This window comes from Lepidochelys olivacea (genome assembly GCF_965140295.1).
Source record: "Lepidochelys olivacea isolate rLepOli2 genome assembly, chromosome: 8".
NCBI lineage: Eukaryota > Metazoa > Chordata > Testudines > Cheloniidae > Lepidochelys > Lepidochelys olivacea.
In genome coordinates, this window is record NC_140418.1 from 23,256,377 (window position 1) to 23,320,938 (window position 64,562).

At 42.9% G+C, this 64,562-nt stretch overlaps 1 protein-coding gene across 2 annotated transcripts; it reads left to right on the forward strand.

Annotated features, from left to right (window-relative positions):
- Positions 1-13,555: 13,555 nt before the first annotated feature.
- Positions 13,556-58,150, forward strand: TTC1 (tetratricopeptide repeat domain 1). 2 transcript variants are annotated; one of them, XM_084636529.1, is made up of 8 exons: positions 13,556-13,692; positions 14,521-14,880; positions 22,511-22,571; positions 23,597-23,709; positions 28,598-28,634; positions 30,883-31,031; positions 40,554-40,608; positions 57,498-58,150. In XM_084636529.1, the coding sequence occupies exons 2-8, from the start codon at positions 14,545-14,547 to the stop codon at positions 57,632-57,634; spliced, it is 888 nt and encodes a 295-aa protein (XP_084492655.1). In that variant the 5' UTR covers positions 13,556-13,692; positions 14,521-14,544; the 3' UTR covers positions 57,635-58,150. The 2 variants fall into 2 exon arrangements, with proteins under 2 accessions (XP_084492655.1, XP_084492656.1); XM_084636530.1 differs by having other exon boundaries at positions 13,577-13,708.
- Positions 58,151-64,562: the final 6,412 nt, after the last annotated feature.

Consider the following 64,562-nt stretch of genomic DNA (forward strand, 5'->3'; position numbering starts at 1 on the left):
TCATTTCTTCCAGCAGTAGCACCATGTGACCAGCCAGCTCTCTGCAGGCCACCTGCAGGGGTTCCACAGACCAGAGCTTGGGAACTGCTGGACTAAATACATTAGGGTTCTGGGTTGGCTGGTTTGTATGGTTGTTTGCAGGAGGGCAGATCAGAATCTTCTGAAGTAGCAAGTATTGCCCACAGCTGGGGCAAGCCATTTTTCTAGAATGACCAGTGGTTTGATTCATGGAAAATCCTAAGTGACCCACAAACACTATGGTCCAGATTCTGTCCTGGTGTAAATCAGCATAGCTCTATTGAATTCAATGGAGTTAAGCTGATTTACAGCACCTAAGGAGCTGATCCCATATTTATGATTGTGTGTAAGAAACACAATGAAGGCAAAGAAAATCATGAATCGACATAGCTCAGAGCCTTAGTTTACACTCTCTCAACCTGATCCAAAGTCTGGTGAAGAGAATGGGAGGCTTTCTGTTGACTTCAATGGGCATTGGATCACGCATTTTCTAAGAACAGCAAAGTAGCGTGGACAGATCAGAAGAGGAAGTTTGGTGCCTTTTATGAAAATTCTTGTGTCAAAATATGTCAATCTAGACAAAACAGAACATGTCCTCAGCTTGTTCATTTCCAGGCTTGTTCTCTAAAATCCCAATAAAAAGTTGTGAAGAAACAAAAGAAGTGAATGTTAGAATTAATAAGCTAAAAACTTCATTCCTTCATTCAGTGAAAATTGGAAAGTGGATACAGTAAAATTTTTATTATATAGATTTAAAAGGCTTTAACTTACTCTTTCATTATTTCCTTTCAAACATTCATTGGGAAGCCCAATAATCTGATTCCACTGAGACAAGTGTGCAAATGTTTTACTCTAGCAAAGAATCTAAACTTTATCTGACCTCTTGAAAATAGTAATTATTTCTTTTGTTCTTTGTTTTATGCGTCAAAACTTTGATTTCCACGCTTTGAGGATCCAATGAGGGGGGGCGGGGGGGGGAAATCACAGCGCTAAGTTTAGCAGAAGACCTGGTGGCATGGGTGGTCATGCTACACAGCTTGGTCCTTTTCTTTGAGCTAGTTAAGGGCCTGATCCTGCACTACTGAAATCAGCGGGAGTTTTGTCATTGACTCTAATGGGAGCATATTAGGACCTATATAAGGTGATTGCAGCTACTGGTATTTAAGATGCAATGGTGCCACCTACTGGGTCCACATTTCACCCATATTCCAAATAATAGCACAAAAATATTTTAATTCTGCTGAGTTTGGGGGATTTCACACATCATAGTTTGAGCCTCTGTACTCATTCTGTATTAGACAGTCAGGGTGAGATTTTCAAACTACGTAGTCTGCAAAGAATGTTTTAAAATTATTTTATGCTTTTTTTGTTTCTTTATTATTTTTTATCTTGGAACATCAGGCGTATCAACTCTGGCGATCTCTGGTGTTGCTGTAGAGATCTCAGAGATGAATACTGTGAGTTCCCTTAATCTAAGAAGTAATATAGAATTCCTTTTCCCCCAAATGTCATATAGGTATTGGTATAAAACAGCTGTTAAAAAAAACAATTAAAAAGCAAAGTGTTTTAAGTAATCTGACTAAAATTCCCCTTCTCTCTCGCTGCTCAACATTCTCTCTTCTGTATTTTTTTGATGTCCTAACTTCACCAGCTCGCAAGTCGCAACAGAGTCGTCAAAGATAGACAACAACTGATTTTTTAATGTTAAAAGGAAGTAGGAAAAAATACTTTTACAAAAACTTTTTAGACACCATAAAGAGGACACACATCCATTTCTTCTTTATTTGTGGGTTACCTTTAAAGCAGGGAATTAAAAGAAAAAAACAAAACAAAAAAATACATACTTTCAAGTAAAATTTTCCTATGCTTCTTTCAACATCAGATGGAAAAATGGAGTCAGCACAGCATGAGCATCAGTATTTTTTGGTACTCTGTATAATGCTCAAATTGGCTGCTTATGCCACACTAGCCCATACTCTGCAGGCTACCAGTTTGGAAAAGAGAAAAAAAAACTTTTGGAGGAAAAAAAAAAAAGAGGGAAACATTGGAAAAAATTGGAGCATACAATCACTTTGGGGAGAAATAGCATCATCCTTCCACTTCCCCAATTTGAGCACTGGCTCAAGAAGTTTGTTCCCATTTTAAGCTGTTTCATGTTAGAGTGTCACTGACAGTGGAGTGTTGTGAGCATTTACTCATGGGAGCAGTTCCACTTATGTCAGTAAAAAGAAAAGGAGGACTTGTGGCACCTTAGAGACTAACCAATTTATTTGAGCATAAGCTTTCGTGAGCTACAGCTCACATCCGATGAAGTGAGCTGTAGCTCACGAAAGCTTATGCTCAAATAAATTGGTTAGTCTCTAAGGCGCCACAAGTACTCCTTTTCTTTTTACAAATACAGACTAACACGGCTGTTACTCTGAAACCTGTCATTATGTCAGTAAGTGATCACCAACATGAGTTAAGGGCTCCACAATCTGGCCTTTATTATCCAAATATATTCACTTGCATAGGATCACATATTCTTGATTTCTTCAATAGGTGTCCAGTTAAACAAACATCATTGCTCGGAAGAATCCCTCAGGATTGAGGAGATTAAACAAACTCCAACAAGTTTCCATTTTTGGATATAAAAAAGTTTCAGCTTTTCATACATTTCTACTTAGTAGAACAAAGGATTCTAAAAGGCTTATTGAAGCAGAAATGTGCTACATCTTAAGTGGGCAAGATTTAGAGGTGAAAGCCGACAAGTGATGCTCTATAATCTCAGGAATACAGATGTCCTGTTATGGCTCCTATGTTTGAAAAACATAATACATAGCATGTCTATACATTTTCTAAGTACTCTCCAAACATTAAATGATTGATACTCATAACACCGCTGTCAGGTCAGTAAGTATTGATATAGTACAGGGAAAATGAGCCAGACAGAAGTTAAGGCCAACACTATGAGACTTGGGTGCCTAAAGACAAGCATCTACATCCATAATTAGGTAGCTAATGAGAGTTTAGAGTGGTCTCTGGCTGCGGGATGGTCAGCCAGCTGGTGAATAGGTCCCCTCTGATGCGGGGTGGATTGGCCATTTGGGGGCTGAGACCCCATTTGGCTCTTGAGGGGTATATTTCTCCCCTGAATGTTGATGAACTCCCTTAGCCTGGGGGGAGGGACCAAGGGGATGGGTCTCCCTGGCTAGGATGAGGGGCTAAGGAGGAATGGGTTTCCCCGTATTGTCATAGAGGGTTGGAATACAAAGGGGGAAAGGGTTCTTCCAGGCTGTCTGCCATCAACAACAATTCAAGCTGCAAATGGCACCAACAAGGAGAGAGCGAAGAACTGCCAGACTCACATGCAGTGCTGAGACAGTTTGGCCCCAGCATCTGTCCCTTTCCTCCTTGTGCACTGCTGGAGTGGGCAGAGAGCATGTAGGAGTGACTGCCTGGTGCATCTAGTTGGAACTCTTAGTGGCACTGGTAGGGGTCCCAGAAGGGGCATTCCTCTTGGAGAAGCAGTGTGGCCATAACAGTGAACCTGTGGTGTGGTAGCTCCCTGAGTGATTAGCAACTGGCTCATTGGTAGTCTCAGGAAGAGCTGAAAATGTTAAGTGGCAGGGTTGGCCTTAGAATTCCTAGGAAATGAGTTTTTGCCATCACTCAGTCCTGTCTGCCATTATCACAGCACTCTGCATCAAGATGGCCTCAGAATTAACAGAAGGACTAGCAAGATAGTCCTGGGATTCCCCCCAAACTTTACTGACTCCTTTTACATTAAAAGTGTGTGACCCAGGGACCTCTTTGCGCCAACTGGTAGAGGGCACAGAGATACATGGGAGCCCCTTGGTCTCATATCTACATACTAGTCCACCAAAGAATGTCATGTCAGGTCTCTGATGAAAGCCTGGGTCACACTGGTCACTCTAGTCATTGTAATATGTATTTGCAGATAATATATAAGAGGCTCTGTGTGTGTATATCTCCTTAAAACTATAAGTTTCAAGGCAGCTCACTCAAAGGCAGCATGCCTTGAAACAAAGTTCTCCATGCATGGTGGGAGACACTTATCTCCCTAGCTAATCGTTGTGTACTGTGTGTCTCCCAATGGAAGTCTATTAGCGTACTAAGAGAAAACCCTAAAGAGCTTGCAGGGACTTCACAAGAAAATGAAGAGGAGGATGTAAACAGCAGTGGTGAGAAGGGATCCTGTTTTCAGGCGAAGATCAAAGGTCTGGTTGGTAGATCTGGGAGTGCAGAGAGACATCTGGCATCCTTCAGTCTGGGAAGACAAGCTACCAGTGGGCTTGATCTTATGAAAAGAGAATCTCATCCATCTTGGTTGAAAACACTGGGGAAAGGATTTGGGGTAAGCTATCCTATAGGAGACAGGGGAATGTCTTGTGAGTTAAGTTTAGGATCTAGAAAGCAAAAGTTATGATTTTATTTTATATGTAACCATTTATTTCCAATATTCTTATTCAGTATCAATTTGAATGTCTTTTCTTTGATAATAAATTTATTCTTGTTTTCACTATAAATATATCTAAAGGCTGTGTGTTAAGCGGAGTGGTGATCCTGAGATTAAACTAGCAAGCAGGTGTGCAGATAATCTGTGCATGTCCAGTGGATCAAGAGCTGGGCATTCCAGAGGGAATGGTGTTTGCCTATTGCTTGCGTGCAAAGGGACAGCAGAGCCTGCAGGGGCTGAGAGGGGAGTACTTGTGCTGCCTGTGGCCAGGGCTAGCAGGGCCAGCAAAATGTCACAAAGTTAATGTGTGCAAAGGGATCTTTAGATCTCCTTAGTGCAACAGCTGCTTGTTTGTTTCAACCCACTGGATCAATTTATGCTTTCTGGGATCCTCATAAAGCAAAGGGATAGAAACTTCTTTTCTCTTAAAATTAAAGCTAAAATTCTCCTCCCTGGGACCCAAAGATCACTTCTGCTAACAAGGGGCTCATGCGAGCCCTGGCTGTAAACCTCCTCTAGCTCATCAGCACATTCAGGGGAGTGGAGCCATGGGAATCTTCACCCTTCTTGCTAAATGTAGGGGAGGGGTTTATGAGAAAAATCCCCCCACCCGTAACTGCAAATTGGGAAAGGGGTCTCAACTAGGCTGTTGTTCTTCTCTCCCTCCTGTGCACATGCGAGGAGGAGAATCCACGCTAGATTCTAAATACAAAGTGAGGGAGCAATGTGCTTCTAGCTCTGGGGAGCTGCTGGATGGGCAAATATTTGGGAGCTGAGAAGCACCAATACTAATGCTACATTGCAAAATTTAGTATTTTGGAGTATGGAGTATCACTGACTCCAGCTGGGAAGTGTCAATAAAATGACGTCTTCCACTGAGAGTCCAACTGCCCCATTGACAGTTAATGAATCAGCACCCGATATTTCTAAAACTCATTTTGAAATATACTTCATACATACTGACTGAGTTTTTTAAGGTGTTACTTGGATCAGTGCAGTTTTTTTTTTTTTAAGGTTGACACTCTAGCTCAGACCCCTGTGCTCTTTGCACATCCATGGAAGTTCTAGCTGGAGGCTCAGCTCCACTTCAGAATTACTTTGGCTTAGTTTTGTATTGCGGCTTCTCTCTTTTTAAAATGATCTGACATTTGATAGGACAGTGTGAGGGTTCAGAAATATTTTCTGTAAATCAGAATAAATTATGTGGCCATACTAGAAGAACAGCAGAAAGAGACATCCCCAGATGTTCTGCCAAGAACCCAAATAACTCTTGAAGGAGAGTAGATCCAAGAGGTTGATGAATACATTTATTTGGGCCAGGAAGTCAACATGCACCATGATTAGAAAGGCAAATTGTCATGCAGAAAAAAAGCTGGATGGTGCGCATTCAATGACATCAAGGACATCTCCAAGGAAAGATCAGCAAAACAACTTGTGCAAATCCTTTAACTCGACTGTACTTCCAACGATGTTATATGGCAGCGAAACATGGTCGCTGACAAAGATTGAAGAACATCAATTGTCTGTCACACAGAGGGTGATGGAACGAACATTTTTGGGTATTTTGCTCCATGATTACATCCCCAACTAAATAATTAGGCAGCAGTCTGGAGTGCGAGATGTTGTTGTCGAAAGCAGGCTCAGCAAAATGCGGTGGGCGGGATATGTGGCCCGACTCAGCGACAACAGATGGACTGCAGCTATATCCGAGTGGTATCCGCGAGAACAGAAATGGCCATGCGGTCAGCCTCCAAAGAGGTGGAATGATTTCCTAACAAAGAGATATGGACAAGCATGGCGAAGGATGGCCAGAGCGAGAGAAGATTGGAAGACGTGTTGTGATCGGTTCAGTCTCAACTGATGAAGGACCGACAGTCTACACAGTGTACGCAGGTTCGTGAAATCTGGTCTTTTGTGTGCTTTTACCCTATACTATACAAATTTCACAGGGGAGACCAGTGCTTCTCAAATTGGGGTCCTGATCCAAAAGGGAGTTGAAGGAAGGTTGCAAGGTTATTTTAAGGGGCTTGCGGTATTGCCACCCTTACTTCTGTGCTGCCTTTAGAGTTGGGTGGCCAGAGAGCGGTGGTTGTTGGCTGGACGCCTAGCTCTGAAGGCGGCTCCCCACCAACAGAAGCTCAGAAGTAAGGATGGCAAGGTATGGTATTGCCACCCTTACTTCTGCTCTGCTGCCTTCAGAGCTGGGCAGCTGGAGAATGGCGGCTGCTGACTGAGGGCCCAGCTTTGCAAGCAGCAGAGCAGAAGTAAGGGTGGCAATACCATACCTTGCCATCCTTACTCCTGCGCTGCTGCTGATGGTGGCTCTGCCTTCAGAGATAGACTCCCAGCCAGCAGCTGCCACTCTCCAGCCGCCCAGCTCTGAACGCAGCGCTGCCATCAGCAGCAGTGCAGAAGTAAGGGTAGCTTACTGCAACCCCCCCACAATAACCTTGCGATCCCCCCACCCCTGCACTACTCCTTTTTGGATCAAGACCCTTACAATTACAACACCATGAAATTTCAGATTTAAAAACGTGAAATCGTGAAATTTATGACATTTAAAATCCTATGACCTTGAAATCGACCAAAATGGACCATGAATTTGGTAGGGCCCTATTTATGCTCCATGATGTTTAATAGTGGAGGCTGGTAGCCTCTGAAAATGGAAAGGCAAACCTGATATGCCTCCTCTCAGATAGTCTGGTGGGAAGCTCCCATAGAAACATAGATGAAGTTTATCTCCCATCTGCTTTCAATAGTACTGTTTTCTCTTGGTGGTGATCCCCTCTCTTTTGCAATCCAATCAGGTTAGATTCTGCCTCGCCTACTTGCCCTGGCCAAGTTGCCTTTGTGGTTTGTTTGTTTGTTTTTAGCTAGACCTGTGCAAAAGGTTCACAAGAAAATCTGAAACTTGCTTGATATTGTCTTTCATTGGAACATGCCGGGGAAAAGGTCATTAACATTTACGGACTTTGCAGGTGAACATGGATCCAGCCAGGGTATTCCTTGGCTGGCTTATGGTTTTGCATAGTAATTTGCAATCAAAATGCAGAGCTTCACATGACTTTGACTTGAGAACGGACAAAACTCAATGATCTGGCAAAATTCTGCTTTGAGATTTTGGGTTTGTTTAAAATTTCGGGGTGCAGATACAAAGCAACATTGAAAGAAATGTTGCCCGATGTCAGGAATAAGGCCCTGTATCTGCACCTGCACGGTCTCCTAGCAGCCTAATGAGCACAGCTGCGTTGCATCAACCAGACCCCTGATGCAATGCCCCGTCTCATTAGCTGAGCAAGCTAGCAGGTTTGCTCTTAAGCCCAGCACCAGTTTGCTGGCTGCTTAAACTATTTGTCCGTGGATGTGATAGTGTCTGTATCTACTTATTGAATCCCAGACCTCTTCCAGGTAATCTGGTTCTGACTCTTGGCTCTAATTCCTGATTTCTACTCTGAGCCTTGGCTGTGGTATCTGGCCTTTGACTCTGGTTCTGATGCTGGGGCTCCTATTCCTGGCTACTGACTCCTGCTTTAATGAGTAGGCATATCTACCCATCTACTAAATTGTTGATAACTCTAGTTTTATCCACTTCAGTGCTGTCTAAGGGCCTGGGCTAAAGTCTCTTGAAGCCACTGAAAAGATTCCTCCTGATTTCATTAGATTTTTTTTGGATCAGGCTGTATGGTACATAGTGCAAAACACCAGTGCAATGCTGTCCCTACGTAGCTGGTGTATTTCAGTTGATAATCATTTTCCTATGCAGTGCTGGTACTTTAAAAAAAAAAACCAACAACAACATTGGCCTAGCCACAGTGGCAGAACAGATGCTCCAGTGGAACACAGAAATGAAGTGTGGAAACAAGAAAAAATGAGCATGATCTGTGTCTAGCTGATATGAGCAATTGTAAGTAGATACAAACAATGCATTTATAGATCCTAATAGTAAAGGGCAAACCTTGACTCTCCCGCCACATACTCCCCCATGGAGATCCTGGCCCCAGCAGTACTGATGCAGAGTTACTGTTTGGAGAGGGTTGGAGGAGAAGACTTTAGGATCCTGCAGAGGGGCTTCCTCTGTGCTGGCTTGCAGTGTTTAGGGGTAGCAGAGAAGCTGAGTTGAGGCTGGGGATCTGTGATTATGCAGATCCCACATGCACACACAAAGCAGGAGTTCAGGAACTGTGGGTACAATTGAGCTTCAAGACTGCAGTAGAAGGTGCAAAGCAGCTCCATGAGTAGGGGGAGAGGATTCTTTTCCTCTCAGCCCCAAAGATCTCCCCCAGTGCAGGCTGGCTGCTTGGTCTGTGCACTGGTGATCAGATTGGAACCTTATTCACTACAGTTGCTTTGTTATGGAGAAGCTGGACAAGAAATATGTTATCTATTATAGCTATCAAGCTGTGATTTTTCTGTATCACTCTAAAAAAATAATAAAGAGCTAAAAGTCTAATTACCAACCAACAGCGTTATCCTGATTACCAGTTTCTTACCTTGTTCTGAGGAAGTCACTGACAGGTGGCCCCTCTCTAAACATGCTGTCTGCTGGTGGTTCTTCCTTGATGTAAAATGTGATCCTTATGAGACCTTTGTGCAACATTAATTCCAAGCAGTTAACAATCACATCCTAGCTCCAAGAAAGCATCTTCATTGTATTACAGTTGAATCATTTGTGAAGCAAAAGAGCAGAAAGCCATTTGGCTTGGAAATGTTTAATATCGGAGTGACTGGAATAGGATCCAAATTCTTAGTACAGCTATCTAATTGGAGATTGCATCATCTCAGGCAAGGAGCATGTCACAAAAGATTTTTGTCGTAATGCTCATGGCTGGTCTTTTGAGGCAGGTTTATATACAGACAGTAGATGTCTCAAGTCTCCTTCTGTTGGTAAAAATCCAGACCTTTGATTCTAATTATAAATTAGTTTGTGTGTGTTTAGGAGATGATACTCTGCAAACATCTGGTCATTCCTTTCTGGGGGAGTTCTCCTCTTTACCCAACACTGAAAATAAAAAATCTCCACCATTTCTCAAAAGATGCTTCTGTTTATGCCATTGGATTCCTAATTCCTTTCTATACCACAGCAATATCTGATCATTTTCAAGGTCAAGTGACGCATCAACTCAGTCCAAGTTCTTTCTCCTGATGTAGAAAAAGGGGAATAAAGACAACCCAGGGAATTATAGACCAGTCATCTTAACTCTGGTACTTGGAAAGATAATAGTTTATTTGCTCTATCAAGTTGTAAGCGCCTAGAAGATAAAGTGATAAGTAACAGTCAACATGGACTTGTCAAGAACAAATCATGTCAAAATAATCTAATATCCCACTTTGACAGGGTAACGAGCCGTGTGGATAAGGAGGAAACAGATGTTATGTTCTTGTCTACCAGTCTCATTGTGACTGCTACTAAGGACGCATGGTGCATTCAAAGACTATTGTATCAACTTTATAAATGTTTATATGTATTGTTATGGAATAGTGATTGTATTCCTGACTCAGTGGGGGAATTACAGGGTTTCCTGCAGGAACTAAAATGACCGGGGTGGAAGGAGGTAATTAATGCAAATGCCTAGGCAGTAACAAGTATGGAGAAGTCCCACGGGAAATTGCATATCATGATTTGACCAGGTCCAAGAAGACTGACAAACAAAACTGTAAACTATATAAAGTGATCTCCTGGAGAGAGGGTATTTTCATCAGAACAAGAACTGACCTGAGACTGTGACCCAGAGACAGGCCCTGTAGTACTCTGAAGCCAGCCTGGACTCCAGGGTGATACTTGGTAAGCCAGACATGCATAGAAGCTGCTTCTTTTCAAGATACTGTCCTCTTAAATATTTTTGTTCTGAATAAATAATACTTTGTTTTATGAAGGCTGGCTGGACACTTATTAACCCTGTCACTACCCCTGCCAGAACAGGACTGTAGGTGCTGAACTAGACTTGCTGAGATAATCACAGTGAACTGCAGGAATCCGCAGCCTAAATCCTCACTGTGTAAGAACTGAATTGTGGAATCCTCCCATCTGCTCCCCAAGAAAGGTGACAGCTACAGGCCTCAGACCTGGGCGGGGGTGTGTCCTTAAAGAGACTAGACGGGGTGAAAGGTGTAATTTCCTCAGGAACTGCGATAATATAACTTATTGTCTTGTCACCCCCCAACATCCACACTTTGCCATGCAGTCAGCTTTCCTCTGCCACTTGTCTTCCATCTCTTTAAAGCCTAGTTTCATAATATAGCATCTGAATTAATAATGTGAGATGACATTGTCCAAAAAAAAAAAAAAAGCAAACTTTAATGCAGCTATTAAACAGCAGCACCTGCCTCCCCTAGAGCTGGCAACAGGTAGCACCACCTCTCCAAAGGACACCTTTTCACTTACTATTCTTCTGTTTTTTGTCAAACTAAACCCACCTGTAACCCAACTAGTGGGGGAGGGGGAGTCCATTACTGTTATAGTACAGTGTGACCTTATCAATACACAATCTATCCAAAACCAAGCACTCAGAGAGTGTGGCCTACAAAAACCATGACACTGGCTTAAAACTAATGATTTTTTAAAATAATACGTTTGGGGTCTCTATCTGTTTTCTGGGATTTGAGCCTTTAGAGTTTGTTTTCCAGCTTTTCTCTGCTACTATAAAGATTGGAAACTTTTTTTTTTATGGAAGCCAAGATTCCACATAATGACATGATTCCAAGAACTGGGGCTTTAAGAAGAAAACATTGCCTTGGTATCAGTCAGGTGAATTGTATTAGGAATCAGTTTGGCTGCAGTCAATTTGTGTTTAAACATGATTGAAAAATCAGTCAAGGACAAGCCAAAGGGCTTGTCTACAAAGGAAAATTGACCAGAATCTCTCTACTGTAACTACATGATCCTGATCACCGTAGCGTCTGAGAACCTCACAATCTTTAGGGTTTATCTTCACAACACCCCTATAAGGTGAAATACAATTTACCCCCATTTTACAGGTGGGGCACAGAAAGGCTACATGACTTGCCCAAGATTACACAGAGAATCTATGGTAGAGTAGGGAATTGAACCCAGATCCCTATCATCCCAGACTAGTGCCCTAACCAGTGGACAGCGTGCCTCAGGAATAAGCTATTCTGCAATAGCTGTTCTACAATAGCTTGCCCCGTGGACACAATTCTGGAATAAAAGTCACTTTATTCTGGAATAATTAGTGTATTGTCTGAGCAACAGAAAAATGATAGAAGGATAGCAAGTGCCAGACTGGCTCAGACTCATGGTTCATTTCATCCAGTATCCTGTCTCTGACCACATGTTTCATAGGAAAGTGCAAGAAAGCTCCTAATCCTAGCTGGAGAGGGTTTAAACCCTGAAGCACATGGTTTAATATCCTTTCCAAAACTTTTGTTAGCATTAACTATTTAATTGTGGATATTCATCTTAGCCACAAAAATGTCATCTCTTTTCAAGTCTTCCTAGGGTTTTGGTCTCAACAACATCCTGTGACAGAGTTCTACATTTTAGTTACACATTGTGTGAAAAAGTATTTCCTTGTATCAACTTTGAATTCAATCTTTTAATTTCATTGAATGTCCCTTTGTTCTGGTGTTGTGAGAAAGAAGCTCCCAAACTACCATCTCTTTTCTATTCACTATTTTACACACTTTTATTCTGTCCCCAGAGGTGAAAGTGGGCTGGTACGGTGTACTGGTAAGAAAGCAATGGCAGCGCTTTAAGTACTGTACCGGCAGAGCCACTGATGGCGAGAGGGCAAAAGGGGGAGCTACCCTGGGGCCTGGTGATTTAAAAGGGCCCGGGGTTCCCAGTAGTGGCCCTTTAAATCGCTGCCAGAGCCCCAGGGGGCACAGGCTGGGCAGCACGGAAGGGCTGCCTGGTGGAGTCTGGCCCCAGCCCCGCCCCTTCTGCTCACAGCCCCGCCCTTTCTGTGGGCCCAGAGCTGACCCCCGTCCCAGGAGCCTGACCACCCCGAGTACCTGTGAGTCCATGTACATTGGCCAAACTGGACAGTCTCTACACAAAAGAATCAATGGACACAAATCTGACATCAGGAATCATAACATTCAAAAACCCATAGGCGAACACTTCAACCTCTCTGGTCACTCAGTAACAGACTTAAAAGTGGCAATTTTGCAACAGAAAAGCTTCAAAAACAGACTCCAACGAGAAACTGCTGAACTGGAATTAATTTGCAAACTAGATACCATTAACTTGTGCTTGAATAGAGACTGGGAGTGGCTGGGACATTACACAAATCGAATCTCTTTCCCTATGTTAAGTATCCTCACACCTTCTTGTCAACTGTCTGAAATAGGCCATCTTGATTATCAATACAAAAGTTTTTTTTCTCCTGCTGATACTAGCTCATCTTAATTAATTAGCCTCTCAGAGTTGGTATGGCAACTTACACCTTTTCATGTTCTCTGTATGCGTATATCTATTTATCGTCTCACGATATGTTCCATTCTATGCATCGGATGAAGTGGGCTGTAGCCCAGGGAAGTTTATGCTCTAATAAATGTGCTAGTCTCTGGGGTGCCACAAGGACGCCTGTTCTTTTTGCGACTGCAGACTAACACGGCTGCTACTCTGAAATTATCTCAGCCTACCCCAAAGGTTCAAAACCCAGAAGACAAATTAAAAAGAAGCTAAAATTAATAACTAAAGTTAACTGGCGCGCATGACTTTTTGGTGCCTTGTTTGCGAAGGCTGGGGGTTGCCAGCCCTGGTCCTCAGGCTGTCTCTTCTGGACTAGGAGACGCCAAGGCAGCCCGCACAGGAACGGCAGCAGCATGAGCGCGCCTGGCGAATGCAGCGCACGCCACTCACTACTTCCCTTCGCAGCAGCCGTCTCGTGTTGCCGTAACACAAGATGGCCGCTCCCATCCCAATCCTAAGCCAAGATGGCGCCCCGAAACATTCTGTACGGACAGCCTCAGTCGCCATCTCATATTTTGTCACAAGCGGGAACGTCTAAACTGGGTGATGCACAGGACCCCTAGTCCCACCCCTTGCCGCCCTCAATGCCTACAGATCCCGCCCCTTACTAGAAGTTACTGTTACCTCATCGGTCATCACAAGACTCCAATTCCCAGCAAGCCCCACACCTTGAGCTGCTATTGGCCGGGAGGGGCCGGAAGTGGTTGGGCTACGGAAGGTCAGAGATTAGAGGGGAGGCCGGTCGTCTGCAGGAGTGGAAGAGGAGCCGGTCCTTGCTGAAGTCTGTTGGGGACGGGGTACCGGCCGTGTCTCTCGCTCTAGGGCTGCTCTCATGGGGCGGGGAGGCCTGAGCTCGGTGCAAGTGGGCGGGAATGCTGACCTGGGGGTGCCTGGGACTCGGGGGTAGGGGGTGTGAGTGAGGGGAATGCTGACCTAGGGGTGCTGGGGGGCGCGAAGTGGGTGGTACGCTGATCTGGGGGTGTTTGGGGGGATGGCATGTGGGGGAATGCTGACCTGGGGGCCCCTGGGACGCGGGGGCAGGGAGGGAGATAAGTGTGGGGCTGCTGCACCAATGGGTCTGTGTGAACATATGATCAGGAAGATAGAGAAGAGCCTGGGTGAGGGATGCTGTGCTAAGTGGCAGGGGAGAATGGGTGGGGAAGCCTGGCTCGGGTGGAGCCCTATGTGGTGATGCTGTCTAGGAGCTTGGCAGGCATCCAGGAGACGGTGATGCTGTGAGAGAGGAGGGGCAAGTGACTGCTGTGTGTGCAAGGGAGTTGTCACAATGCAGTGATGAGCTAGGGCCCACTCTCTGAACACTTACTCCCAGGCATAACTTTACCTGTTGGAGTGGTTGTGTAGATTCCACTGGGAAGCACTCCTGTGAGTAAAGTTGTTCACATGTGTGAACGTTCACAAGATTGAGTTGAACAAGTGAAAGCCATTTAAATGCTGTGCTGAATTCAGTTCCTTGTCTGTAAAATGAGATAACTGTTTACCTCAGAGATGGGCCATGTGAGGGTAAACTAAAATGTATGAAGTACTTAGAGATCTTGTGATTGTGTGCTGTAAGTACTGAGGATTATTATTTCTCCCTTATTTTCAAAAGCTTAACCCTTCAGGAGATCTCAAGATGGAAGAAACTGGAGAATCCAGTCCACCTGAAGAATTGCTCCATGGCTTAAAGCTTTCTGATCAGAAGTCATCAGAGAACACCAGTCCTTTGACAGCTGGTTCCAAAGATGCACATCTTCCAAGAAGCCTGGACCGGGGAGATCTTCATTCCTCTGCCCAAGAGGCTAGAGCAGCAGATGAGTGTTTTCATGACTGTAATGAGTCCTTTGAGGTAAAGGAACCAGGAATAGAACAGGAGAGAGACGACAGTGAGGATCCCATAGGGAAACAGACAGAATTAGATGAAGAATACCTATTAGAACTGGAAAAAAATATGCCAGAGGAAGAAAAACAGGTAACTTTTTATTGAGATTACATTCGAATTTTTTAACTTGTTAATATCTGTTTTAAACATATTTTTTCTTTTTGATCCTTGTTTTTTGTTTTTGTTTTTTATACATTTAATCCAGTGTGCAAATGAAGTTTATGGACACTATCTTTAATGCTACTAAACTTTTAAAAAGAAACTGGCAAGTTAAAATTCACTTTTTTTTTTTTTTTATCTATCACTAAGAATACCCTAAAGGGATGATGTCAAGCCCCCCTCCAAAAAATCAGATTTCTGTGTACATTTTTTACCTACTTTTGGTATAAGTAACAACTTAGATTATAACAGAGAGACTGTGGGGGGGGAGGGGGGCAATCTCTTCTGGGTCCCCGTCCCCCCCGCCATTTTATTTTGTGCATCTGACAGCACTTTCACTGTTTTCTCCCTGTTTAGACAGTTAACCCCTGATCAGCGACAGGGTGGAGAAAAGCACCATGCAAAATAAGATAACGTGGTTATAAAACTAAAATCTGGCATAGGGATTCAGAACAGTTTTAATACCTTCTAGCAGATTTCTTAAAGCAAGTTCTCAGTTAGATTTAAAGTTGACTGAATCCCTTCCAATTATTAAAATTAGGTTGGGGGTGGGGGGAGTGGAACCACTTTGCACTATTTATGCTGCTTGCTTACATGCATTTCATTCATCTTGGATAATGGAAATAGACTAATCAGTTTCTATTTGGTTCTCATTCCCTAGTACCATACAGCAGTGGTTTGAATTGCTTTTTCTTCTGGGAAATTTTTAATTAAAAAAAAATCCAGTGAATAGGCTTCTATTAATATTAACTTGAAAAATCTTTGTTTTTAAAAGTTAAGGTTCAACTAACAATATTCATTTCAGTAACGTGATGAGATTTTTGCTAAAAATGATACTGCTCAAAGAGTTTAAATATTTCTAAAGGATTTAGGAGTCAAGTTATCTAATATACTTTAATAATTTCATGAGCCACTTTTTTTGCTGTTTGAAAAAATGAAGACTGAAAAATAAAATTGCTTTATGAGCACTCTGATTCTTTGGTTTTGACGTGCTAGGACATATAGCCTTTCTTTCTGTTAGCTTATTATGTAGCCTGGTTACACCATTCCAGAAATGATTAATTTGTAAGCCTACTGTAAAATAGTTAAAATTTTCTCAAAGTACTGATTCATGCTTTTCAAATCTGATTAGACTGTCTAGTTAGGGAGCTAATTTTAATAGCGCTTCTCAGCAATGTCTCAGTTTTTCTGTATAGTAATCCACTATTTAAAACTTGGGAAGCGCGTGATTCTGATTCATTTTAATTTGTGTAAAAAGGCTCCTTCAGCAGACTTATTTTTACAACTTTCTAGGTATATGCAGCATTCTTACAGATGTAAGAAGACACTGTTCTTTGTCCAAAGTATGTTTACAATCTAAATTACAGTTAACATGCTGAATAACAGATCATGGTTAATGTCAAAGTTGCTCAATGAGGAGGCACAACAGATGACAAGGGAAGGGGCTACTACTCTTGAGAGAGCATTATTTTACAGGGGAAGGAGGTTGTGTAACTTTTTTTTTTTTTCCGATGGAGAGAGATCAATATAAGTGATCAGGTATAAGAGTGAAAATGAATATGTAGGGTTGAACAGAAAACTCAAAGTAAATTTTGAGAAGAGGTTTGAAGGAGGAGAATGAGATTGTTTGGCATGCAAGAAGAGGAAGGTATGGAGTTGTGTGAAACTGCAAGAGAAGGATGTACATTAGTACTATGAATATTGTCTGGATTAGGATGTGGATGCTGTTATACAACAAAGTTTATCTTACAGATAAATATTGAAGGGTTTTGTAATTGGGGTGTTTATTTTTTGGAGTGTTTTTGTTTTTTTTTTTTTGTTTTGTTTTAAGCAGCAAGCTGCTTCTTTCTTAGTTGGCACCACAGGTTTTGATCTATGCCTGGCCCTGTCTTCTTTTCAGAACTAAATTGAATACCAATGTGCGCCCCCCAAAAAAAGTGTGTTGGGGTGGGGGAGGATGGTCTTGCCAAGGTCCTGATTGTATTCTGCTGTTTATTACTGTAAGTGGAAAATGATGGGGAAAAATATGTACAGTTGAGGGCAACTGAACACAGAGCTGAGTGAGCAACCAAGTCTTTGTTAGTTCATTTTTGGTGACATTTTACTGATTTAATTGAAATATGGCAAAAATATAATAAATCCCCTTATTCTTAATTTGCCTTCATATTGTACATATGTCATTACATGAGATCCTTGGGGCAGGGAGACAGCTCTGGTGGATAGAGCACTGGAATGAGACTCAGTAGACCCGGATTCTGTTCCCGCTTCTGCCACTGGCCTGCTGGGTGACTTTGCATGATTCTTTTCCCCTCTTTGTGCCTCAGTTTTCCAATTTGTAAAATGGGGATAACAATACTTGTCTTTTTTGTAAAACACTTCGAGATCTACTGGTAAGAAGTGCAAGATCTAGGCAGTGGTGATATATTTTTACTAGGGCTGTCAAGATTAAAAAAATTAATTGCGATAATCACAGTATTTAGTAATTGAATACTATCTATTTAAATATTTTTGGATGTTTTCATATATATTGACTTCAATTACAAACAGAATACAAAGTATACAGTGCTCACTTCATATTTATTTTTTATTACAAGTATTTGCACTGTATATAAAAAAAATAGTATTTTTTCAATTCACCTTATACAAGTACTGTAGTGAAATCTCTCTCATGAGAGTTGAACTTACAAATGTAGAATTATGTACCAAAAAACTGCATTCAAAAGCAAAACAATGTAAAATTTTAGAGCCTGCAAGTCCACTTAATCCTACTTCTTTTTCAGCCAATCGCTCAGACAAACAAGTTTGTTTACATTTGCAGAAGCGTTAATGCTGCCTACTTATTGTTTACAATGTCACCTGAAAGTGCTGAGAATGCCAGTTGTCATTGTTGTAGCTGGAGTCGCAAGATATTTACGTGCCAGATGCGCTAAAGATTCATATGTTCCTTTATGCTTCAACCACCATTCCATGCTGATGATGGGTTCTGCTCAATAACAATCCAAAGAAGTGTGGACCGACGCATGTTCATTTTCATTTTCTGAGTCAGATGTCAGCAGCAGAAGGTTGATTTTTCTTTTTTGGTGGTTCGGGTTCTGTAGTTTCCACATCGGAGTGTTGCTCTTTTAAGACATCTGAAAGCATGCTCCACACCTCATCTCTCTCAAATTTTGGAAGGCGTTTCAGATTCTTAAACTTTGCATCGAGTGCAGTTTTTGGACAGCAGTATTACAGAATATGCTATTGCTTTGGTCAAATGGGAGAAAATATTGATCACAGAAGTCCACAATTCAAATTGATTTACCCTATAGCAGTGGTCACTTCCTTTATTGGAGAATACCTGTGCTGCTATTTCTCCAGGCAGTTGATCTTGGGAAAAGGGCTGGATTTTCTAATTTAGGTGTGCCTTAGAAAATCTACCCTTAAGTGTGGCAAGCAAGGCTTGGGGAGAAAGATGATGAAGTAAATGATTTTGTTGATTAAAATAGGGCACTAAATACCATGTACATTTTATGGGGGAGGGTGGTTATATTTCACAAAGATGAAGAAATATAAATTGTATTAATACTATTTTGTCAGTGCTAAGTCATTAAACATAGCCCATAGCAGGTTACTGTCACTACTTGTTTGTTTTTTTCAGCATTCCTAGATGACTTATTTAGTCTATTTTTTTCTGTTTTCTTTTCTTTTTTTTTTCCCCACTTCTCTGGAAAGTACAGTTTCTACCAGCTTGAGACACTCGGCACACAAAAGTAAGAAACTTAGTCTATAACTCTTGTATGCTGATGTGAGGTGGCTGCTGTGCTCCCTTTTGAAAATCTACTTTACAGCTCTGAGAGTTTGCTTCATCACCACGGTATTTCATGCTAACTGGCACTCTGATTGTCTCTGTCAACAGAGAAGCCAAGGATTTAATGGGCATGATGGAGACTGAGCTTATCCTCTCATGCTTGGATTGTGAGCAGCACATCCAGGAGATGACCAGTGATAGGGCTGCGAGAAGATACTTAATATATCTGATCTGTTAATAAACAGAGGGCACATGCCTCCACAGTTGTCAGTGTAACAATTCTTATTGCTGATAACTGCAGTAAATCTTGGGATTGACCTGACTGCCATACTCCTAAGGTGAAACAGATGCTTGGATTTGTGATGTAGCAATGACTTTATAAGACTGCAGGGGGAAGCAGACAGCTGCTAAATACTGATTTACAATCAGGAAATGGAATTTGAGGCTGAGAAATTTATATTTCCTTAACAACATAAGTGACTTTTTTATACTCTTTGGTGATAGAACCTCATTCAGTGTAAGCAATTGCTACTTAGTGACTTTACCAGAGAGTATATTTTCACGTTGTACGAATAGCCTCAGAGAGAAAAGAGGGAGAGCACATGCTCTTCTTGTGCCTTTGGCAAAAATGGATCCAAGTATAGTATACTACTAAGGCTAAATCAATCCATCAAATAAAATCTATAAGAAAAAGCCAGAGGAGTTGAGTGGGGGGGAGTGTTGCTGAGTGGGGAGTATTGTAGGCTAGCAGTACAGGTGTCTGTTAACTGTGACAGCTGAATGATGAATGTAGAGATTTAGCTGCTTATGCATTTTTATAAAGCTGATCACTTGCAGAATAAAGAGTAAAGAAGCATAGATTGTTTTCTTTCAATAGCAAATTAGCTTACTTTAACTTTTGATATTTTTTTTTTTTCTTGACAAAGTAGCGGAGTTCATATGAGACACTCCGATGGTCTTTCTGTTGGGCTTGTACTCTGTTGTCAGGAGGCCAAGATGACTTTTTCCCCATTACTCTGGGTTAGTCTTTAATCTTCAGTCTCTCTTGCTGATTGCCAGACCAATTTACCCTAACTATCGTAACTACATTTTCAGTTCCAATTTTCATAAACCTCTCTTAATCAGGGTCTTTCTTTGCCCTTACTTAACATTAAGGATCACTTGATTAGTTTGTGAGAAGTAACCGCATTTAACTTAATATCTTCAGTAGGCTTTTTCTTTTAAATTTCAGTCAGTTCATGCATCCAAAAAGCAAATTTCTGACCCTGGTGTATTATTATCCTGGCTCATAATTTCCCTGTTCATAGGCTTTTACGGGGTAGAAAACGGACCTTTGGATTTCTCTCTTATAAATAGCACCACATAATGAAGTGTAAGGCAGAACAGTTATACTTGATTCAGTGAACATATTAATAAAGCCTCAGGGAAAACAAGGTGCCACCCCCTTCCTAATAGAGCATTCTGAAAGTCCATTCTGACCCACTTCTGTCACTGATTGAAGAACAGGCAATCTGCCCTGCAGCTACTTAAATCTCACTCTGAAAATAAGGCAGTGGGGTGACATTCTGCAAAATGTGTCCCAAGGACAAGTCACTTAAAATTTTTTTCCACTTATAATGGAAATAAAATTGGTGGGTCACAAAACAGTTCTGATATAATCACAGTGATGACCAGTCACTTTGCAGTTGTTACTCATCTGAGCTAGAAGTACAGTGTAAAAAGCAGGAAGCTTACAGCTTCATCTTTTCCAATAGGGTTGTCCCCTCCTAACAGTGAGGGTTAGTCAAACACCGCTAGCTTGTTACATACTGGTACCTGAATATTTTGTTCACTGTTGTAAAATCTGTTTGTTTTTGTTTTGTTCTCCGCAAGAAGCATGTACGGTAGAGAATATACATTTCTCTTCTATGCAGCATCCAGACATCAGGAAATGACCTTGAAAGTGCTGCTGTTCCATTAGCATTCCCCTAAGACTGGGCTCAGCCTTCAAATGTAGCTGTCTAAATAGGCCAGCCAACTCCTGAATGTAGAAAAGGCATTTATACACTTATATGCCAATTTACTTTATTTAAGTGCCCAAATGTTCTCCTTGCCTTCATGCTGGAGTGCTGCATAAGGCCTTGTCTATAACTGGCTTTTCTCCATTATGGACCTTTGAAAGACAATGGAGGTATTTGCTCATAATCCAATGCCTGTAGTATCTCGCCATGCATGGGGTTTGTCAATGGTAGAGTAGATCATTGGGGAGAACACTTCATCCAGTGATGAGTGGATAAGCTGGGTTTTTTTGGTACCTGAACTTGTATCCAAAGGTTCAGAACAAGAGAACTTATTTGTGATGTGAAAACTGTGTGGCATTCCCCTAAATCTGCTCTGTGAAAACTGTTGTGGTTTCTGGATTATCATGGTGGTGTCTGTGGTTGGGAGAACTATTTTCCCAGGGTAAAGCAGACAGTAGAAAGAACCCCTCTCTTTGTATTGAATTTGGGTTTGCTTCTTGGCACAAATGTGAAACGATGCAGCTCTCCACACCGACTACTATATTTAGCTGTTTCCAAGGAGATGTTCTGTGTGATATTGATAATTGCATTAATCTTTGATTTACACAATCTGTATGGAAGGAAACTGCTCCTTTCCCCAGTGTTGGCTTTTTAATCACTCAATAAGCTGTAATTTATAAGCTTTAAATTTGAATGCTCCATGTGTGCACGTGCATATGAGTGAGAAATCAATGGTCAAAATGATCACTTGCCACAGAAATAATAAGGAGCTGCACTTTCTCTTGAATCTTAGGTCCCTTGTACTCTTACCCTATGATATTTTGTTTTTATTTCCATGAGCTATATTTGTGTGCCAAGTATTCCTTAGTGATCATTTGGTGACGGCTTGGTGACATCCTTCTCTATTTGCAGTGTTAGCTAAAGGCATTCATGCCAACATCACTTATGCCAGCAGTGCTGTTAAGATATTCATGGTTGAAAACACACTCCTGCAATTTTCACTATCTAATGGAACCTTCTCCCAGCCTTTGGGTTTGATGGTTGGTTGTTTAGTCATCTGTGAGCAATGCTAAGAGATCCAGCAAGGAGAAGATGTGTGTCTCTTCCCTTAATAAGCCCATTTATTTGTGCCAGTGACCCGTTTTTCAGCCTGTAGCTGCTCGTAGTGCCTGACATCTACATTATTTTCACTAGAGAAAAAAGAATGTTCTGTTAACCAATCCTTCTGCATAATAAATCTATTCCAAAACAACATCCTCACATTTGAACTAGTCTGTTGTGTCTGCTGCATTGGAAGTGCACTTTTTGCATCCCATCAATATTAGACCCTCCTCATCAGGCTTCACAGCCAGCTGATTATAAACTTCTTGGACAGGATGTCTCAAATAATAACTTGCAGGACTTCACTGTCTAGACATATCTTATGTAGCCAGTTTGAATGGAATGAAATTAAATGGCATTGGAAAGGTTCTATTGTCCCAAAAGAGGAAGCAAACGGTAAATGCCAAAATGCAAACATTAATTAAAAAAAGTCCCTTGTGTATATTTTAGTTTATAAATCAGAGCCCTTTATGCCCCTATCCAGTGTGATGATACACCCAGTATGTATAATAATAAATTAACTGTTTACAGACAACACCTTTGTAGCTGTCAGATTCTCCTGGTTACTTTTCATTCTGATTTTCTTTCATAGTAATGCAGAACTGTAGCTGACCCACTTGTTCATTTCAGTTAAATCCTGTGAGACACTGTGAAATTCTCTGATCTGTTGCAGAAAAGAAGAAAGGAGAGCACAACGTTAAAGGAGAAAGGAAATGAGCAGTTTAAGAAAGGAGGTGGGTTAATGTTCTTTTAACATAATAAATTCTGAAATTAGACATTGTGGCAAACCTTAAAATAGATTATATTTTTCCATCACCCCTGAGTCTCTCTTCCCCTCCCACAAAACGATCAGCAACCCAAGAGGAGGAGGGGGATCTAATTGACAACAATAAATGCTAGAGAAGTACTTGGTGCAATGCACACCAAAGGAAAGTATCATTAATATACTTATTAGAGTAATGATCCCACAGAAATGGATACTTGCCAACAATTAGATGGTGGTTTGCTTCCAAGACAGCTCACTAGAGAGAGCTTTCTGTACCGGATGATTGAAACTTTGTGACATAATGTGTAATGAAAACTTATTGCTGGAATACACAGGAGGGGGGAAAAACCAACCTGCTGTGTCCTTTACTTTTTGAAAATCTGACAGTGATTAATAACAGGTATCTCCTTCCTTCACTTGCCCCCTTGCTGTATTAAGCTTGGATATGGGTGTATCTTCAAGGCATGATCTAGAGAAGAACTGTTCTTTAAAGAGGTTTAGCATCTCTCATCATGTCAGGATTCCTCTCTAGGCTCTGAGAGGAGGTGCTGATGTCATGTCATGATTTTTCAGATCCGTTATGGGCTGGCTTCAACTAAGGAAAAACATTTCTTTTTATTTTGAGACTTTGCTTCACTTTTTAACTTCAAAGAAAGTGCAAAGTTTGGAAGTAAGGCATATGAATTAAAATCTGCACAACAGTGGCACAAGTCTAGAGATTGTAGTACTGGGACCAGGTCTTGGCATTTTAACATAGCTAGTATTCCAATAGAGGTGGTGGTTTAAAATGACAAAACTATTGTCATTGGTATGTATGCAAATTCAGCAGGACACTTTTTCTGAGAGCAGCTGACTGAGTCTTGCTTTTGGTGTAAAACTGATGTTGCTTCAGATATTGAGGAATATGTTTCCAGAGAGTTTATGCTATGTGGCTCTCACTAATTCTACTGGCAAATGCAATGAATGTTGTTGTTTTTTCTCTTCAATCTTCAGAATATGGGGAAGCAGAAGACTCCTACACAAAAGCTGTACAGGTTTGCCCAGCCTGCTACCAAAAAGACAGGTCTGTTTTGTTTTCAAACAGAGCTGCTGCAAGAATGAAACAGGTGAATGTACTTTCAGAGTATTGTGAATATATACAATAGTCAATGAATGAGCTTGAAGGAATTAAGTCATAGATTCCAGGTTTTATTATTCACTTCTTTTTTTTTTTTTTTTTGGTCCATCTCAGTAGAAATACTGGTGGAGATTTGGGGCAGGTGGTATGGGCACTTCTATCCATGCTGTGGTTCTCAACCTGCAGCCCAGGTAACACGTTGTAAATAGGTTGAGAACCACTGGTATAGTATATAGAAGTACAATATTTACATTCCAATTGATTTATTTTATGATTCTATGCTAAAAATAAGAAAGCTAGCCATTTTTTAGTAAGGATATGCTGTGACACTTTTGTATTTTTATGTCTGATTTTGTAAGCAAGAAGTTTTTAAGTGAGGTTAAACATGGGGGTACGCAAGACAAATCAGATGCCTGAAAGGGGTACAGTAGTCTGGAAAGGTTGAGGGCCACTGCTCTATCCCCTGCTTAGTCACTATGGGGTAGCTGTCCAGATACTACCAGAATGCACTGTACACTCTTAAGCAGCATGGTAGGTGTGGAGACACAAACATAACTGTTGGCAGAAAATCTGTTGTGGGGAACCAAATCAACTGTATAATTTGTAACTAGTCAAGGGAACTGTGCCTCTATCCAGTTTTTAAAAAATCCATTAGAAGTTTTGGTGTGGGTATGATGGTCTTCATCACAATAAATGTGCGGCCAAAATTGCTGCAGAACTGTGGTGAAAAAGAGGGTAATGGAGATGAGTGAGGAGCCAGCCAGGAAAACTCCTTAGTGCCTTATCTTGCTCCCATTTAGGCCTGTGAGAATTATGCCATAGAATCATAGAATATCAGGGTTGGAAGGGACCTCAGGAGGTCATCTAGTCCAACCCCCTGCTCAAAGCAGGACCAATCCCCAATTAAATCATCCCAGCCAGGGCTTTGTCAAGCCTGACCTTAAAAACTCCTAAGGAAGGAGACTCCACCACCTTCCTAGGTAACGCATTCCAGTGTTTCATCATCCCCCTAGTGAAAAAGTTTTTTCCTAATATCCAACCTAAACCTCCCCCACTGCAACTTGAGACCATTACTCCTTGTCCTGTCCTCTTCTACCACTGAGAATAGTCTAGAACCATCCTCTCTGGAACCACCTCTCAGGTAGTTGAAAGCAGCTATCAAATCCCCCCTCATTCTTCTCTTCTGCAGACTAAACAATCCCAGTTCCCTCAGCCTCTCCTCATAAGTCATGTGTTCCAGACCCCTAATCATTTTTGTTGCCCTTCGCTGGACTCTCTCCAATTTATCCACATCCTTCTTGTAGTGTGGGGCCCAAAACTGGACACAGTACTCCAGATGAGGCCTCACCAATGTCGAATAGAGGGGGATGATCACGTGCCTCGATCTGCTCACTATGCCCCTGCTTATACATCCCAAAATGCCATTGGCCTTCTTGGCAACAAGGGCACACTGCTGACTCATATCCAGCTTCTCGTCCACTGTCACCCCTAGGTCCTTTTCTGCAGAACTGCTGCCTAGCCATTCGGTCCCTAGTCTGTAGCTGTGCATTGGGTTCTTCCGTCCTAAGTGCAGGACCCTGCACTTATCCTTATTGAACCTCATCAGATTTCTTTTGGCCCAATCCTCCATTGACCTACCTCGGTGGGAACTGGTGCAGGACGTAACAGTGAGCATTCAGCAATACTTCCGTGCTCCACAGGGAAGTAGTGGGTCTAAATTAATTGTCTAAGGCACATGAATACCATGTGTCATAGAAAAGCTTGTACAATTTTCAACACTGTTCCTATTCAGGGCATGTATATGTTGCCAAATAACCTCTGACTGCTTAACAAACAGAATCAAGAATTTAGGAGTAGGAAGCAATTTCTCCTTCTGTTGCTTTTTAAATGTATTCGGAATAGAGACACATTCCCCCCCGAACCCCAGTTATTTACAACACCTGAAGAAAACTTGCATGACTGTCCAACATGCAGGGATCGAATTGGGGATAGAAAACATTGTGGCAGTCTCTAATATTCAAGTACTCTGTCGTATATTTGAAATTAAGTGCCAGAAAGTCAGCTGAGCATTTTTGCTCAAGTAGAATCACCTAGACTACTTTTATACTACCAGACTATTAAAGCAGAGAATAAAATGAGATTCTCTCTAGCAGCTGCTGCAATGGCCTCTCCAACATGAACCTGCTGTCTGAGCATATTTATAAAAGACAAAATTATCCTCACAATCCAGATGTTAAAAATCCATGTCACTGGAGAACTAATCCAGTAATTGCCAAAGTATACAAGGAGAATAAAATGAGTTGGATAAAACAGTTAGTATGATGTCTCCTTATTAGGGTTGCCAACTTTCTAATGGCACTAAACTGAACTCCCCGTCCCACCCCTTCTCTGAAGCCCCATCCCTGCTTACTGCATGCCCCCTCCATCTGTTGCTTGCTCTTCCCCCCACCCTCACTCACAGAAGGTTGGGGTGTAGAAGCGGGGTGAAGGCTCTGTCTGGGGTGGGGCCGGGGATCAGAGGTTTGGGGTGCAGGTGGGGGCTTCGGGTAGGGGGTTGGGGTTCAGGGTGCGGGCTCCCGGCGGCACTTACCGCAGCTCCCAGGAAGCGACCGCCAGGTCCCTGCAGCCCCTAGGTGCATGGGCGGCCAGGAAGGCTCCGCATGCTGCCCCCACGCCCACAGACGCTACCCCCGCAGCTCCCATAAGTCGTGGTTCCCAGCCAATGGGCCCTGCACTTTAACAGCACTTGGGGCGACAGCAGGGTGCAGAGCCTCCCTGGTCACCCATGTGCCTAGGGGCCGCAAGGACCTGGCGGCTGCTTCTGGGAGCCATGCAGAGCTAGATGGAGGGTTCCACGACCACCACTCCCAAGAGAAGGAGGCGGGTGGTGGTGGTCGGGGACTCTCTCCTCCGGGGGACTGAGTCATCTACCTGCCGCCCTGACCGGGAAAACCGAGAAGTCTGCTGCTTGCCGGGGGCTAAGATTCGCGATGTGACAGAGAGACTGCCGAGACTCATCAAGCCCTCGGATCGCTACCCCTTCCTGCTTCTCCACGTGAGCACCAATGATACTGCCAAGAATGACCTTGAGCGGATCACCGCGGACTACGTGGCTCTGGGAAGAAGGATAAAGGAGTTTGAGGCGCAAGTGGTGGTCTCGTCCATCCTCCCCGTGGAAGAAAAAGGCCTGGGTAGGGACCGTCGAATCGTGGAAGTCAACGAATGGCTACGCAGGTGGTATCAGAGAGAAGGCTTTGGATTCTTTGACTATGGGATGGTGTTCTATGAAGGAGGAGTGCTGGGCAGAGACGGGCTCCACCTTACGAAGAGAGGGAAGAGCATCTTTGCGAGCAGGCTGGCTAACCTAGAGCTATTCCCAGAAGACTGTGGCGGGCGCCAGACACGTCACCGCCAAGAAGTGGCAGCTGCAAGAAGCGCCGCCGCCAATAAACAGCAACGCTTCTTGGTGGCGGGGTGTCCTGCAAGTGCACAAAAATGCCCCAGCGGGCGCCATGGCGCCCACGGGCACTGCATTGGGGACCCCCTGATCTAGACTGAGTTGGGAGTATGGGGGAAGTGTTGGCCTATGGCTTCAGCACTAATCCCTCAAGCAACTAGACCAGATCCCAGAAGGTGGGGAGATGTGTGGTAGACACTTAAGGCTGAGTCACTCATGCAGGCCTCTACTCAGCTGTTGCACGCTGCCTTGTGTGAGCTGCTGAGCGCAAATTAGATGAGTATGCAGTCACATGACTGACACCAGCCGCTGTCTGTTAAGATAGAGATATTCAGGCCTGTCTGTAAAGGCCTATACTCTAAGAATTTAGGTGTATTCTTATCACTTGGCTAGTTATAGAGGTATAAAAGAGAGAATCAAATCACTGTCTGCCGGGGCCTTCTCTTACTGTGACAGTCTGAGGCCCTGTGCTTAGGCTAAGATCTTTGGCTAAACAGCAGAGGCAGCCATAAGCTGGGAAGGGAACGGTCACATCCTCACATTCCAAACTAGTCACATTGAAATAAGGTGCTATTGAGCTGTTAGGAATACAGTCCTGTCCTGATCATGCCTGTCGCCTCCAGAAAAAGGGAAGTGCCTAGAAAATGTAAAAGGAAACTTAGTTTGATAGCATCCTGTCTGGCAAGAACTCACTTATCAATAACTGGGATGTGAAATCCTCATTTCAGTGTTTGTTCTATCACTGTAGTCCCCATTTCCCTATTGTTTGTCTGCATAATATCTGTCTGATTCTGTGATTGTTTCTGTCTGCTGTATAATTAATTTTGCTGGGTGTAAACTAATTAAGGTGGTGGGATATAATTGGCTAAATAATCATGTTACAATGTGTTAGGATTGGTTAGTTAAATTTCAGTAAAATGATTGGTTAAGGTATAGCTAAGCAGAACTCAAGTTTTACTATATAGTCTGCAGTCAATCAGGAAGTGAGTGAGGGTGTGGGGGGGAAATTGGAATCATGTTTAGCTAAAGGGGCAAATGGGAACAGGGACACAGGTACGCCTCTGTGGTGTCAGAGCTGGGAAGGGGGACACTAAGGAAGGAAACTGGAATCATGCTTGCTGGAAGTTCACCCCAATAAACATCAAATTGTTTGCACCTTTGGACTTCGGGTATTGTTGCTCTCTGTTCATGTGAGAAGGACCAGGGAAGTAAGTGGGTGAAGGAATAAGCCCCCTAACACTGTCATGGAAAGCTGGCCTCTTTCTGGTTTAGACATCTCTAGCATATTACTAATGTAATTTAAGGCTTTTAATGGGTCTCTACAAATGTATTCGTTTTCAACTGGCACCTATAAATATGTATTCAGTTATCTGACTAGAAATGGTGTAAACAAACCTAACATTATTGATTTTTGTTTTAGGACAAGACAGAAGCTGCCCTAAGTGACTGCAGCAAAGGTATGATCCTTTTTCCTGATTCTGCAAGTGCTGCTGTTGCGCAGTGACATTGGTGCAGAAATCATGCCACTCAGTAGGGCTGCAATTTTTGGCAAGGCAACTTTAATAAAATAAAATAACAAACAAACAAACCCTCAGAGGGAGGTCATGGTGATAGGGGCAGGTATCTTGGATTAACTTTATATAATGGTTGTCAGGCTTTTGCTACCTGAAATATCTTATTTCACCATTGCAAATAAGAATGGTGTTTGCAGTGTGATAGTAGCAAAATCTTTATTACAGAAGCTGCCCTTTCTCCTGCCCCATCTCTTATAAACCCAACCCAGCTCTCCAAATTTCAAGAGTTTTAACCTTGAAGTGCAAGGAATTATATGTGGTCCCTTGAAATTAAAGGCACCAAATCCCTTTGTCTAAGTCTTTTACATTATTGCTGACCTCATGCTCTCTGATTCCCATGCTGCCTAGTTTTAACTCTGCAGCTCTGGATGAAATCTGTTCAGCAGTGTACTGTTGCATCCACCCACTCACCCACATGTAAATCCCCAGATGTCTGGTCTTGGATGTGTGTTATACTCTTTATAACAGCTGGGACAAAAGTCCAGCCTTACCAAATGGAGAACTAATTCAGTGGCTGAGTGCTATCACTACTTATACAGTAAGCATTTTTTAGTAAGCGTTACTAGTATTCTTGCCTTTTTGAAAGTAGCAAAATTTAGCTGGCTTGTACCACTTTGCTTTCTTTGACTTTCTGGGGTGTGTGGTTTTTGGGGGGTTTTTTTTGGCAGTTTTTTTTTTTTTTTTTTTATGCTTCTGCTAATTTTGTACTGGCTGAAAGGAAATCAATCAGCTGTGCAGCGTTACAAGATTTAAACTTTACCATCATTTGACAGTCTCTAGGGGCTTGGCTCACAAGCTGCAATGCAACACTTAGAGCATAGCAATGCAATTCACACCGACCTGCATCTTGCTGACTGCAGCATTGTCCTTGTCCCTCTATAAAGAAGAAACAAGCTGTTTTGGCTAGAATATTTTGGGCTGCATTGCTTGCATTAAGAATTTATTTTCATTTTTTTTTTTTAAAGGTGCTTTTTCCTATATTGAAAACTGGGTGGAGGAATGTCTTGAGAGCTTGTTTATTAGCAGGTTACTGTTGTACAGAAGCAAACTGTTTAGCATTCAGTCCCAGCTGCACCAGTAATCATGGTTGTGTCTGTCAAGAGAATAAGGAGATGAAAAAGCATACATTGAATCTACGTGCTTCTTTGTAATTTCTAGAAACAGTCTAACCATTCATTTATAGGCACTGAACCAGTTTTAATCTGTTATCAGTGTAGATTCAGAAGCACTTCAGTGGAGTTACTTTTGACTTACACCATTAGATGAAGATAAATTCAACCTCTGCATCTCTGTCTAAAAGTGATATCCTTTTATCTTCTAGATCCTGTATTTGTACTATATTGGCTTCACTCTGCATATTATATCTGAAGTGTCCAGAATAATTACTATGTGTAATATAAATACCCCAAGTACTGGTCCCTTCCTATGACTTCTGCTATGTGTCCCACATGTGCAGTGAGAAAAGTTCCAGGATGCCTGGAGCACAGCAGTGAGGCAAAGCACCACGGGATACCTGCCCAGAATTCTGCACAATTACTTTGCATAAAGTCCATGCTGCTGTGTAGACACATTAATCTGTTCTGAATCTGAAAACAGTGGGCCATATGTATGCAGTTATTGCATGCTATCGAATAACAGTGTGCAAAACTCTGAATTTAAACCTCCCCTGTAGACAGGGCCATGGAGATGCAAAGAACCCTCTTTAATTGAGTCTTTCCCTTGCAAATGCAGAATATAGTCCCATCCTGTCCCCCAACATTAAGATATATCTTATATTAAACTTGTACTATGCTTGATTTTAATAAATAAAAAATTAATTAACTTCAAGATACATGTATTCACTTAACCATTGATTTGAGGGGGTGTAGAAACATTCCATAAAAACATACCACTTTTAGAGTCTTGTGGCACCTTACAGACTAACTGACATATTGGAGCATAAGTTTTCGTGGGTGAATACTCACTTCATCGGATGCACGTCATCTGATGAAGTGGATATTCACCCACAAAAGCTTATGCTCCAATACACCTGTTTAGTCTATAAGGTGCTACAGGTCTCTTAGTCTGGATCTGTAAAAGCGGCAAACATGGCTACCCCTCTGATACTTGACACTTCGTTTTAATTTTCCAGCAATCGAACTAGATCCTAACTATATCAGAGCTCTGCTGAGGAGAGCAGAACTATATGAAAAAACAGAAAAACTAGATGAAGCCCTGGAGGATTATAAAACAGTCCTAGAAAAAGATCCATCAGTACATCACGCAAGAGAAGCCTGCATGGTAAGCATTTACACCATACTCACCATAAAATTTACATATGCAATGCATTGATACTACTTATGCAAGCTGCTTCACTCATTGAGCTTTGACTTAATTCTCACTAGTGATGCAAGCAGGCTTAAATCTCAGATCATGATGTATTCACGATAGCCAGATGTATATCCTTATTCACTCAGGATATCACAGTTGCCTAATGTTGGTATTAATAGCAAAGTTGCAACTAAATTTTCTTTGTGGCTCTGAAAACTGATTGGGTTTCTCTCATCCTGCCTTCTCACGCCCTCCCTCCCCCCTCCCATGACATTATATTACAATTCTTCATGACTTTTTTTTTTTTTTTTTTTTAAACCATTTTATATCTACATAGTATGGAACTGTTTAACCTTTATAAATGGGTGGAAGTAAACATGGGTGTTCCTACCTGCAGGTGCTTGGCATATAATGACTATATGTAAGTATGCTTTACTTGTTAAACTGGGCAGGGTGGCTGTTTATCACTCATACGCTATCGTCCTTTGTTATCTTTGTTACGTTTGATGTTTAATTTTTATTCTTTCCATAAAATGAGCAGTAATTTATAATGTTCCCATGAGGAACCATGGCAGGATAACACTGAGGCTTTGTCAGAAACAAAGCTGAAAGTGAATGTTTATACATGCTTCTGTGATCAGATTCCCTTCAACGTATCCTCTGTAGAATACAATATTCAGATAAATAGCTAAAAAATCATGATTCAAATTCTGACTTATTGTTACACCTATATATTTGCCAAGCGAGTGTTCAGGGGCAGGGCATGTGTAGTATGCACCATGCACTTGAGCTCCGGGCCCTGGAATGGAAATCACATCCCACACCACCTCTGCACTCTTGCAGAAGTAATGTGCAAAGGCATCTGGGATGGGAGGAATTGGTAGATCAGAAAAAAGGCACACAATAACATTGCTTTTGCTAGTTCTTCAGTTGGCTGGAATTTATGAAAAGCACTATACTATAAGACCTAGGTATTATAATACCGTAAGACCTAGATATTCTACTGCAATCGTTCTTCTGAATGGTGACTCTGTGGCCAAACATCTCTACAACACACTTGTCTTTTTTCTGAGGGAGATGGACATTAATAACTGGAATTCAAAATATTAATTTCACTTTTGCCTTGATCATGTAATTTTTGAGGACACCAGAAAATGGACTTGTAGCTAAACTGATAACTTTGATTGCGGCAGACGTAAAAGATCATTCAAAATCTTGAGTGTTTTGTTTCTGAAAACTTTTGAGTTATTTTTGCTAGTAGCAGTTGTTTACATCCAAGAGCATGTCCTCTCATTTTAATGGAATGTAATCTTGTGGTCATAAACAGAAGCACCTCCTGATCTAGCTGCTTTCTTCATTAATGAGCAAAATGAGGTGTGCGGTTTAATGCTAAATCCCATGTCCTTTTCAGTTAATGTTACAAATAGCTGTGGGATTGAAGGTACCTTGAAAGATTCTTTTGTTATATCCATTGGTGTAAATAAGTACTCAGAATGTTTTCTTTGGTTTTTGAACAGTATGGCTTGGAAGAATAAAGGTAAACGCTTAACTTCCTGGAACCCAAATCTGACCTGTATACAGTCCCTAGTCAATGGGGATTTAAAGTCGCTGCCATGGACTGTTTCCAGGTTTTAAGCAGCTATTTGTGTGACGTTCCAGCAGGAAGTGCTTTTCTGACGGTATTTAGCACTTTAATTCTTAGTGTGAAAAGTGGTGGTGGATTTGGTAGATTAGAAACAGTCTGTACAATGTCCAGGGAGGCAGGAAGGGATAGGTACTCTGACTGCTCCTCTCAGAGGCTGCTTGTATTTTCCACTGTGAGACATTCTGCAGAGCAGTCCAGACCAGTGAGGGGCTGACACCCCTGTCATGCCACTTTGGGTGCCTTGCAGTGCTTTGCTATTGTAGCTTCCAAGTTGGGTTGCTCACAGCCTGCCAGCATGCAGGTCGCACCCAGCATGTCAACTGCAGTGGGAGCTAGCTGCAAGTGCTCTACCCGCTAAAACTCCAACTACGTCTATACTTGAAATAAAATTGCAGTTAATATGGATGTAAAACAGAGAGAGCGTCCAGTCTGTAGTCTGGCCTGAGGACGTTTCCTTGAGCATATTGAGAAGAACATGGATAATGCCATTCTCTGATATAATACATGTTTTTATGTTGGTTGTTTGCAGTTCTCAGACGTTCCTTGTTTTCCTTTTGATGGGTATACTTGATTCTATTTCATATGCATTGTTTACTGAAGTCACCTTTTGATATGTTGTTGTGGAGAATGTGGGAAATTTCTGTATGTGACTCAGTTTCCTCACTCATATTGCTACCCACTTGTTGTGAAGGGTAAAAGTGATGAAGACATGTTGGGGTTGGTATGAATGGACTATCAAGAACTGCCAGCATGTGAATGAGGCTATCTTGGAGATACAGTAGAAGACTAACAACTGGACCATTAACTTTAATGACTGCCAGCCAAGTGGACTGTCTGATCACAACCATCTCCTACCTGCAACAGAGCACAGGAGAGGGAGGAGAGTACACGTGAAAATAGCATGCCTGGAATCTACAACACATGACTGAGGTGTTTACGAGACATGGAAGAGAATGATGTTCCAGCATGGTAGAACATAGGTTTTCAGTCCAGGACTAGTTCGCGAAGGCTAGGGAAATTTTGCAGCAACCATGTAATTTGCTTTGCATGCCTGGACAAAGCGGCACCCACCTAACTAAACACGTTCTGGCTTTTTTACCGTTTGAACCCAATGGCCCTAACTATTGTATTCCAGTTGGCTAATAATGTTTTGCTTTGAAAAGGTTGTCCTGTGTCACTGCAAACATCTGCTGGTTGCATAGCTCCCAAGAGGATAAATCTCCAGTAGAGGCCCAAGCTCAAGCTTATTGGGATCTACTGAAGAAGCCAGCGTGGGTTGGGGGTGGGAAGGAGTGCTGAAGCTGGGGACCCAGTCTCAGAGTAATGGAGTGGTAGGGCTTCCTAGATAGGCCCAGTGCCTCCACTTTGCTATCATTGAGAAGGATACGCATCTAGAAAGACTGCATAAATGTCAGCAACATAGCACGCCTGTGGCACAGGTGTTGGTTAATGATGGGATTTTTGAAACTGCTCAGCAGTGCCCTAGGTTTTCTTCCATAGAAGTCAGTGGTAAATCTCCCATTGACTTCATTAGAGCAGTTAGGTCAAGACTTAAGAACTTTAAACATCTGACCCTAAAATCGCTAACTTTTATTTATTTTTAAAAAATGCACTTAATGTTAACCTGGGACTCAATCGCACCTTCCCAGGAAAAAAGAAGAGTGTGAACTGAATCTTTTTTTTTTTTGAGGCTTTCAGTAACGACTGGCTTGAACTACCCACACCTACCCCAAATTTTGAACATTTAGATCTAGCATTGAATTCAAAATGCTAACTCCCTGTTATGGAGAAGATCACTTCATGAGAATTGGTGTAGCTCCATTGAAGCCCCTGTGTGTACATCTTTAGTTCTAAAATTGTATATGAGAGGCAATTTGATCTAGTGAATAGGACACTGGACTGGGAATGAGGACACCTGGATTCTAATTCCAGCTCTGTTATTGACCTGCCGCATGACCTCTCTGTGCCTGTTTCCTCTCCTACCATTTGTGTGTCAATTGCAGGCTCCTTGGGGGCAGGGACTGTTTTTGTGGTTTGTATGCATGCCTTCATGTATTTGTCCAGCACTATTAACTTTGAGGCTCCAAGTTTGAACATTTTGATCATATAATTGAATGGTCTTACATTTTAAAGCCTGCTGGCAGTTTAAAAACTGCTTAAACTTCTGTATAGTTCGATTTGATATAAAACACTCTAAAATTACTTAAATTGATACCCAATGTTCTAATTCTGCACTGTACAACTTAAAATAAATTTCATTTTCTGTTAAAAACCCATTATGCTGCTCTAGGAGTAGCACTGGAAACAACCAGAGAGAACCTTGGCTTGAAACCAGAACTGAAACTACGTTTTTTGAGACTGGATCATTAAGTAGGATTCTCTTCTGCTAGTGATATATGTGTGTGTGTGTATATGTACCTCCCACTAATGCTAATGTAAATTGCATATGTCTCTAGATGAGGGCAGAATACCCTCCTAAGCACACAGCTCTTGGTAACAGCCTAGTGAATTGACAAGCTTGTCACCCATCATTAGTTTCATGTGTAACAGATGTGCTGGGGCTATGATGTTCTAGAAATACATGCGTAAATATGTTGTTATCCTTGTTTATCATTTTGCTCTTCACTGAAGCCATGACTTCTTAATCTAATAATTCAGTTAAAAATTCTGGAGACCTTAACTGAGAAATCAATGATTCTCTTACTTTCTGTAGCTTCTAGCATATCCTGTATTTTAGCACCATAGTCCCTAAAATCTATAGGTATTCCTATAATACATGGACTCTTCTTTTCCTCCCTTTTTTGTCCTTGCTGTTGTTGTACTTGTTCTCTTTTTAGCAGAGTCTTTCCTAATTTTTGTTCTTCTTGCAATGTAGGGTATATTGGGGTATTTTACTTCTCTAAAGTGTCTGCATTTCACTGATTTAATATCTGGTACATACTGCAATTTTTCTGGAAAAATGTTCATTATAAAACAATCTGTGCAAAATGTGGGATAGCAAAGTTTCTCAAACTGTGACACAGTGCACCACATCTCTATAAAATGTTTCATGGACCCTTCTTCCATTCAAGACTCTGTAGACCACTTCCCCTTCAAAATTGTATAACCTCTCTGTGTGATACCCACTGCAGTTGATTATATCAGAAAGTAATATTAGGAAAGCATACACGGTGCATCTAAATGCCTCTTAATGACAGAATTATAGAAATGTAGGGGTGGAAGAGACCTCAAGAAGTCATCAAGCCCAGCCCCATGCGATGAGGCAGGACCAAGTAAACCTAGACCATCCCTGACAGGTGTTTGTCTAGCCTATCCTTCAAAACTTCCAATGATGGTGATTTCACACAGTATCTTGGCAGCTGCTTCCAGAGCTTAACCACCGTTATAGATAAATATTAGGAAAAACTTTCTAACATAAATCTTTCTTGCTGCAGATTAAGCCCACTACTATTTGTCCAACGTTCAGTGGACACGGAGAACTGATCACAGTTCTATTCATAACAGACCTTAACCTGTTTGAGACTACTATTAGGTCCCAGCTTCAGTCGTCTTTTCTCAATACTAAACGTGCCCATCTTTATTAACTTTTCCTCATAGGTTAGCTTTCCTAAATCTTTTATTATTTTTGTTGCTCTTCTTGGGACTGTCTTCAATTTGTCCGCATCTTTCCTAAGTAAGTCCCCCAGAATTGGATACAGTACTTTAACTGAGGCCTGACCAGTGCCAAGTAGAGCAGGACAGTTACCTCCTGTGTTTTACAGGTCACACTCCTGTTAAATACTCTCCAGAATGATATTAGCCTTTTACAACTGCTTCACATGGCTGACTCATATTCAATTTGTAATTCTCTGTAACGCCCAGATCCTTTTCGGCAGTATTACTAACTACAAAATGGGGAATAACTGGCTAGATGTGTATTTGGTTTCTCATTTGTCTGTGTTGAATTTCATGTTTATTTCAGACCAATTCTCCAACTTGTCAAGGTTGTTTTGAATTCTAATCCATTCCTTCAAAGTGCCTGCAACCTCTCCCATCTTGGTTTTCATCTGCAAACTTTATAAGCACTCTCGCCACTATCCAAGTCATTAATGACCTGGACCCAGGACTGACCATTATGGGACCCCACTAGATACGCCCACACAGTTTGACAGCAAACCATTGATAAACTACTCTGAGTAAAGTCTCAACAAAGCATACACCCACATTGATAGTAATTTTATCTAGGCTGCATTTCCTTAGTTTGCTTATGAGTGTCATGTAGGACTGTATCAAAAGCCTTCCTAATGAATCAAGATGCAGTTGCTAAGCTGAAAACAGAAGAGCCATATGAACAGCCAGGTGTCAACAAACCACCACAAGTAAACCATAGTCTGTGGAATGTGAGCCACTGGCCATCATTAATGCTAAATTTAACAACATGTTACCAAAAAAAGAAAGAAGGCTTTTTGGCTAGTTGAAAATTCTCTTATTTAAACAGTCATAGACCTTGCCTACACTAGAAAGGATTTGCTGGTTTAGCAGCTAGCAGTGATGCAATTTATACTAGCAAAAGAATTCTTTTGCTGGTATTGCTTAAACCAGTTCCCTGAATAAAATAAGCTATACTGCCAAAAGGAGAGCCTCGTGTTTGGTATAACTGCATCTACATTGGGGCTTTTGCTGGAATAGCTATGTCAAGGGGTGTGACTTTAGAAAAAATAAAACGCCTAGCCACCATAACTATGCCAGCAAAACTTTTAAGTGTAAACTAGGCAATAGACATTAGTTCTCATTGCTAATGTACTGCCTGCAAAACCAATCTAATGTGAGTTTCAGAATCACAAAAGACCTTTTCCAGTGAAAATGTACCTAATGCTGATAGAGCCTGACTGCACGAGACGCTCGACACCTTGTACCAGTCAGGAAGGGACACGTGAGACACTCACGACCTTGTACCGGTCAGGGATGGACACAGTGCTCTCTTTGATGTGTAGCTTTAAAAAGTGCTTTCAAGTTGGGTAATTATCCTTATTTTTGTAGTTGGGAAGTAAAGAGAGAGTAAGTGATGCCTACATACCCTGGTCTGTCACCTGTCTTATTTCAGTCCAATTTGCAATATACCCCTTGCAAGATACTGAGGGCTTGTCTACACACCACTGCAGTGGCACACATTAATGTTAACATTGGATCTTTCACTATCACTGCTACTCACTTTAGCAGAAATAACTAGTTCAGTGGGGATCAATATCATTGAGAGGCAGGAGGGGAGTTTAAGTTTTTGCATTCCTCCGTGGGAGCCACTCCTCAGAGAATATCTGTTGAAAAGCCTTTCTGGCTATCTTTCGGTGCATTATCCTGCACAACTGTCTGATCTAGCTGTAAATGAACAATGTGGTTTCTAGAAAATTGGGGTCTATTCCATACCCTAACAGCCCTCACTCCTGCAGTTTTTCTGACTTTTTTTTTTTTAAGCCTATTTTTTTCTCATTAGTATTGAAGCTCTGGCATAGCAAGACATTCTTCCATGGGTGCAGTAATGGTGGAAACTCAAAGGGGCATCTTTGCCCCCACATACCTGCCAACCCTCTAATACAGGACAGCAAAGGCACCTGGAGTTTTCAAGGACATACTTTTAAAAGCAAAACAAACAAAAACAGAACAAATAACCCAATGCTGATATTTGTAATCTCGTGTCTCTACCAGCCTGCAATGGTCTGTAAAGAAACCTTAAAAAGCAGCTCTCTCTCCAGGAGCTTCTTTCTTTGTTATAAATAGGTGTTTGTTTATATAGATATAAAAAAATGTCAGGACAGCTAACCTACATATAATGGCTCAGAAAGGCTTTAAATTACAGAATGTAACAAACGAAGCAAACTTCAGTTCTAGTTCTTTATCCAACTTCAGAAGCAAACTGTTACAAGAAAAGAATAATTTAAAATCCAGCATTTTGAAACTGTAACCCTAGTTTCAGAGTTTTTTATGGTGGTGGTGTATAAAAATAATCCAACAAAATGCAAAATTTTCCTACAGTTCAAACGTTCTGTGTTCAAAGGTTCTAACTGGAGAGGTCTTGATCTTTTAAAAAATGTTCTAATAATTTTATAATAGCATATAAATAAGTTTTGTTACTGTTGATGTTCTTGTGCACTCAACTCTGTGGCTGCAGAATCATTATGTCATGGATTCTTAATAAACTAAGTCTATGTCAAAGCTACTATTAGGGATCTACTGTGCTTACCTACGTGAGGGAATTGCTAACGACATATTACAGCTATGCGTGGAACCCACTACCTATAGTTAGGGGAATCTGGAACACTCTGTACCCTTCCTCCTACCTGGTATCACCACCCTTTCCTGAAACTGAGATTCCTCTACCTCTGAATACCCCATTCACTCATTCCCAACTCCTGCTTATCCCCCCTGAAAAGTGAATTACACATATAAAGATCTCTAGAGTTCCAGGAGCAGGTGAGAAGTGAATTCCTCACCTGTTATAATCAGTGATTGTTGTTTATGTATCTATGGAGGGTACTTCTGGAGCTATTCTGTCTCTGCTCCTTCACAGGTCTATCTCCAGCAAAAAGAGTTGCTAGCATTAAGAGCTGTGATTGCAGTTTTTCAATGCATAGAATTACTCCCTCAAATGCTCTGTTATAAGCTGATGAGCACAACAGAAAAATTCCTTTGAATATATATGTGATGTACAATGAATGGATGTCATCCATACTACATTTTAATTTTGTTATAACAGTGATGGTTCTGTGAATCAATATACATTAGACTGCTCCTCTTTTTCTTTACCAAAATGGTAAATTTAATCCCTTAATTCTGTCTTGGTGAAGTACTGTATACACTTACAATGCAACAAACTTCTCGTTAATATTTTCATGGTATTCATCTGGCAAGAGCTCATTGTAGAATGCACTATAAGGGTGTGAGCTGACTTGATGGCTTAGCAACTGTTTTAGGCATAATTTTAAGAAATCCTTGACTTCTAGAAATTTAAGACTTTGTGTAAAATTGCCTAATATCCTTGTTTTAAAATAAACTTGCAAGCTTTCATTGTTGAGGATTGCACCAAAGGCCTAATGCGATACTCAATAGCAAGAAGAGTGTGTAACTAGGACCCAGATACTGCACAGTGTGACTTCATATGGGTGCTGGAGTTCCCCTCCACCATGGAGGAACTTGCAGGAGAGAGTCCTTGATCTCTAACATTCTGTCATCTCTCAGATTTGGGTGTGTCATGTCTTACATAACAAGGTACTTCTTTATTAAAACAAGAGATCCTGAAGTGCATAAATAGCAAATTTAAAGAACAGCTGGCAAAAGTACCATCTGAAATTTTCTAATATGTTTCATAAAATGGAAGTTCTCTACAATCTCATGCAAATGACCCAGATTCCCAGCAATCTCCCCTTCACCTCCCACACCCAGTATGTCTGTGTTCATAACTTAAACACGGTGCCTGGTTGCAGTCGGCTTTTTACAGTCTCTTTTATCAAGACTAATAAGTGCCACACTGGAGATATAGCTAAAAATAGATTTTGATTCTGTCTTTTTTTTTTAATTCTATTTGCTTTTCAATTAAAATAGGAGAAAGCAAATAGGCTTCATCTGACCACCTTAACCTAGACATGAAAAATTATTTATAAATGAACTTTGATTTTTTCCCCCATCTAATAGGGCAGATGTTAGGTTTTTTAAACAAGATGGAAATGTCTGTGTTTTACATCTGTATTTCTTTTAGACCATAAGTAGTGGGTCTACGACCTGGGTATGTGTATGCAAAATACAGTATATACATTTATCTGATAAGATTGCCAAAAGTATCCTTCTGAATCTGGTCTTCTCTTACACTCTTTCAGCGATTACCTAGACAGATTGAAGAGCGGAATGAAAAATTAAAAACAGAAATGTTAGGTAAGTAATTCATGCATATAATTTGTGTGCACAGTAATCTTTATGACAAGTTTTGTAGAAATAACAAAACTGCATGACTAGGTAAAATTCTTTGTAGACAAAAGTGGGTAAATCTCCCAAAGCACTTGTTGTTTAAAAGGGAAAAAAAAAATCTTACTAGATGTCTGTTTTGGGGGAGGAGCTTGTTTTGTTTTTGTGGGTTCTTCCCCCCTCCCTGGCCATGGAAAATTCTACTGCTTGAAATTGCCTTGCTGAAACCATTATTGAGGAAGCAACTGTCAGAGACACTCAACAAGAAAAATTTAAATTTTTAGTACTTGTGAAAAGTGAATCACTTTCTTGCTTGTGCTACACATAGCTCTGTCATGCAGTCTTTCACCTCACAGGGGTGCCGACGTGTCACACTTACGGTGACCAGATGTCCCAATTTTATAGGGACAGTCCTGATATTTGGGGCTTTGTCTTAAATAGATGCCTGTTTTACCCCTCCCCCCCCATCCCAATTTTTCACACTTGCCATCTGGTCACCCTAGTCACACTTCTGACCTGTCCTTCTAGAAAAGAACTCAATCTCTTCTGCAAAAAAGAATGTCCGTTTTCTTTTATACCAAACTCTGAAAATAGATGTGGACAAGGGTCTATAAAAATACCAAATTTCCTTTCCCTTCAGACCTAAAAGACTTTCTACCAGTTTCCTAATGGGATAACATTTTTTAAATTATTCAAGTCTTGTTTGTAAAGTGCATAGTCCAGCTGATCAAAAAATGTGAAATATTTTCCTCACACAAAAATCAAATTGTTGGAAACATTTCAGTCTTTTTCAGAAATGTTTCCATTTTTGTTAAACTGGAAAATTTCAAAAACAAATTTGGCAAAGACACATTTTTTTCTTAGAGGCAGTTTTGTGTCAGTTTTTCAAACAAAACTGTTTTTCCAGCTCTAGTGCCGATGTATCTCTGAATCTGCTGTGCATAAAAGAATGGCTGTGAAAAACTACTTGGCTCTGTGACAGTCTCCATCCATGGATCTCAAATAGGAGGGTAAATATCAGTATCCCCATTTTACACATGGGAAAATTGAGGCACAAAGGTGAAGTGACTCACCCAAAGCATCACAGCAGGTCATTAGGCTCTCTGGAAATAGAACAGTCTCCTGACTTCCAGCCCAATGCTCTATTCACTGAACTATGCTGCCTCTCAGACAAATTTGTGCCAAAGGGTACTGTTAATGAAATTGTTAAGGGAAAACAGTCTTCTCATTGATTTAATTAGATTCTAAGTACTTATATGCCCCTGTGATTGCGGTGTCTGAGCACCTGCATGCAATGCTCAGAAATAAGGAAATGGCCAAAAAAAAAAAATAGAATTATTATTTAGTATACATTGGCCAAATATGATTGGTTTTCAGATGTGGTTTTCATGAGTGTAAGTAATCTTCTTGTATGAAGTCTTAGTTCCCTGGCTAAACACAGATGAAAATTGGATGCTTAGAATACTTTTTAAAAAATAGTAATTGGAATATTGGATGCAATTTTCAGCAGCCCAAATATTGCATTTTCTCTTGTATTTAAAGCATAGTGTTAATTGAAATCTAGTCAGTTTGAAAATATGAGTTGGTAACTGTTGGTAGGCACTATGCCACTGCCAGAGTTGTCCAGACACTTTTGGTGCTTTTATTATTTTATTTTCCTTATTTTATTATTTTTACAAAAAATCCTCTCTCCGTTTATTATTAATGTTGTTTGGAAGATGCATACATAAAAGGGCAAGTGATCACACAGGGCACAAACTGAAACTGACTATACACAGTGCTGTTGAATGCACAAAACAAACTGAAAAATCTAGAAACAATTTTTTACTGATCTGGTTAGTCAGCCTCAGGTTGATAATAGTAGCTAAAAAGTTCTCATACGTGTGTGTTAGTTTTTTTTTTACCCATCCTTTGAGTAATCTAGTAAGAGCCAGGTTAAAAACATTCCATCTGTCTTGTGCACTGTGTAATCCCTAGGAAGGAAGGATTGTTTCAAGAGCTTCTGCTGAAGTCAGTGTTTTCTTAAATTGAACTCTTCTCTGTAGAGCAGTGAGGCTGAAAGCTGAGTCCTCCAGCTACTCCTGCTCTGTACTTGTCTATTCCCAGTAGCCTTAAGTGAAGTTGCATATAATAAGGATTTCTAGAGCTGTGGCACGTTACCGGTTTCAGCAGCCATATTTGTAAGAGGCTCAATACGATGTAAAGTGTGGTGCTGATCTAAATAAATTATGAAGGTGGATGATTTGAGAAGGAAGATATTTGCTTTCAGGATTTGGGGTTAGGTTTGAGTATAGTGAGCTAGATATCTATCTGTGTGAAAAGGGTCTCTGGAGCTTTTGGGGGACTTTGTTTTTCTGTCAGAATTATTGCTAATGGTACTGATGGCAGAAAGATTTCATTCCTAATCATGTGAGGCTGTGTTAAAACAATAGACTTAGCAATGAAAGCCATCATTACAAGCCCTATCCTGTGCTTTTCACTGATGCAGAGAGGAGACTTCAGGCTACATCTGATCTCACTAAATCCAGTGAAGTTCTGGCTTTTGGATTTAAATTGGTGTAACCGAGATCAGACTCTGGTCCTTTGTTAGGAGTTTTACCTCCAAATAAGGAGTAGAGTCCCTAGTGCCAGAGCTGAGCAATGACTTAAGTCCATCAGCAGTCATATACAGCTGCATGGATGCACGCACGCAGCCAAGCTGCTGACTGGATTTCTGGGAGATGTGGTGAGGCATCCAACCCTACATGCAGTAAATTTACTTGTGCAAGAGATGTTGATTTGATATAGTAGTCTTAGGGCTTGACATAAACTGTCAGCTTGACATAGTGTCTTGTGCCATGAAAAGTACTCTGTAACACCTAAGTATTATTTTATTTGTTCCATTAGCAATCAATGTTGCAGCAGGTATGTTTGGAGAATCATTGTAATACATAGGCACAATAGGAGAGTTAAAAACTACATTTGGAAAACTGATTTTTGATCAGGCTAGTCCTCTGAACTTGCCACTTCACAGTAAAGTTCCTTGTACCCCAGCTGGGAATGGGAGTCTTGAGGCATGGCCATTTGAAGGATGTGCTGTGGTCATACAATTAAAACGTGTACGCAAGATACCCTGACTTTTCAGAGTTACTCCAGATAGATAAGTGTTACCATAATTAGTGAGTAATGAAATTAGAGGGGGACCTGAAGTCTCTTCCTCCTGTATGTGCTTTCTAGGCTCAAGCTCTTTCGCTTACTGCAAGACAGTCCCGTTCTTGAGAGCAGTAGACTTAGCTACATGAAATCTCACCCAGCCAATCTTCATCTGTCTGAAACATAAATTAGTTTTTGTGACTCTTTGCTCTGCCTATCAAACGTGCATTATGCATCAACAAAAGAGCTTTGGTCCTTTTTTAAAAATAACTTTTTAAATTTAAGCTTCTAATTATTTTTTGAAAATTTCTCATATTTGCAGTACTTTGACAACTGTTTTCTTCACCACCTTTCTTAAGGCACTTACACAGTGAGTACATGGTAGATCACCTTGGGTGCTAGTGATGAGAATGCCCCTGCCCCACTCCTCTTCTCAGGGGCTGTCAAAGAGAGTGCAATATATTTAGTGCATCTCTTCAAAGCTCTGGCAACTTAGCCCCTTTTCCTGTAAAAACTAAGTATGCACTTAAGTCTCTGCAAGATCAGGGTACTGGAGAGCAGCTAACAGCATTCTTTGGTAGGGGTTCACCATGTGGTTTTACAGATTAAAGTCTGTCCACCATGGCTAAAGCAACGAGTAACATCAATTTCCTAGGTTTTTATTCTTCTAGATAGAAATATACTCTTTCCCAAGGACAGACTTAAATCAGCAAACTAACACCTTGTCTTGAAAGCTACACATAGGTATAAACAAACCTCAACATTTTAATATGTAGAGTTAGTTGCTCCTTTCCCAAGTGTTGCATAGAGTGTTTCCTGCTTACTCTTATTCTGCTGTTACTTGTTACAGCACAATGTGCCAGGAGCACAAAACCACAGCATTTTAATCAGTTGTGTGTAAATAAGTCAGTGTACACATTCTTGCCTGGATTTTTCTTATGGATTGCCTGGCTGGGCATTTTTGCATGTGAATGTGTTGGTGCATATGGCAGTAAACCACTGACAGAATAAAGATGGGAACATAAAAATCACTTTGGTGTCAGACTATGCCTGTTTCTCCTTAAAGCTTTAAACTACTGTAGAAATACCTAAAGACTGGCATTCACATTAAGTGATTTTCATGCTTCCAGCCAGCCTCTGCAGATGACTGCTGCCTCTTGCCTGTTTGGAATAATCACTTGACACTAACTTCTGCTTTATCAATTTCACAAACATGGCAAAAGCTTAACTTTATGCAAATCTTTGCAGATATACAATATATTTGCATGACTTTTATTTGCTTTTGACTTCCTCAGTGTGAACACCTTATGCCTAACTTAAGTTGCCAGGACATGAACATTAGAGAGACAAGGTAGGTGAGGTAATATCTTTTATTGGACCAACTTTTGTTGATGAGAGAGAGAGAGACAAGCTTTCTCTCTCACCCGCAGAAGTTGGTCCAATAAAAGATATTACCTCACCCCTGGGACAGACATGGTTACAACTGTAATGCATAGGACATGAACATGCAGTAGCCCATCTCAGTTTGTTTTTATTTGCTGCCTCTCTTTTGATTGATTCATTGATGATAACCATAACCCACCTATTTACTGGAAGCTTAAGACCTAAATGCTGGTTTTTCAGCAGTTTGCTGTTTATGTACAGGTTTTCTGCACGTACTACAAAAGGAAAAGAGAAGTATCAAATTGCCAAAACTTTCTATACAATCTGTAGGCAGTGTGCCGCTTGCACTGTTGCCCAATCTATTTGACCCAATTCCTCCTGTTCATTAAATTTGCCAAATCATATAAAAAGTAATGGATACCTCTGTGTAAAGGGCATAAATAAGAGCACACCAGAAAACTGCAAAGTGTGCTTAGTGCATAATCACATTAATAACCAATAGGAAAGCCTATCAAAACAGAGCACCTGATTTCCTTTCTCACAAGCTTTCCTCAGCACCTCTTTTTTTGCCAGCTATTTGAGATCAGCAAATGTTCATTAGATTTAGTGCCTAAGAGAATGAGAATTGCTCCTTTCTGCTAGAAGGCAAGCTCTGACTAGTCTGCTAAGCCCTGATGCTACAGATATGGAGAATGTGAGATCATGTGAAATAGTCGGCAACTAAATCTACATCAGTTGTGAGCTTGCTTTTTACTTCATTTTTAACACATGATTGAGGGAGGGGAGCAGACTTGCCCTGCTCTTTTTAACTTGTTCACTTACGTTGTTAGAAATGCAGTACTTTGCTCACGGGTGAAAACTCATAATGCAAATTAATATGCCTTGGTTTTTTTAATCCATTAATATTATGTTTGCTATGTAGAACAGGAGAAATTTCAAAGCACTGTTCTGCTTATCTTTTGATTTCTAAACAAAACAGGTAATATTTGCAGGTTTATATTAGAAGAATTACAAGACTCAGTAGCGATGAATATCAGATCTGTTCATAAACAAACTAACAAGGTGTACTCCTGTGTATCTGTCTACTGATCGTGATTGCCAGGGGGAGTTAAATTTCATCCAGCTGAATGATAATAGATTACACACATTTCTACGCCTCATTTCTTGATTTCAGCAGTATTTGAGAGGTTAAATGGGGAATCTGTAAATAGTTATAATGTATTGTCTAATAAATTCTTATGGTGAAACTCCAAGTAGAGAGTGGACACAGTAGATTATGTGCGAATGATGCCTTTTAAAATGTCAAGATTAATGTCCATCAAAATAACCTTGTTGTGAGTAAACACTAACTCTCTGAAAGAAGAAAACCTGACATTGCTCCAGGACAAATAAGCACTTGACTGCTGAGAGGTAAGAACACTTTGTTGCTGAGTCACTTGTGTTTCCAAGCACAGTTATTCTTTAAGAGATGGTGTGTGTGCACGTGTGTGAGAGAGAACAAACCTTAATCCAGTAGTGAGGGGGTGGGAGGGCATGCCCTTCTACAATGATGGGTTTATGTGCTGTAAGCAGAAGGAACTGTGTTTGGGCCAGAGTTCCTGGAAAAAGTAAGTCTTTCATTTTGGACTTAAATGAGTAGCAACAAAAGAGGCCGCTATGGATGTCTCAAAAAGACTTAAATCAGAAGATGGACTGTAACCCAACTATTGCTTAATGATTGAGCAGATTTCTAGAGAGAGAGGGCTTGAAATATCAGATATATTACACAGCATCTGGCTTCCAAAACGAATGGCTTAGCTTGCAAGAATACCAAGAGAGTTATTTTTTGTTTGTTGGCTTCAGTATGACCGGAAAAGGGCCGACACACTAACTCTGATTAGAAAAGACCCTTCACTGTTTCCTGACACAGGACTTATCTGCATACTCCTGGGCCAGCTGCAGCGGTTGGATGATTCATAACTTGTTTACAACTGGCTCCAAGAATGTGCCAGAGATCCAAACTATGCCAAGATTCTTCCACTGTTAGACAAAGACACTGCTCACCCAAAAGATTGAAGCTAAGCAATGACCAATTCTTTGTTTCCAAATACAAAGGTAGCTATTTATCCTGATGACATAGACACTATGAAGAACTTCCAAGTTCTATGACCAAAAAGCTTTCAGGATGCAGTGTAAATTATAAACTACTTGTCTTAATAGTTCATTAGTGAGGTTAAAGCAATGGCCGTGGTACCAGGAAGCTAATCTAGCTGAGCCTCTCACTGAGTGACCTTAGCCAATTCACTTGATCTCCTTGTCTCAATTAACCCAGATGGAAAATTGAATTAAAAGCAAAGATTGCCCTGAAAGCCAGCTACTCTGGTATAGACGAGGTCTTTCTGGATAAAATAAGCTGAAAGCCTGATGACACTGGCATTGTTTCTGCATAAATATAGTTATCTTAAGACTGCAGAATTTTGATGTTGATCTCCAAAGACCAACCTAAATTCACTGACTCTTTAAGGAATATCCACTAGTGAATTAGCCCTTTGAACTGAAATCTGAATTATATGGAAAACAGAGGAGTATAGATGTAGAAGTAATAATGATTTTCATCAGTTATACTTCTGAAAGACCAGCCACTGCATGGAACGGAGATGTGCTCAAGCAACTGACTTTCTTTACCTTTCCTTTCTGTTCCCCATTACCCCCCGAAACCCTAAATCGTCTGAGATTGATTAAATTACAGTGGAAACAGTGCTGCATTTTTGGTCTATTGCAGGTGGAATTTAAATTGATCTGAAATACTGTCATAGCATACAGCAGTCCTCGTAGTTCCACTTGATTGGAACTCAGGAGACGGGAGTCCTGTTCCCACGTCTGTCATAGACTTGCTGCGTCATCTCTTTCCACCTGTTTCCCCATCTTTAAAACAGAGATACTTCCCTGCTTTGTAAAGCATTTTGAGATCTGATGTACTATATATGAGCTACTTTGTACTGTCTGGTGTTTGTACAGTGCCTAGCACAATGGGGCCCTGATCCTGCCTAGATCTGTGTGCTGCCACATTGCAGATACATCATTTTCATTGTGCACAGTGCAAAATATGAGACTGTCGTCCTTCAGAGGTGGTGAAGTCATTTAACAAAAGGGCTAATGTCATCACTGGATGTTATAAACAGGGGAATCTTGAGTAGGTGTAGGGAGGTTATGGTACCTCTGTATTTGGCACTGATGAGACCACTACTGTATCCAGTCTTCGTGTCCACAATTCAAGGAGGATATTGATAAATTGGTGAGATTCAAAGAAGAGCCATGAGATTGATTAAAGGATTGGAAACTTGCCTTATAGTGGTGGACTCCAGGAGCTCAATATACTTAGCTTAACAAAGAGAAGGTTACAGGCAACTTGTTCATAGTCTTTAAATACCTACATGAAGAACCAAAATTTGCTCTTCGTTCTAGCAGACAAAGATATAACAAAGAGAGATGTTCTAGTTCAAACAGGAATTAATTCAGGGAAGTTCTGTGGCCTGTGTTGTACAGGAAGCCAGGCTACATGGTCACAATAGTCCCTTCTGGGTTCATAATCTATGAATTTGTACAATAGTTCTTCGAGTGCTTGTTCACGTCCATTCCACATTAGGTGTGTGCGTGCTGCGTGCACGAGCGTCGGAAACTTTTTCCCTTAGTGGCTCCCAGCGGAGCCCCCCGAGTGGTGCCACTGCGCCGTGCATATATACCCCTGCCGGCCCGACCCCCTCCAGGTCCTTCTTACCATCCGTGGTGGCGTTGGAACACCACCCCCCCCTCGTAGAAGAGCAGTCCCCTAGCCTTTACAGTAGCTGTTATCAGTTTGTTAACATACCTGTTGTGGACACTTAAGTCATTAGGTGCTTGGAGGCTTCCAGCACCTGCCCCGGGCTGCAGGGCATGCCACAGGCCCACAGTTTCAAGGCTTGCGCCATGTGCCGCAAACCTATGCCAGTTAGTGACCCCCACGACTCATGTCTACATTGCCTGGGGGACAGACATCAAACTGAACGGTGTCAGATTTGCAAGGCGTTTAAGCTAAGAACAAGGAAAGAAAGAGACTTTTTCATCTAAAGCAGCTGTTGATGGAGGCTGCATTGCAGCCACCGGGCCCGGAGCCGGTGCGTAGTGCCCCGGAGCTGTTGAGAGACCCGGCACTGGCTAAGCACCGTAAAACTGTCGGCCCCAGAGCGCCAGGCACAGCCGAAAGGAATGCGCTGTCATTCCCTGCACAGGAGGCCGGCACCTTCCAAGGCACCGAGCGCTGATAAGAACAGGAAGGCCCCGGTACCGGCTCTGACACTTGTGGTACCGGCAGCACAAGCCCCACCAAGCCCAGACCTAAGTGACCTCAGTGCGGAGAATGGGCTTGAGGGCATAACAGATCAGCCCTCTACGCCTGGCACCTTTTGAGGCTGCAAAGGACCTCATCGAGCTGTCGGAGGCAAGCCCCCTCCCATATGGGGAGAACCCTCCGGCACCTGTGCCCCGGGTGCCATCAAGGGGTAAGCCGGCAATGGTGTGCCACTCGAGGACACCGTCGCAGTGCCTCTCCCGGAGTTGGTCCCGGTCGAGCTCTGACTCCGCAGACTCACAGTTGCCAGTGGCCCAGAAGGAGGTTGCGGCACTGGCAGTGGGTCGGCGTGAGGAAGCACCGGAAAGGGCATGCCACTCTCTGAAGCACCACCCAGAGACCAGCACCGGGAGGAGTTGAGACAGCACTCGCCAGAAGACTTCCGCAGATGGTCCTGGTCTAGGGAATGCCGGTCCCACTCTCGGTCCCAGCCCTGGGGATACCAGTACCGCTCCCGCTCCGCCAGAAGCCGCTCGTTCTCCCGACGGTGCAGATCATTGGCACCGCCATGGCCTTCGTGATCGGCATCGCCGCAGTCCGGTGCCGATTCCAGCCATTATAGCTACCTGCACCAGGCCCCATACAGCAGGGACCCTTAGGTGGGCTGGCAACTGCAATGGGGGCCGCCAGGCCATTGGCCCTTCTGGACGCCCTGGGCCTATCAGGAGCGCCAACAGGCCCCGTCCAGGGCAAGTTACTCGGTGCAGCAGTCCCCGTCCCTGCACCTGAAGGCAGATGGTGCTGGAGGCTACAGTTTCCAGGCCTCCAGCATCCCCCCAAGATAAACGGGAGAGACCGGCACCGAGTCCAGTGCTGTCCCATGGACTCCCGCCCCAGCCTGAGCCGGAGGCCCCTCCCATGGGAGAAGGGGAGCAGGAGGACCAACCGGAGGGGGTCAAGCAGCAGCTAACCTCCTCGTCTTCCCCAGATGAGGCCGTGGCGGGTACAGAGGTGTTCGGACCTCCATCGTTAGACCATACAGCCCACCAGGAATTGCTGCGCAGGATCGCTCAGAACTTGGGGTTGCAGGCCGAGGAGATGGTTGAACAGGAGGACCCCATGGTGGACGTTTTGAGCCCCGAAGGTCCATCCAGAATAGCACTCCCGCTCATTAAGACCATTCAGTCCAACTATAAGACTATATGGCAGGCCCCGGCCTCCAGTGCTCCCAACGGCCAAGAGGTGGAGCGTAAATACTTTGTCCCTTCTAAGGGCTATGAGTTCCTGTTCTGCCACCCGAGTCCATGCTCCCTAGTGGTCTCAGCAGTAAACGAGAGCGCCATGGACAGCAGGCCCCGGCCCCTAAAGCGAAGGAGGCGAAACGCCTGGACCTTTTTGGCAGAAAGGTGTACTCATCTGGGGGCCTTCAGTTGAGGATTGTGAACCAGCAGGCCATCCTCAACAGGCCCAATTTCAACTCCTGGGCCGCAGTGGGGAAGTTTAAAGACAACCTCCCCCAAGGTTCCCAACAGGAGTTCATGGCCCTGGTGGATGAGGGCAAGGCAGTAGCCAAGACCTCTCTCCAGGCCTCCCTGGATTCGGCAGACATGGTGGCTAGAACAGTCACATCGGGGTGGTCATGAGGCGCTCAGCGTGGCTCCAGGAATCAGGCCTGCTGCCCGAGGTCCAGAATACACTCCAGGACCTCCCCTTTGAAGGGTCCAGGCTCTTCTTGGACCAGACAGACACGAGGCTGCACAGCCTCAAGGACTCACGAGCTACGCTTAAGTCGCTGGGTATGCATACCCTGGCGACCCAGAGGAAGCCCTTTAAGCTGCAGCCTCCCCCTCAATGCCAGTACCAGCCTGGCCATAGGCATGAGCCTTACCGTAGGCAAGACAGGGATAACAGGCGACAGTGCAACAACAATAGTAACAATAATGCGTCGGGCCAGAACCAAGCCAGCACAAACCCCAGCCGGGCACTAAGCCAGGCTTTTGAAGGTGCACCCGAGGACAGCGTACCAGACCAGTCACCGGATCTGTCCCTTTGTTTCCTGAACTGCCTGTCCTGTTTCTCCCATGAGTGGTCCATCATTACGTCAGACCGTTGGGTCTTACGCATGGTGCGGAACGGGTACTCGCTGCAGTTCGCCTCCCTCCCCCGCTCCCACCCCCTTTCCCCGTCCCTCTTCAGGGCCCCTCTCATGAGCATCTCCTAGAGAAGGAAGTCCGCTCGCTGGTAGAGGCAGGGGTGGTAGAGGTGGTGCCGCACAGCTTGAGGGGGAAGGGGTTCTACTCCTGGTACGTCCTCATCCCCAAGGCCAAAGGGGGCCTTCGCCTCATACTAGACCTGTGCGGCCTCAACAAGTTCCTGGTCAAGGCCCGGTTCCTCATGGTCTCTCTGGGCACCATCATCCCTTCCTTGGATCCGGGGTACATGCCCTCGACATGAAGGAAGCGTACTTTCATATCGCCATCCACCCAGCGCATCGGCGGTTCCTACGCTTCACCATGGGCCAAAAACATTACCAGTCTAGCCGCGGCCCCAAGGGTGTTCATGAAGTGCATGGCAGTGGTGGCGGCCTTCTTACGGAGGCAGAGAATCAGGGTGTACCCATACCTCGACGACTGGCTCCTGGTGGGTCGATCCTAGGCGGAAGTGCAGGGCCATGTGGAGGTGGCCCTGAGATTGTTCCTCGAGCTGGGGCTCCTGGTGCAGGCCAGGGCAAGTGTTCCACTATCCCGATTCTGGGCTATCCAGCAAGTGGTGGCCTCCCTGCGCCAGTTTCCAATGACAATGGCCAGGTGCTGCCTGCGGCTGCTGGGCCACATGGCAGCATGCACGCATGTGGTCAGGCATGCCAGACTGAGACTCAGGACTCTGCAGGCGTGGCTCGCTTGGGTGTACCACCCAGGCAGGGACCCCCTGGACTTGGTAGTGACAGCCCCTAGGGACGTGCTGAACTCCCTGCTGGTGGTGGCAGTCGCAGCCTGTGGTTTTGCAAAGGCATCCCCTTTGCCGCCCCACAGCCGGACCTGACGCTGGTGACGGACGCGTCAGACCACAGGTGGGGGGCTCACCTGGGGGACCTCATGATGCAGGGATTGTGGTCTGGAGCACAGCTGTCACTCCATATCAGTGTGAAGGAGCTCAGGGCGGTTTGTCTCGCCTGCCAGACCTTTCATGCCACTCTGAGTGGTCACAGCGTGACAGTTCTGACAGACAACACTACTGCCATGTTTTATATAAACAAGCAGGGCGGGGCCCATTCCTCGCTGCTCTGTCGCGAGCCTCTCCTCCTCTGGGACTTTTGTATAGCCTATGCCATTCTCCTCAAGGCGTCCTATCTCCCGGGGGTGCGAAACAAGCTGGCGGACTACCTCAGCAGGTCGTATCGCATGCATGAGTGGACACTCAGAGCGGATGTCATGCTTTCGCTCTTCCACAGGTGGGGGTTTCCCCGGGTAGACCTGTTTGCCACCAGGGACAACACCCAGTGCCCATGGTTCTGCTCGTTCCAGGGCCACAGCCCGGGCTTAGTCACAGACGCGTTTGCAATCCCGTGCGGAGGGGGCTTGATGTATGCGTTTCCCCCACTGTCCTTGGTACACAAGGTCCTGCTCAAGGTACGCAGGGACAGGGTGGCGTGGTCTTCATCGCCCTGGCGTGCCTCGCCAGCACTGGTACATAATGCTCCTAGAGCTGTCCGTGGAGGCCCCGGTAGTCCTGCCCCTACACCAGGACCTCATCATGCAGGATGGTGGGCGGCTTCTCCACCCTGACCTGCAGTCAGTACACCTGATGGCGTGGAAGCTCTGTGGCTAAATGCCTTGGAGAGCCAGTGCTCCCTTCCTGTGCAGCAAATTCTGCTTGGCAGTAGGAAACCCTCTACCAGGGCTACCTATATGGCCAAGTGGAAAAGTTTCTCCTGTTGGTGTGAGCCCCGACAGGTGCAGCCGTGCCAGGCCCTGGTGCAAGCCATTCTCAAGAACCTCCTGCACCTCAAGCAGCAGGGGCTGGCCCCGTCCTCACTTAGAATGCACCGGGCAGCTGTCTTCGCCTTCCATCCGGAGTTCTCAGGGGGCTCGGTGTTTTCCCACCCAATGGTGGGACGGTTCCTTAAAGGGTTGGAGAGGGTGTTCCCATACTCCCGCCCCCCCCAGTCCCTCCATGGAACCTTAACCTGGTCCTCTCTAAACTCATGGGACCCCCTTTCGAGCCCCTCGCTACCTGTTCTCTCCTCCACCTTTCCTGGAAGGTGGCATTTCTGATTGCCATTGCCTCGGCCAGAAGGGTGTCCGAACTGAGGGCCCTCACCTCTGAGCCACCGTATACAGTATTTCACAAGGACAAGGTGCAGCTCCGGCCGCACCCCAAGTTCCTCCCTAAGGTGGTCTCCCAATTCCATTTGGGCCAGGACATTTGTCTGCCAGCGTTCTTTCCGAAACCCCATATGGACCCGACTCACTGCAGCTTGCACACCCTGGATGTGCGTCGAGCACTGGCCTTCTATTTGGAGCGCACCAAGCCCTTTCACAAATCTGCGCAGCTGTTTGTGGCTGTAGCCGAGAGGATGAAAAGCCTCCCAGTGTCGGCACAGCGGATTTCATCTTGGATTGCAAGCTGCATCCGGGCGTGCTCTGAGCTCGCAGGTGTTCCAGCCCCAGCAGTCACAGCCCACTCGACCAGGGCGCAAGCGACTTCTATCAGGTCCTGATCCAGGAGATCTGCAGAGCAGCCACCTGGTCCTCGGTGCACACCTTCACAACCCACTACGCGGTGAACCAGCAGGCCAGAGAGGACGCGGCAGTTGGCAGAGCGCTCCTCCGAGCGGTTGTTCCATGACTCCTACCCTCCTCCAGAGGTAAGTTTGTGATTTGCCTAATGTGGAATGGACGTGAACAAGCACTCGAAGAAGAAAAAACAGTTACTTACTTTCTCGTAACTGTTGTTCTTCGAGATGTGTTGTTCACGTCCATTCCATTACCCACCCTCCTACCCCTCTGTCGCAGTCGCCAGCAAGAAGGAACTGGAGGGGGTCAGGCTGGCAGGGGTATATATGTACAGCTCAGTGTCGCCACTCGGGGCGGCCCCGCTGGCCCACCAGGAACCACTAAGGGAAAAAGTTTCCGACGCTCATACATGCAGCGTGCGCACTCCTAATGTGGAATGGACGTGAACAATACATCTCGAAGAACAACAGTTACGAGAAAGTAAGTAACCGTTTTTTCTTAAGTTATAGTGAGAGAATAATTTTGGTGTCTGTGTAGGTTCTTATTTTGATGCCTCTCCTTGTAAAATCTGTACCTGATCTCTTGACTTGCAGTGTGCTAAACAAAATATATCTAGAAGAGTCTCTGCTTATGTATGTCAGCCTGCTTAAACAGACTGTGATAAACAGACAGTAATAAACCATTGTGGTTGCTGACCGATATTGTCAGTGGGATAGTGTGACAAAACCAGTGGTGGTAACTTTTATTTTCATTGAAACTGAAAGAAGATCTGAAGAGTTTCCAGAAATTACTCAGGGTACTCTCCTGCAGAGCTCCATATTCACCGGAAGTTACATTAGTGACCTTTGTAGTTTATTGCTACTGACTTCTTGAAACGATGTGCAGGAGTTGAACTCCAACTGAGAGCTGTGACTGAAAGTGCTATCAACTTTCTCTTTGCTGCTTATTAGCAATGTGTAGCAGAAGAATAGCTTGTTTCAGACTAGCTTGCACATCCTTGATGCAAGGGATATATTTCAGTATGTTTAAGAAATGTCCAAGCATCCCACACACTCACCTGTGTTATGAGAAAGTTAAGGTTGCAGTTGCGTATTTGTGGAGCGTGCGTTACCTTCCAAGAATTAGAGTTAAAGTTAGAACCTAGGAAATTCAAAAACAAAGTAATATTTCTCAGACAAGGCACTGTTCGCTATCATGGGCTCCTTTAATGTGATGATTTGACAAATGCTAAATGCATTAGGTGCCAGACTGCGCTCTGTGAAGTTATTGTTTCACTGTAACAATTAGTCTCAACAGTAAAGCTCTAACTATTGGGCAAAGTCCTGCACATTGTTGTGAGGAACTTTTTAAGTGGCAGAGATGAGGGTTGCACTGCTTGGGAGTAGGGAGCTCGTGCAGAAGACATCTTTCCAGGACATGTTAAGAAGCAGAGGCTTGTTCCCCTTTCTGTAGTGGTGGGGGCAGTATTTGTAAGTTTCTTAAATACAAGATCATGAATAAAAACAGGATTAGTGGTTCTTTTCCCAGCCCCTTTATTCCACCACCTACTATTGTTTTCCCTGAAATACTTTCCATTGTCTGTTTGGAAAGCCCTGCGGATAATGATTGGATGTAGTGATAGAAAACCCGTAAGTAGACTTTTACTCCAAGCCCAGCGCTGGCTTCCAACTTAATTTGTTTGCTATCTGGGGAGCAGTCTGCATTTATCATTCAGCATAGACTTTGCCCTCTTATCTCCTTCAAAGCCAACCAGCTTTCTACATCCACTGCCTGGCTTACTGCTGATCCTGCAGCTGTCTGAGCCTCATTCCAGTGGCTCTGCCTGGTGTTACTAGGCCAGTATTGGGTATTGTTGTTCCCTTCTGTCTGTTTAATTTCATCTTTTTCGGGGGGGGGGCTGATTTTACCTGTTTTCTATAAAGAAAACTTTCAGGAGATACTATCAAGCCCTTAAACACCTTCACCACCTTGCTGAGTTGCCAGTTATACTAATAGTTTCAGAAATCTGAAGTCAAAACATATTAATTCTTGAAAAATTAGTACTAAATCAATAGGAGAAACCCCTAGTTTGTATTAACTTTGGTATCAAATATAATACCTGTTACACTACTGTTCTACAACCAGAACTGCAGTTTACAGTAGCTGGTGGCGTTAGTTTTGTCTGTCTGTCTGTGTTTAAAGTTGGCTTCAGAGGGCCTTACTTTCAACAGTGGGAACGCAATTACGTGTCCTTACTTATGTGCTCAAATACCAGGCTTTTACAGACAAAATGATCAGTAAGTGGTTATACACTGAAACTTAAATTCTTAGTCTGCATGTGCAAATACATTTGTATGTATAGACCAGGTTCCCTTTTCTTTGTTCGTTCATTACACGTGGCTATATTCATCTAGCAACATGTACATTTTTATCATCGTTCACAAATAGAGAGTAAATATGAGTTTGAAATCTGTGGCTGTTCCTTTTGGAAATCTGAGGATCCTTATGAACTCTTCTGAGCTTTACTATGCCTTCCATTGCCCTATTGGCCTCTGATTATGGCCATTTTCTTTGTTAGAATAGGACTGGATTGAACTCTCTTCAAAATCCTTTAATACTGCTCCTTAATTGGCCAGAGGGATAATTTAACTATAGTAACACTGTGTAACATAATCCAGTCAAGGGAATTACACTGTTTACCAGCTAATGAGAGAACTGTCAAAACCTGTTTTTGAGAAGTGTATATTTACACAGTTTTACTGATTTATGTGCACTCTGGGGTTAGTTATAAAGTTAAATGAATGTTTTACGTAGCTTGTTTCTAAACTGAAGATGTTTCAATTGACAGCCAGGTGGGAATTGAGAATTTTCAGAATGATCGGAAATGGAACAACAAATGGTGCAGTTATCAGAGTTAAATCCACATAGAAGTGCTGGGGAGAGAGCAGCACTTCGCTGTTGCTGTCTTAAGTAATTTCTTGCCTTGACGATTGGTAAGGGAAAATAGAGACACTTCTAGGCAGCCAGTTAAAATATAATCCCCATGGCTCTAGTGTCTGAGAATCAGGCTCTTCGGGACACAGTGTGCAATGGCTTGCTGATCTGTTTTTAGTTCCTAGTGGACAAGTAACTGCGTCTCAATAATTGGAAAAAATATTGGTCTCAAAGGCTAAGGATTGAATGCGCTGTGGAGATTTCTACTGCATCTGTCTCAAATAGTATAACCAGCCTGTGGAGCTATGGATAATTCAGTATCTTTCAGCCCACCTATACACACAGGCTGGAGTTATATGTTTAATATATTTTTAAATTTTGCATTTCAGGTAAGCTGAAAGATCTTGGGAACTTGGTTCTTCGACCCTTTGGCCTGTCGACAGAAAATTTCCAGGTCAAACAGGATTCCTCAACTGGCTCATACTCCATCAACTTTGTTCAAAATCCAAACAACAACAACAGATAGCATGAGCTAGGCCTGCTTCTATTAAAAAGCTGGCTTTTAAGCTTTGTGACACCATGCTTGCAACTACCAATAAAAGGGTTCAGCAATCATTTAACATGTAAAATCACTTTATCCAAATGAAAATAGACTTGAGGGTAAACATTTCCACTTTGGTGAAATGTTTAAAATGTGGATGAAAAAGCAAGTCATTTGATTTCCCTTTTGCAGTGACAGCTTTATGCCCAGAGTAGGTTTTTTTTTCAAGTGCATTATGTGTTTTCCCTAATAAGGAAGTTGGTTACCCTGGCCCATTCACTCTCGGCAACTTCAGTCTAGCAAGCAATTCAGTTGGATCAAAATGCTCACATGCCTGTAGCCCAAGTTACAGGTGTGTCTAATGGGTGTCTTGTGGTGTTAGTGAATCTATCAGAAGTGCTTCTCTCCACTTAGCCAGTGGGTGTCCCAGGCGGTGGCCATGGAAGCAAGCTGACCTCTGTGGCATAATTTATCTTCATTATAATAAAGGCTTGATGTTTCTGTTGGGCTGATTTGTGATTTTTGTTCTGTATTTTGGCCTCTCACCAAAGGTAATCTTCAAATTTTTAAATGAATATGAACATAAGTAACCTAAAAATAAGAAAGCAAATTTGCAAGACACTGGTTTAAAAAAAAATTGCAAGGCTTTTAATCTTAACATTGTCTTATAGAGTTTATGTCATTAATTTTTTCTTGGGCAACTTGGCACCAGTTCTCTACTTTATCTTGATACTCTCGGGAGACTAGTTGGAAGCTACATGCAAACTGCCTTAATATTTTTGGTGTGTTAACTTTTACTATGAGGTCAGTAAAATTCACCTGCCTGGTTCAGTACATGTTGTGTGCTTTCTGATGCTAGGATAATGAGATGCAAATATCAGTGATGTTAAAGTGATTGCAAAAATGTCTTCAAGTTGTATTGGAGTCTCTGAATCTAGGAAAGGTTTAAAATATCTCCGCAGATGTACTAGTCAAATATTGTGGGGTTTGAATTGAGATGGGGTTGTGGTATTTTTGCTAGCTTGTAGCTAAGCATGTTTTTTTCTGTTTTGACCCAGTTTTATAATCGTAAGGCCAAAACCTTGATGCAGCTTTTAAATTTACCATTGATTTGAAAATATTACTTATTTAAAATATTAAATTAATAACCGAGCGATAGCTGTTTACTCATTTTCAGTTCTCTCCTTTAACTTATTCCTGAAACTTTTTAGCTGTGTGCACTTGACTTCAGCTTCCTGTCACCATAGATTACTTTAGAACTTGCATATCTTGAGCCCCATTTCCAGTGATGTGCCGGAAGGGGGGCAGTCCCCCAAGCTATTTCCTAGCTTTTATTGTTGGGTTTTTAAGTGCTGCTGATTTCCTTGTGTTTGGGAAGATTTGGATTTTGCTTAGCTATTCATAAAAGTTGTCCTGCTGCCATGCAAAGTTCATGGGCTAGTTTTTGTCTCTGGCTACCCGGTACATGCTGTCTATATAGCATCTGTTGCAAACTACCTCACATCTGCAGTCACTGTGTATGAAGTCCATGGGGACTAAACTGTCAATGGAAAAGACCCTGGTTCACATTGAGGCCTGTGCGGACTTTAAGTTCTTGTGCATAATTAAAATGTCACTTCACTTAACAACAGAAAACAGCCGCTAGGATTTCCATGTGTTTAGACATTAATCATGAATTGCGCTAGTGGAATGGGGTTTTATTTCTCACAGAAGGCTCAGTCCTCTGCCCAGTCTCTGTTAGATACAGCAGAGGTGGAGGAGCTCTGAAGAGGCTGGTTGATCCTGGTGTAATTGAGAGCAGCCATAGGGCTGCTTTTAACGATAGCTTGGCTGCAACAGCCCCAAAGAGCAGTTTGCCAGAGTTTGAGGGGGATGTCAGAACCTGCTGTGCTGGTTTTGTCACCTGGAGATTCTGCTTACAACAGGGGATTCCTCTGCTAGTTGTGTAAACAAGATTGACAGCCTCTTTGCACTAGCAGAGCAATGCAAAGAGGATGTGATGGAGCTGAGGTTTGCACCCTGAGGTTTCAGTCTACTACCACTTCAGAGGGAAAAATAACAAACCTTTTGTAAATATAAAGTAGACTTTTAAACTGGAGCATCCCAAACTGATTCTGGACATTTGACATTTTACCTTTTTTCTTGACTGGCTGATTAATCAACAAATAACACTGGTGCTCACAAATGTAAATCAGATGTGTAAAGGCACAGTCAGTGATTTAACTGCCTGATGCCTTGTCTTACAAACTATTTAAGGGGTAGATTTCTTTCTGCATCATATTCCTGCTTCAGATTTTTAAAGGGTTGCAAATAGTTTACATGCATGAGGGGAAATTATTTACCTTACAGAACAAAGTTTAAAAAAACAAAACAAAAAACTTGAACGACTACCTGATACTACCAGTTTTGTTTTTTGCAAGTGCACAATCACCATGAACTCTTGGAACACAGAATAAGCTTTTAAAATGTAAGTTGCAGTATGTAGGTATTTAAATGACTTCCACAAAGGACTGTAACTGTGAGGAATGTCATCAGGTTTGTTGGACAAGACCTATTTTCCATAAAACCATGCTGACTGGCATTAATTATATTCCTGTCCTTTAATGCTATATTGATGGAATCCCCTATCAGCTTTTCCATTATTTTAGCCTGACATCAATCCCAGACAACTGGCCTATACTTCCTGGGGTCATCCCACTTGTTCTTTCTGAATATTGGCACAACATTAGCGTTCTTTCAATCTTCTGAAATTTCACTGGTATGCCAAGATCTATTAAAAATTAACATCTGCGGGCCAGAAATCTCCTTAGCCAACTCTTTTAAGACTCCTGCTTGCAAGTTATCAGGCCTGCTGATTTTAAAAATGTTTATCCCTAGTGGATGTTGTTTTTATCCACCTGAGTACCAATGGACTGGAAAGTACTTCATCCTTATGGGATACAAAAACATTGTCCTACTTCTTTCTAAATACACAACAGAAATTTATTGAACACTTCTGCCTTTTAATTTTATCATCTCTTGCTGTAACTAGGCCTCTACCATTTCTAGGATTTATTTTGCCCCTAATATACTTTTTGTCCTTAACCCTGCCAGCCATGGATTTTTTCCCCAGAGGTCTTTAGCTTCACACCTTATCAATTTTCTATAGTTCACAACTTCTCATTTATATTTCTATCTATTCTCCCCCTTGTTTTCATTTCTTATGTATTGCTTTTTTATTTCTAATTGCTACTGTTACCACAGGAGCAGGATGGGCTCTTAGCCAAAGTTATCCTCTTTCTTGATTGTGAAATTATGGCTTTTTGGTCATCTAATAAAGAACTTCAATTTTTTAAAGAACTCCCAGTTTTCAATCACATTTTTCTGTTTCAGTTTATTCTTCCCAATCAATTTTGTTCATAATTTTCCTCAGTTTTGAAAAAAATTCCCTTTTGAAGCAGTGGGTGGGACTGTCCGCTGGTTGCTGATACTGAACATGAGGCTTACTGGTGTTTAGATACAATAATCGCTGGACTGGAAGTTGGTGGCTGCCTTTTTTCTATCATAATGAGGTGTAAAATAGTTATCTGGTGTTTCGCTCAGGTGCAATATTTTGTGTGAGAAAATTATTTAAAGTGTTAGGAAGTTGGACATTTTACTACTGCCTGCATAACACCTCCCACATATATCTGCCAAATTTGAAATTCCCCCATAACACAATTTTTCTTCCCGCCCATAAGCCAAATGTTTAAATAGTAATTCATCCTGGTCTCTGGTTTGATTCTGTGGTCCGTAACAGGCCACAGCCACTACTTCTTCCTGACCTTTGTAGTCACATGTTGATCCACCTACAATCAAGATGTTGTGGTTCAAGTTATTGATAACTGAATAAAACTACTAACTCTATTAATGTACTGCCACCCTCCCCTTCTAACCTAGAATAAGCTCTATAACTTTAATGTTCCAGTCATGTGACTTGTCCATCCGGGTTTGAGTGATGCCAATTATATTAATTGTCTTCTCATGAGTAAGAATTTCCATTTCCTCTTGCTTGTTACCAGGCTCTGAGCATAGGTATACAGGAAACTGAAAATTTTTGTCACTTCACATTTGCCATGTCAGTTCAGTTTGTTTACAGTATGCTGAGTTTGAGCTGCATTTGGTGCGTTAGCTCCCTTCCCTTGCAAGGCTAGTTAATGGTCACGTGGGTGCTCCCAGCTAGTCTCCAACTGAGATGATTAACTCCCCCTTGCCCATCTCTGAGATGCAAGCCATCCCCTTCATACACCCTCCCCTCCCACTGGAATGTGTCCCAGTGTTCCTCAAAACCTTCAACTTCACACCAGTTGCACAGCCAGTGGTTCCCCTCCAGTATTTTCTGCCTTTCACGCATAGGCCAGAAGAATCCAAGATCGCTTGGACTTTCCTCCTCTTTAGCTCTCTTTCAAGACAACTTCAGTAATCTATCATTTGTGTAGTTCTGTGTGATGATGCATCATAAATTCTAATTTGTATCATCACCCGTGGAGACTTGCCAGATGACTGCATGTTCCTGCCCAATCTTGCAGGTACATCTCTAACTTTTGCTCCGTGAAGATAGCACACCATTCCCAAGTCTCCCATTCTGTGTGGGGCTGGTGACTGATACTGTACTGAAAGGCACATTGGGCTTTCTAAATTAATTTAATAGTTAATCTTTGGAGGGGCTTTAAGCTGTATGTGAGTTCTTTGAGAAATACTCTGTAATCCCATTTAACCAGGGGAAAAGGCACCATTTGGCGAGCCTTCTGTACACCCTGGGGACAACTGTGCAAACCGCTTCATAGCAGGCCGTACAACACTTTTTATCAAAATGTGTTCATTCCAATTTAAAGAGCACCTCCATTGTAGCTTAATGTAGAAAACCAAAGGGGCTCTCAATGCCTTAAAAAGTTCCCCCTCCTAATCCCTCATAACTGTAGCACCAGGTTGTGCAGCCCAAGGTGGGAGAGAATTCCAGCATAGTAAACTCCCAGCCAACCCCGGTACAAAATGATTGTTAATCTCAGCCTGATAAATAGACAGTCTGCAAGCATGGGGGCTTTGCTCAGTCTTCTTCTCCAGTTCTAACCTAGTTGGTTCCTTCATGCCTCCCGGAGTCTTGACAAAGGAAGAGAGAGGGGATGCATTTAACTGGGTCCTTCTCGCTTATGAACAGGCCTAGTAAACAAGAGAACAGTGATGCTGTCCCCCCTCTTCCATTCCATATTCTTATCTCCTTTCTCCCTTCTGATGGAGTAGGACTCCCCTATTCAAACTCCTCCTGTCTTGCTGAGGCTCCAGTGCATTTATAGGCTGGAGACACCAACACTTCCATCTGACTGCCCTAATGCAGGGCACCCCTGAGTGTTTTAAAGCCCAGCCTGTGAAACAGCTTTCCACCAACCTCCCCCCCTTACCCTTTTTACCCTACTACCCACTGCCCCTTCGTGTGAACAAACTGTGCACACTAGAGCAGTGGTTCTCAACCTATTAATCATTACCCACAATGTGTTACCTGGGCCACAGGTTGAGAACCACAGCACGCCCCCAACCCCATACCACTATGCCCAGTGCCCCCAGCCTGGAGACCCCTCCACACAATGGGGCCAGGAGCAGAGCCCTAGTGGCAGGGAACTTGGACCCTGCTGTGCAGGGCTGGCTGGCAGCCCAGACCCTGATGTGTGGGGGCCAGGCGGCAGCCCCGAAGCTGGACCCAGTGGCAGACCGAACCCTTGCTATGTGGGATGGGCAGCAGCCCCGAGCCTGGATGCTGCTGTGCGGCGGCCCTGACCGCTGCTGTGTGGGGCCAGCCGGCAACCCTGGCCCTGGACACGCTGTCCTTTAGCACACAGCTGGGCTGCTTTGTGAACACCTGTGCACCACAGGGCCCAGCCTGCATCACAGAGGCTGTACCACCCTGTCCTGATTAAATGGCCCAGGCACCACTCCACTAAAGCCCATCCTCAGCTGCTGTAAATCAGAGGAGCTCTCCTGACCAATGAAACTGTCAGTCTGCACCATCTGAGGATCTGGCTATTAGACGCTGGACACTGTGCTAAGGGGCAGGCAGCTTAGCTGTACTTCCGTCATACACACATGGCTGATAATTAATTTACATTAGTGAAGCACCACTGCATGAAGTAGGTGCTATAAGCAGCATCCACATTTCAGAGGTAAGGAAGCAGAGACACAAAGGCTTAGATCCTTAAAAGTACATCTATGGCTAGCTGTCTGTCAGGTGACAAGTCTGCCATTAAGGTACTGACATTTTCAAAGCTGCTGCTCAACTGCTGTCTAACTTGGTTGGCACCAATGTCCCCAAGAGTTCGTATTTGCAATGCTGGTTAAGTGTTGAGGCCAAGATCACAGCTAACAAACTGCTCAGAGCCACAGCTCCGGTCAAACCCTCAGAGGCACCGCAGCAGCCAGGCATTCCCCCTCGCTTAATTTGACAATCTCACCGTCCACTGGGCCCATTTCCAGAGGTATGCTCTGAGCAAGCCTAGCACGTGTTACGTGCCAGCCCCAATAGTGGGAGGGCTGGAGGTAGACCATCAATAGGTGGAGGGGGAGCAGAACACCCACACCCCAGCTGCACAGGGCACAAGTCCATGTGGGGAAGAGCTATCCAGCGAGAGACAGAACCTTTTAGTTCCTAGGGCTTAGGTGCCCAACTCCTGGCAAGGGTTCATGGCTGAAGTTCTTAAGGGAGGGAGGTGCCTGTCTCTGACCTGTCAGCCAGGTGCACCAGGTCAGCTGTTTAGGTGCCCACACCCCTCTCCTCTTGCTGTGGCATTTCATTCCTGGCTAGTTTAGGCAGCTGACCCACCTTCTGAAAATCCCTTTTCTAGGTGCTTAATTATCCCCATACAATTTATGGGGAGCCTGGGCATTTAGCTTGGGGCTGAAAATT

Bases quoted from the DNA above. Each gene is read 5' to 3' on its own strand.
- TTC1 (XM_084636529.1), top strand. From the start codon at position 14,545: ATGGAAGAAACTGGAGAATCCAGTCCACCTGAAGAATTGCTCCATGGC. The intron at 22,572-23,596 runs GTGGGTTAATGT...TTCAATCTTCAG, and splicing joins TGAGCAGTTTAAGAAAGGAG to AATATGGGGAAGCAGAAGAC. The intron at 28,635-30,882 runs GTATGATCCTTT...TTAATTTTCCAG, and splicing joins CCTAAGTGACTGCAGCAAAG to CAATCGAACTAGATCCTAAC.